This window comes from Microcaecilia unicolor, chromosome 12 (genome assembly GCF_901765095.1).
Source record: "Microcaecilia unicolor chromosome 12, aMicUni1.1, whole genome shotgun sequence".
NCBI lineage: Eukaryota > Metazoa > Chordata > Amphibia > Gymnophiona > Siphonopidae > Microcaecilia > Microcaecilia unicolor.
The window spans coordinates 80,627,279-80,698,932 of NC_044042.1; the positions used below are offsets into that span (position 1 = coordinate 80,627,279).

A 71,654-nucleotide genomic window follows, 5' to 3' on the forward strand; every position below is an offset into this window, starting at 1 on the left:
ATCTTCTTCTTTAACTTCAGGTCAGTTCTGCTTCTTTATAGATCATTCTAATCCACCATCCACTCCAGGTCAGTGAGAGGTCATGGCAGCTGCTGGAACTAAGAGCAAGTGGGCTTTGCTTCTGCCCCGTTTGCCCCCACTGGATCACCAGGGATTGCAGGTAGGCCCAGAGGTAGGGCCTAGCCTGCATGGAGGAGGGTTGAGGGTGGGTGTTTTGCTTGGTTGAGGGGAGAAAGGGGGCCTGGTATCTTGGTATCGCCAGGAAGGAAGGATCAGGAATTGAGCAGGGCAGGAGGAAGTGGGATCAGGATGGCTCTGCACCTTTTTTTTTTTTTTATTATTATGCTTGGAGGCATATGTTCAAAGCACTTAGCCTTCCCAAGTTCAGTAGGTTTCTATGGAACTTTGGAAGGCTAAGTGCTTTGAAAATGAGCCCTTGTTCTCTCCATAAGTCAACTTAACTCTATGCAAGCTGAGACCAACAAGACCAGCAATTGCAAATTCAGTCACAGTGGTATGGATGATCTACAGACATCTTCAGAGCTCTAATTCTAGATTTGAGCTGGAAAGTGCTACAGCAGGTGCCATGCTTGCTTCTCATGGCAGTGCAACTACACGTGGTAACTCGCACAACACAGAAGCCCTAAGAGATGCAGACAAGTGGACATGATATGCTGGAATAGAACATGCAGCAGCTGAAGTGTAGCCCTGACTTTTGACATCCCCAGAACTAAACCTGTAGCAAAGAGACACAGGTCTAAACCCAGCTACTGCTTTCTGGATATTCAATCTCTCTCCTTCCATTAAACTCCTAGGCATTCATATTGACTGCACTCTTTCCTTGGAAGCTCAAGTCAACGCCATAGCCAAAAACTGTTTCCACCTAATGAGAAAGCTGCATACCATTCGAAAGTACTTCGAAATCAACCAATCTGAAAGGTTGGTACATGCACTGGCACTATCATCTCTTGACTACTGCAATCTAATATACCTAAACTGTACAAAAACCTTACTCAAGAGACTCCAAACCATTCAAAACACAGCAATCAAACTAATCTGTAGGGTATCAAAATTTGACAGTGTCTCCACTTCCTACATCAAACTACACTGGCTCCCCATTGAGGCAAGAGTGTTTTTCAAACTGGCCTGCTTCCTCTTTAAAGCACTGTGAACTGATCTCCAGCTATCTACTAGCTCATTTCTGCTTTGCAACCTCAACTAGATCTAGGAGACAAGAAACCGCCAAATTCGTCACTTTCCCCCTAATCTAAGGGCAAGAAGATACTAGCACTCTTGGACAAATCCCTTGCCATTCAAGCTGCCAGATTCTGGAAAGACATTGCTGGAATGTACTCCCCTCCACAATCTTGTCTTATGCTCCGAAAAAGGATAAAAACTTTCTTATTTAAGAAATATGTATTGTAGTTAGAATTCTGCGTATCTCCAATAAAACCATTGTAATTCTCAGAGGAATGTTCTGATCTCTATATTGCTACAAAATGCTTATAAATTGCTTAGAACTGAAAAAGTGTTAGCAGGATATAAGGCCAAATGTAATGCAATGTAACGTCTGCTCACTTTTTAAAGGTTTATCAGTAAAATTACCGACATTAACCCTATATTTAGCCTTGAGACAAGATTCATGTAGCTCTTTTAATGGCAAATTTCAGTTTAATTAATAGTCTATAGTCTGTCTTTCCTAATTAAAAAATCATGCTTTGGCTTCATACCATGTAAAATGAGTTTGTCTTGTTGGGCTGACTGAATGGACCATGCAGGTCTTTATCTGCCGTCATTTACTATGTTACAGTGTGAACAATCGCAAGGAATAAACATGAAATAGATCCCTCACTTCCTCTTCTAGTTTTCTCCTGTAACTGTTTCTACCAGAATACAGGAAAGACTGTTTTGTTTTTTTAATTCAGGAAGTTTACCAGAATAAAGAGAACCAAAGTCCCTACTGTCCAGATCTGCAGCCATCATTGTACGCACAGAAACACATGTGGAAAAGTGTGACCTCTAAAATGCATTAGAGAAGCATTGAAATGTACACTGCAAACTCTTACGGTCGTGTTTGAGGAATGCAGGGAAAGGGGGAATAGTGTCTACAACTGTTACATGTCCCAAACACCAAATTTCCTCATCACAGGCACGTACACACACACAGGTTGAGAAAGAGGGCTGGATCTGCAGCTCTGAGCAGCAAAAGAATGACGAGGTCACATTTCCTGTCCATGGGAATCGGCACAGTTTCCATGCACACTGTCGTGACCTCAAGGCTGGCTGTTTCCAGTGATGCTGGCAACACTGGGATTGGAAGGGCGGATATACAGAACTATTCATCCCACCAATTCTGGGCCTACCCCACCTGAACAAAAGAAAATATTTCTTGCCTTTTTCTAATGTTTGGGTTATTACCCCTGCCTGGTCACTCTCTCAGAAGAACTTGAACTGTTGCCTTTGGCTGATGACAACTGAAACATTTTGCAGGCATGAATGAGTACTCAATGATTCTCAATGAAGCATCCACAGTCCCTATGGATTCTTTATAAAAGACATATTAAGAGGGAAAGTTTTAGCATTAGCCAGTCGAGGTTCAGCCAACTCCAAGGATTCAACGTATTACCAGCAGTCCTTTCTACCAACAGGTATCTACGGACCATTTTACACTCTCTTGTCCTTCCCTATTTTCTTCTTCCCCGTTCCTTCTATTCTAACTAATTTAATTGTAATTGTGCCACCTCTGATCTGGCGATAGCCTATCAGTGCATTGTAAGCCACTTTGAGCCTGCAAAACTGTGGGGAAAACGTGGGATATAAATGTACAATCCTATATAATAATTCTCACCTCCAACAGGATGTGCTTGGGACCGTGCCTGCCGGAAGTGGTCTGCTAGGCAGGCATGCTCTGACCTCAGTGACATCAGTAACAGACAATTTGGCAAAGCAAAACAATCTGAGTGCTGGCCATTAGGACACAGGGTTGATAGGAGAGTTTTAAAAAGACTGAAGGAACCAAAAGTGTTAAATGGGGGGAGGGGGGGAGTTCTGAACCACTGAAAGACATGAACATTTGGGAACAATCTGAATGCTGGCCATTAGGACACAGGGTACATAGGAGAGTTTTAAAAGACTGAAGGAACCAAAAGTGTTCGGGAGGGGGGGGGGGGGGGGGGGGGGGGGGGCAAGTTCTGAATGAATGAAAGGAATGAAAATTTACGAGAGGAACACAATCTGAATGCCGGGCATTTGTACACAGGGTAGATAGGACACTTTTTTAAAAAATGAAGTACGTGAAAGTATTACATCTTGGGGGAGGGGTTGAGGAGGAAAGCGGTGGGGTATCCAGATACTGGGCGTTAGGGCCACGGGGGTACATAGAACTTTTGAAAGCCTTAAGGAACCCAAAGTGTGGGAAGGAGGAGGAAAAGGAGGGGAGGGAACGGGGTGAGGGCATTAGGAACAGGGGGAGGGGGCCCTGTCACAAACTCTTTCTCACACACACACACTGTCACACAGACAGTCTCACTCTGTCACACACCCGCACATTCGCTCTTGGCTCTCTCTCTCAAACATACACACTCCCAGGAAAACCTTGCTAGCGCCCGTTCATTCGTTCCAGAAACGGGCCTTTTACTAGTAAATAAATAAATGTCTTAGGATTCAGATAGAGCTTGGGGTTCTTAACAAGTGGTGCCCAAGAGGTCAATGGGCTACAGAGAAGAGTTTGAAATCTGAGACAATTTATTGAAACTTTCCAAACAGAGTGAAAGCCGTTATTAGGACAGTTATTGATATCCGTGTACTACTATATTTAGCTACATGTTAGAAGTTAGCACTATTTGAAGCTAACTGTATTTGCTCCTCTTTTTACAGGGCCATACATAAATGCTCCTTTTACATCACATAACCTTCCTTAGTGTGTGTAATGAAACACCATGGAACAAACACATACCGTCCAGGACTAAAGCTAAGACGTTTGAGCTAGACCTGTTTTTATAACAAATAAGGTACAAAAAAGGTGCACTAAATAACCAGATGACCACTGGAGAGAATCAAGGGTGCTCCCTCAAAGTGAATAAAAATATTACTTACCCCTCCCATCCCCAAAGTTGTGAATAAAAATATGACTCACCAGAATCTATGACAGATGTTAAGTCAAGTCTATTAGAGCAGCATGCAGTCCCTGGAGTAGTGTAGTGGTTGGTGCAGTGCACTATGGAGTGGGGACTCAGGTCCCTATCTCCGCTCTACCTGTCCAACTTGTGGTGGAAACTGTGACCCCTCCCAAAGTCACCAAAACCTGACTGTACCCACATATAGGTGTCCCCTTCACCATAGGGCTATAAGAGTGGTGTATAGTGGGGGGGTAGTGGGTTTTGGATGGGTTTTGGAGGGCTCAGGGGACAAGATAAGGGAGCAAAGGTGATATGTACACCTGTCCTGGGAGCATGTTTATGAAGCGCACAGTAGTGTCCTCTAGCATGCCCCATTGCTCTCCTGGGATGTCTGGGGGACCAGTCTACTAAAAATGCTGGCTCCTCCTACATCCCAAAATCACCATCCCAGAGACAGAGTAGGCAAAAGCAGTACATCCCAGGGGCGTAGCCACGGGTGGGCCTGGGTCCACCCACTTTGGGCTCAGGCCCACCCAGCGACTATAAGAGAGATGCCAAAAGAATTGATCCGCTGCCGGCACTGCTGCAGGCCTTCTTTCCCCTCCCTCCCTCCTCCTTCCCTCCCTCCCCTTTGGGCAGCGCCGCAGTCTAACGCTACAGCTGCGCAAAGCTGCACCGCACCGCACTGGGTCCATCTCTGGCCTGCCCTACTTCTGCCTCCGGCTTCCGTGATCTTTTGTTTGCTCTCTTCTGCTGCTTATCTGCAGAGGTTTCCGGATCTGTGCGCTCCCAGGGCTGTCTGTGTATGCTGGCCTGCGACTGCTTCCTCTGCACTGGGCCCCGCCTCTTCAGAAGAGTAGGCGGGGCCAGCGCAGAGGAAGCAGTCGCAGGCAGCATACAGACAGGCCTGGGAGCGCGCGGATCCGGAACCGCTGCAGATAAGCAGCAGAAGAGAGCAAACAAAGATCTCAACGGAGCCGGAGGGCAGAAGTAGCGGCAGGACAGAGACGGACCCAGTGTGGTGCAGCTTTGCTCAGCTGTAGCGTTAGACTGCGGCGCTGCCCGAAGGGGAGGGGCAAGAAGGCCTGCAGCCAGGTGCCAGACTGTGGCTGGGGAAAGGGAGGGAAAAACGTGTGTGTGTGTGGTGGTGGTGGTGTGTGGGTGGGGGGTCGGGGAGAGACAGGAGCACTGTTGGGATGAGGGAGTGAGACAGGGTAGAGCTAGGTAGGGGGAGGGACGGAGAGATGCTGCAAGGGGAAAGAGAGGGAGAATTGTTGGATATGGGTGGGATGGGGAGAGGGAGAGAAAAGGCATGAGAGAAAAAAACATTTTGGACATGGAAGTGGAAGGGAGAGGTGAGAGGGGAAATGTTGAACATGGCAGTGAGGGAAAGGAAGGATGGAGAGATGATGATGGTGGTGGTGGGGGGTAGAGAGAGATGTCAAACCAGGGGCTCAAGGCAGGGAGAAGGAGAAAAGTTGGACATGAAGGTGGAGAAGAGGAGAGGAAAGGAGAGATGCACAAGCGGGAGAGGGGAGAAAGAGGGAAGATGGATCCAGGGAGAGAAGATAGACAATGGATGGTAGGGAAGAGAAAGGGAAAAATGCTGGACAATGGGGGGAGGGGAGAGAGATGGGACAGGAAGATGCTGGTGGTGGGAGGTAAAAGGGATAGGGAAATATCAGGCTACGAGGGTGAGGAAAGAGGGAACAGATGCTGGGCTGGAAGAGTGGAGGGAGGGAGACACTGGGAATGGTGGAAAGCATGGGGGAGAGGACCAGGGAGTGGAAATGGCAAGGAAAAAATGCGAGAATAGTGATCACAGGGGGTAGAAATATGGTAATGGCGTGAAGATCAAAGATGGAAGGGAATGGAAGGCTGAGAAGGAGAGAGATGTGGATTGGGAAAGCTTGTGGGTGAAAGGAGATGGAAATGTGATAGATATCTGAAAAGTAAAAAGAAGGAAAAGATTTAGGAAGAGGATGAAATTTGAGTGTACAGAGGCAGAAAAGAAAAAAAAGAAAGGAAAGAGCTAAAATGGAAGGATCAATATTTCAGAGGTAGGTGTAGTGAGGAAATGAAACGACAGGAGAAAAATGACAAATGGACAACCGCTTGAAGAATTAGCAGAATACAGACAGAAATTGGAACTAACATGATGGAAAAATAAAATGTCCAGACAATAAAGTAGGAAAATCATTTTACTTTGAATATTTTAAATGGAATATGTTAACTTTGGGAAATGTGCATAGCAGATGTCTTTTTATTGTGTTAAGTAGAAAAGGAAATGCGCTTTTGTTTTGTTTTGGGTTTTTTTTTTCTCCAGTGATGCAGTACATGCTGAGGTTCCCAGTTGAGAGGGAATTGGGGGAGGGGCTTTATTTTCTGCCCTGATCACCAGCATGGCTAACGGCAGCCCTGACCCTTGCTGTAGCTAGTGGGGATTCCCAAGCCCTACTAGCTAGGGTCTCTTCTGAAGCTGGCCAGAGATGCCTTCTACTGAGCTTGGCAGATGGGGGCAGCATCCTGGAGCCACTGACAACTAAGAATGTATGGGGTGCTGGCATCAGTGGCTCGAGGAGTTGCTGCTGCCTACTGGGCTTGGTGGAGAGGAGTTCTGGCCATCTCTACTGGAGGCCTTCAGCTGACAGAGATTGGGAATCCTCATCTGCTAAAGTATTTACAGTGGTGGAAATAAGTATTTGATCCCTTGCTGATTTTGTAAGTTTGCCCACTGACAAAGACATGAGCAGCCCATAATTGAAGGGTAGGTTATTGGTAACAGTGAGAGATAGCACATCACAAATTAAATCCGGAAAATCACATTGTGGAAAGTATATGAATTTATTTGCATTCTGCAGAGGGAAATAAGTATTTGATCCCCCACCAACCAGTAAGAGATCTGGCCCCTACAGACCAGGTAGATGCTCCAAATCAACTCGTTACCTGCATGACAGACAGCTGTCGGCAATGGTCACCTGTATGAAAGACACCTGTCCACAGACTCAGTGAATCAGTCAGACTCTAACCTCTACAAAATGGCCAAGAGCAAGGAGCTGTCTAAGGATGTCAGGGACAAGATCATACACCTGCACAAGGCTGGAATGGGCTACAAAACCATCAGTAAGACGCTGGGCGAGAAGGAGACAAACTGTTGGTGCCATAGTAAGAAAATGGAAGAAGTACAAAATGACTGTCAATCGACAAAGATCTGGGGCTCCACGCAAAATCTCACCTCGTGGGTATCCTTGATCATGAGGAAGGTTAGAAATCAGCCTACAACTACAAGGGGGGGAACTTGTCAATGATCTCAAGGCAGCTGGGACCACTGTCACCACGAAAACCATTGGTAACACATTACGACATAACGGATTGCAATCCTGCAGTGCCCGCAAGGTCCCCCTGCTCCGGAAGGCACATGTGACGGCCCGTCTGAAGTTTGCCAGTGAACACCTGGATGATGCCGAGAGTGATTGGGAGAAGGTGCTGTGGTCAGATGAGACAAAAATTGAGCTCTTGGCATGAACTCAACTCGCCGTGTTTGGAGGAAGAGAAATGCTGCCTATGACCCAAAGAACACCGTCCCCACTGTCAAGCATGGAGGTGGAAATGTTATGTTTTGGGGGGTGTTTTCTCTGCTAAGGGCACAGGACTACTTCACCGCATCAATGGGAGAATGGATGGGGCCATGTACCGTACAATTCTGAGTGACAACCTCCTTCCCTCCGCCAGGGCCTTAAAAATGGGTCGTGGCTGGGTCTTCCAGCACGACAATGACCCAAAACATACAGCCAAGGCAACAAAGGAGTGGCTCAGGAAGAAGCACATTAGGGTCATGGAGTGGCCTAGCCAGTCACCAGACCTTAATCCCATTGAAAACGTATGGAGGGAGCTGAAGCTGCGAGTTGCCAAGCGACAGCCCAGAACTCTTAATGATTTAGAGATGATCTGCAAAGAGGAGTGGACCAAAATTCCTCCTGACATGTGTGCAAACCTCATCATCAACTACAGAAGACGTCTGACCGCTGTGCTTGCCAACAAGGGTTTTGCCACCAAGTATTAGGTCTTGTTTGCCAGAGGGATTAAATACTTATTTCCCTCTGCAGAATGCAAATAAATTCATATTCTTTCCACAATGTGATTTTCCGGATTTAATTTGTGATGTGCTAGCTCTCACTGTTACCAATAACCTACCCTTCAATTATGGGCTGCTCATGTCTTTGTCAGTGGGCAAACTTACAAAATCAGCAAGGGATCAAATACTTATTTCCACCACTGTATATTTTGACTTGGGAAGTACTGGGGAAGAGAGAAAATTTTGTGCCCACCCACTTTGTGCTCAGGCCCACCCAAAATTGGCTGTCTGGCTACGCCACTGGTACATCCACAGAAGTAAAGCAAAGCGTGCAGGAACCGGTAGCTGAGACCTTACCCCTACAGTGTGTACAAGACTTATCAGGCTCAGATATAGAGAATAATAAATACGCACTGAAGCCCCACAATCTTCCCATAGCACAAGCACTCTTCAAAAGAACCACAGTGGCTTTTTTTTTTTTTTTAAATAGAGGCAGGAGAAAAAGAGATGAGAAGACTGAGATAAAGAGGTAGAAAGTGTCAACGGGGGAACAGGGAGGGACCTAGACCACTAGGTTTACACCTGAGGCACCGGATATTATCAACCCCAACTGAACTTGCAAGCAGGACAGGAGGTCACACAGAAGTCACCACAGTGCACAGGAGCTGCTATCCCACTTGCTGGAGATACAGAATACTGGCTTGTTTGCTAAGTGCAGGAGCTTATGAGGCACAACTCATTAGAGTTCTCTATCTCCACCTGCTAGTGGATAGTCATAATCCATTTGCCTGGACTGATCATTTGGGACATAATGGAATGAGACAATTCAGATTGAATATGATGGTCATGTAAATCAAACGTGTGTTCAAATTGTCATTTCTTTTGGTTTTGTATGAAAATTCCATATGTTAAGTGATGAAGAAATTTTGGATTTAGTATAGAGGCCTAAATACCACCACTTGTCATTTGAATTCTTGTCCTTTTACATCAGTGTGGATTGTCTGTGAGGGGTTGAAGTTTAAACTACGGGATTTAGAAAACTCCTCATTTCAAGATGGGAGTATTCTGCATGTGTTAAGAAGGGCCTTCAGTTCCAAAGAAAGTACATCAAGATTTGGATAAAGTAGAATGTCGTATTTCCAATATTCCCCTTTTGGGTAAAGTGATTTAAACATGCAATAGCAGGCCAATTAGCGGAGTTTAAGAGAAGTCATAATTTGTTAAATCCCTTCCAATCTGGGTTTCAAAATGGACTTAGTACTGAAGCAGTACTTATTTCTATTTTACGTAATTTGTATTTTACGTTAGATATTTTAGCTGCATTTGATTTGATTCATCTCAATATTTTATTGGCGAAACACCACTCAGTGGGAGTAGGTGGGACAGTTTTTAATTGGTTTGTTTGTTTTCTTTCTTTCAGGATGATCACAGCACGTTGCCATGGGAGACCACAGGTCCCTACCATTGAGAATTAGAGTCTGGAATGCCCCAAGGTTCTGTCTTGTTCCCCTACTTTTTACAGGAAGAAGGGGGGTCCACGTCTTCCACAGAAACGCAAGCAAAGCAGACCAAGGGTGGAAGTAAAATGAATCCAAATGACCAGCCCAAACAGGAATAAGAGCTTCGTTTGGCTGTTTCCCCATGACTGTGTACTTTGTGGATTCAGTGTTCTCCCGCCTGTGCTTTGTTAGCACCTCCTCAGGTTTTGGCATTGTACTGAAGGTTTAAGCTTCCTGATCCCTGAGGAAGGATTGTTGCTGAAACACGGACCATGTTGGGTCCCAATAAACTTGTTTTGAAGCTCTTACTCTTCTGTTTGGGCTGGTCATTTGAATTCGTTTTATTTATTTATTTGATGCATTTGTATCCCACATTTTCACACCTCTTTGCAGGCTCAATGTGGCTAACATTATGCCGCAATGACAATCGTCATAAATGGTATGAGAAGAACAAAGTATTGTTACAATTAGGTATTTTAGATATCAAGAAAATTAGAAATAAAGGAAATAATTCATACATATCGGATATGCAAAATGTAAGGTAGAATATAGCGTTAAATAATAACAGTGTGATTAAAGTAACCAAATTAAGAGATCAATGTTAATTAGTTCTAATACTTCCACCATTGGTCTGCTTTCCCCTACTTTTCACCTCTTCAATGTCGCCTTCGGCACCTAATCACTACACCTCTTCTCAGGAAATCTCAACTACCCCAACTTGACATTTCGTCCTTTAGATTGTAAGCTCTTCTGAGCAGGGACTGTTCTTATTCGTTAATTTGTACAGCGCTGCGTAACTCTAGTAGCACTCTAGAAATGTTAAGTAGTAGTAGTAGTAGTTTTTCAACATTTTTTTATCCTCATTAGGACAGTAGGGGTAAGGTTTTATATGTTTGCAGATGACACCTAGCTGTTGTCCCAATCAAAGATGCCTCTGAAGTAGAAGTTGGAAGGATTCAATCTGCTTTTGATGTAATTCAAATGTGGTTTGTGATGTATAAGTTAAAATTGAGGGAGGAAGTTATCAATGTGGGCTGTTGCTAAGATATGTTATTTTACTGCTACCTCCAGTTATTAGTAACTAGGTCTCATTGCATCAAATGGGACCTGATCTAAAATAGCATGAGTTAGTGGAGAAATAACAAGTCTTAACGTTAGCCCATGATTGTTGCTATCACAGAAGTGTTCTAGGTGGGTCATAGAATGCAGACTATGGATAAAATATTGGGACTGGCTGACCTTGAGAGCAGAGAAGCTTTCTATTACAAATTTGGTGAGAGACCTTGGAATATAGTTACACTCCAGTCTTAAGCCTAAGAAACATGTCTACAGAGTGATTAGGATTTCTTTTATATATCTACAAACCATTAAATCAGGGTTTCTGAACGTAGTCCTCGTGAAATCCCAAGCCAATCTTGTTTTCAAGATATATACAAAGAATAAGCATGAGATATATTTGAAAACAATGGAGGCAGTGCATGCAAATTTATTTCATGAATATTCATTGAGAATATCTTCAAAACCAGACTGGCTTGGGGTTTCTTGAGACCTAGGTTCAGAAACCCTACATTAGATAACTGCAGCCTTAATGGGGCAAAACAACCTTTATACATTGACCCAGGCATGGATATTATCCTGCTTGGACAACTGTAATGGGGTCCTGGTTGGACTTTCCCAAAAACTGATAACAAAACTTCTGTTGTTACAAAACACCACAGCTAAAATTACTGGAGGATTGGAGAGATGAGAGCATGTAACCCAATTCTGAAAGAACTTCATAGGTACTGATTAGGTTTTGTAATCAATAAATTATATCCCTCAAAGTTCAATACATTCTCAGAATGCAGACTTATTTTAGACATATCTCCTGAATCTGTTTTTTTATCTTGTTTTAGGGCGAAAGCCTTTTCAATTGTGGGATTTGAAATTCCTGCTAATCTATGAGCTGAAAGGCCTATATGCCAGGGGCGTAGCTAGGTGGGGCTATGGGAGCTTTGCTGGCGGGAATCCCAAACCCTCACCAGCCGAAGCCTTCTTCAGCACCAGTCTTGGCGCAGCCGCGTTCACTGCCCTGGTCTTTCTTCTAGTGGCGTAGCCAAGGGTGAGCCTAGCAGCACACCTATGATGTGGCTGGCAGGGATTCCCAAGCCCCACCAGCAGAAAAATCCCAACAACTGTCCCTCCTGCATACCTTGTAAATAGCAGATCTTTGCCTGCAGCAAGAAGCGACTAATACATATTATTTGCACCAGCCCCTCAGCCTTCCCTCTGACATATTCCTGCCTATGCAGAAACAAGAAGTTGCGTCAGTGGGAAGAAAGTGGGGCCAACATGAGCAGTATGTATTAGTTGCTGCTCGCTGCTGGTGAAAATCTGCTATTTAAAAGGTATGCAGGAGAGGGGGGATGTTTGAGAGACCATAAGGCATGCAGGTGAGAGAACGAGAGACCAAATCACCCGTTGGACAGGGCGGGGTTCTTCTGCCCACCCATCTTGGGCCCAGACTCAGCCAAAATTGGGTGTCTGGCTACGCCTCTGCTTTCTTCTTGCTGACATCCTCCTGTGACCGCTCTAAGTGAAACTGAGTAGTTTCACGTAAAGGGGCGTGCACAGGAGGACGTCAGCAAGAAGAAAGAGCAGGGTAGTGAATGTGGCTGCACCGGAGTCTGGCAATGAAGTAGGCTTCGGCTGGCGGGGGTTGGAGACCCCTGCCAGCAAAGGTATTTGCTATTGCGGGGGGGATGTAGATGAAGCGGTGAGGTAAGGGGGAGCGGCGAAGCCGTGGGGGGGGGGGGTGAGGCGGCAGACTAAAATGTGCCCCCCTACCTCGGGCTCTGGCCCCCTCCCACCACGAGGTCTAGCTATGCCCCTGCTATATGCACTTTAGAAAGAAACTGAAGACATGATTTGTTTTATGCCGCTTTTTGTTGAAGGATACTGAATTTTTATAGTCTAAAATGTTTGATACTATTGTTTGTACGTATCTTTTATTTTTGTATTTTTCATATTATTTTCAGTTCTATTATTTCATATCTTTTATGTGCTTATTTGATTGTATACCAAATAGAGTCCATGCAGAAACTGCAGTATGTGAAAACAGCAAATAAATAAACTCCCTTAAGCTCAGGCCTGACTGCCTCTGAAAATAAAAGTCACTTGATAAATGCCATATGGCTCCTGGCTCCTTCTGAACTGGAGAGAACTTACTCAGTAACTTCTCACAGTTAGATTGTTTAACTGAACAGCCACAGCGGTTATTCCTGGGACTGGAAAGCTCTCCTGTTTTCTTCAGCTGACCTAGTAGTGCTTGGTTTCCATAAAGAGAGAGGGTTTTGGAATCCTTGGTGATGATACCCAGAATGTTGTAGATAGAATCTGGGAAGGTGGTGAGTTCTTGGTGGACAAGAGAAGATGTCAAAATGAAGACCCATGAGGTGAGATAAAGGTGCACCCTCTACAGTAAGTACTAAGAGTCTTCATTAAACTAACTTATTGGCAAGGCCAAAACAAGTTATAATCCATTTCTTAATATTTTATGTTGCTATAGGAAGCTGTGAAGGGATTATTGCTTATAATCCCTCTCCCCAGTTAAGGAATTGTATGAGTTTACTAATACAATTCTTAATACATTTCTTGATTAGCTTTCGAAGGTTGCCCTTCTTCATCAGATCGGAAATAAGCAAATGTGGTAGCAGATAGTATATATAAGAGAAACATCAAAGCATTACTTTGACAGTCTGACAGAGTGGGAGGGTGGGGGTATGCATGTCAGACTGTCAAAGTAATGCTTTGATGTTTCTCTTATATATACTATCTGCTACCACATTTGCTTATTTCCGATCTGACGAAGAAGGGCAACCTTCGAAAGCTAATCAAGAAATGTATTAAGTTATGTCCAATAAAAAAGGTATCATCTTATGTTCTTTTCCATGTTTTATTTTGTTTGATTTCTATTGATAACCTATTGATAACCTTTAAGAGTGGACTAACACAGCTACCACACCTCTCTAATACAATTCTAAAGTCATTTAGTGACTTCTCCAGTGTCCTAACAAAACAGCCTTAATAGTATATTTAATGAGGAGAGCTGCATTTGCCTTCCTGTCTTCTTAAAACTAATGGATACCAGGTGTGTGCAGCTCATTACAGGCACAGTATAATTCACAAGACACTCTGCTCAGACGCTCCTCTTCACCTTTCCTCACAACTGTGCCCATATAAACCCTCTCAACATCTCTGCTTTTCTAGTGATTTGCTTCTTTTTCTTCCTGGCCCAACCTGTGCTGATAAGAGAGCACCTGTCTCTCAGCTTTCTATTTTCTAGGTTTACATTTATAGAACTCCCTTCCCCGTGAGTTAAGAGTGGAGCCTGTATTCACTAAGTTTAAGGTTATTCTTAAGACCTATTTGTTTACACAGGCTTTTCCCTTATGATCAACTTTCTATGTGTGCCTGGCCCAGGAAGGACTATCTGTAGTTAATATAGTTATTGTAATTTCTATTGTTTTCTATTTTAGCTTTTATAATATTTTTATCAATGTTTCTATTCCTCTGTCTACTCTTGTAAGGGACCTTTCCTTTACAATTTTGGCATTCCTTTCTGCCTGCTTTTAATAAGTTTCTATTGTACACTGCTCTGCTGTACAGTGTATTAAGAGCAGCATATTAAGAACTAAATAAACCATAAACCACACATAATAGATACTTCTCACTTCTTCAAGTTTATGATCTAAATCAAATAGAAAATGATGGCAAATAAAAAAAAACATAGCGCCCATCTAGTCTGTCCATCCATACTTTCTCAGCTCCATAGTCCCTTCCATTATCATATACCTACAAATAGTTGAAAGGATTACTTGTTCAGGCATTTAGTTCAGTAGCATCTTGTATGAAGCTGAGTGGAGACCATACATATGAAATGTATTTACAAACTAAAGCCACTTTGAGCCTGCGTCCTGTGGGAAAAGGTGGGGTATAAATGCAATAAATAAATAAAATAATGCATTAAGGAATGGACTTAACACATTTTGATGCAGGACTTTTCCACGCTCTAAGCCCATTTTTAACACAGCCCTAAAATAGGGCTTTTTTGTTCTTTTTTGCAGGGCGTGCTAATTTTTCCATTATCATGTGAGACCTGCAAAAATAATAACGCAGGAGCATTATTAGGAGGTGCTAAGTGTTCCCTCATTAAGTCTACATTATCTAGTTAGCACACACTTATGTGAACATGCTAGCTTGATAATGCTTCCACACCCATTCCCTGCCCATGACATGCTCCTCCAAGAAAAATAACAAAAAGTATAAATAGTGCGCAATCAGCACCCGCTGACAGGCAAATTACCATAAATGCTTTTTAACATGTTTTATAGTAAGCCGTTTCCCCCCCATTAACTGCACATTAGAGCTTATGGCTTTTTTCCTACCGGTGCACACTGGTATAAAAGCACAAGAATTTTTTTCCAGAGTTCCGTTTTTGGGGTCCTCGATTCCACCACCTCCACAGGGAGGCCATTCCACGCCTCCTCCACCCTTTCTGTGAAATAATACTTCCTTAGGTTACTCCTAAGCCTATTCCCTCTTATCTTTGCTCATTCCAGAGCTTTCCTTCATTTGAAAAAGGCTCTCTTCCTGTACATAAATGCCCTTGAGATATTTAAACATCTCTATCACGTCTCCTCTCTCCTTCCTGTCTTCCACCGTATACATGTTGAGGTTCATAAGCCTGTCCCTATAATTTTTGCATTCAAGACCGCTTACTAATTTTGTAGCCGCCCTCTGGACCGACTCCATCCTGTTTATATCTTTCCGTAGGTGCGGTCTCCAGAACTGCACGCAGTACTCCAAATGAGGCCTCACCAGAGACTTATACAACGGCACTAACATCTCCTTTTTCCTGCTGGTCATACCTCTCTTTATGCACTTCAACTCTCAGCGGTCATTTTGAATCCCCAGCCGAGACTGAGAAGGAGGATGGGCAAGGCAGCGCTCTGGGCAGGAAAGAGGGGGCTCTTTCCTGCCCCGAAGACGTCACTAGACCACCAGGGAAGATGGTAAGGAAGGGTCGGGGAGAGCCACAGCACCGATGCATCGCAAACCGCACGCACGTTTGTCCACAAATCCAGACAAATGTGTGTGTGAGCAAAACCCGCCGGACGCCCCGGACATGCCCTCAAAAAGAGGACATGTCCGTGGAAATCCGGACGAATGGTAACCCTACACCCAAGCATCCTTCTGGCTTTGGCCATCGCTTTTTCTACCTGTTTGAAAGCTTTAAGGTCATCCAACACAATCACCCCCAAGTCCTACTCTTCCTTTGCACACTGAAGCACTACACCCCCTATACTGTACTGTACCCTCGGATTTTTGTGACCCAAGTGCATGACCCTGCATTTTTTTGGGATTAAACCTTAGTTGCCAAATATCGGTCCATTCCTCTAGCTTCGCTAGGTCCTTCCTCATGTCATTCACACCCTCCAGGGTGTCCACCCTGTTGCAGAGTTTAGTATCATCCGCAAAGAGACAAATCTTACCAGACAGCCCTTCCGCAATATCGCTCACAAAGACATTAAAAAGAGCCGGCCCTAGGACCGATCCCTGCGGTACTCCACTGATGACATCCTTTTCTTCAGAGCAAGCTCCATTTACCACCCCCCTCTGTCTCCTACCATTCAACCAATTTTTTACCCAATCCGTTACTCTAGGTCCCACACCGAGGGCACTCAATTTATTTATCAGTGGCCTGTGTAGAACCGCTTTCCAAATATACTAGGACTAGGGGGCATGCGATGAAGCTACAAAGTAGTAAATTTAAAACGAATCGGAAAAAAGTTTTCTTCACTCAACATGTAATTAAACTCTGGAATTTGTTGTCAGAGAATGTGGTAAAGGCGGTTAGCTTAGCAGAGTTTTAAAAAGTTTTGGACGGCTTCCTAGAGGAAAAGTCCATAGACCATTATTAAATTGGACTTGGGGAAAATCCACTATTACTGGGATAAGCAGCATAAAATGTTTTGTACTTTTTTTGGGATCTTGCCAGGTATTTGTGAGCTGGATTGGCCATTGTTGGAAACAGGATGCTGGGCTTGATGGACCTTTGGTCTGTCCCAGTATGGCAATACTTTTGTACTTATTAGTGTATGGATGAAAGCTAAATCTCTAGCCTAAGTAGGGAGTTAATGAGTACTCAAGGACTGTCTCTGTGTGGCACAGGACAAAGAGGAAGATGTAGAAATGGATTAAACAGGTTCCAACATTTAAAAATGACTGGGGATGTCAATACTCACAGAGGGGCCCTTTTACTAAGCCGTGGCAAAATAAAACCCAGCGTGCGTCCATTTTTGGCCTGAGACCTTACCGCCACCCAGTGACTTACCGCGGGGTAAGCACCAGTCCAGAGCTGCCAAGTTACCCATTCCAGGAGGGAGACTTTTTATCCGGTCCTGGTTTTAAACATATCCCAAAGCAGTGTGGGACTTGTAGTACATGATTCTATCCATTGAAACCAGTGCTGCAGGCCCCATAATGCACCAGGATGAGGTTGGCAGAAATCCAGGACTGGCCAAAACGTCTCCCTCCTAACTTTGACAGCTCTGCACCACTCAGTAGAAAATGTTCTACTGTGTCTTTTTGGCATGCACCAAATTCAGAATTACCGCCCGGGGCACGCTGTAGTGCCAATTTGGTGCCCGTTGGACATGCATAGGCCTTTTTACGCACCTTTTAAACGGGCCCCTCAGTTAGCTCCAATGAGGGTTGGCCATCACTGTCAGGCTAACAGCGCAAGTGCAGTTCTTGAAAACAGAACCCCCGACCTGGTAGCCAGAATTGCCTCAAGCACCAAAGCTGATTGGTTACTGCTGGGAAATTACAGGAGGCGTGAATCATTTTCTGAGTGCGTCTTTGGGTAGTGGGGGGCAACTAGCAGTTTAGCTGTGGGCTCGCGCGGCCGCGCCTTTGCAAGTCTCTCGGAGCACGTGCAGCAGGCGAGAAGGAGGTGCTGGTGTGAGGTCGGTGCTGCGCAAGCGCAGTGAGAATGTAGCCGTTGTTCCACGTTCCATTCTGCCGTGGCTGGCTCGTTTTCGTTTTGTCTCTATAAGGAAAAATGAGTTCTTCTGAATCTTCTTGACCGTTACTTTCTCTTATCGACGTGCCTCATCACTGTACGTCGTCCCGGATGGAACCATGGCATTGGGTGAAGCGAGGCCGTGTTACGATTATGTGTCCGGATCGGCGGGGAGCGGGTGTTGCGGACGCCCCGGCGCTTGGAGAGACTACGCGGGGCAGAGTCCGGAAACTTTCTGAGCGACGCCAGGGAGGGAGTCGGCGAACCCCCGCTGCGTCCTTCGATGACTGCGGACGGGCTGAGTGAGTAACACCAGGGACATTCGGGCCGTAATGTCTTCTTTATGAATAAAATAACGTTTACTGATTCGCCTTTCCTTCGAAGCCTTTGCCGTAAAGATAAGCAGCGTTTGATTTGTGGAATTTCTTTCGAAAGTGTGTTTTCCTTTTCGGAATAAAGTTGAAACGAACTCGGTCAGTTTCCGTCCTTCAGATTTTTGAGTGGGGAGAAGGATGGGGGTTTGAAGAAGAGTATAAAGCATATAACTTAATGGATTTCCCGATGTTGAAGTGTCAGTTAAGAGCATCCAGATGTGTATTTTTTTTTTTTTTTAGTTCCCGATTTTGTTTCCTTTTATAGAATAACTCAAATTAGTCTGTCTCCCGCCTTTGTTTTGATGAAGAAATGTTGAACTCTGAACACCAAACTCGCTACTTTTGCACCTAACTTCTAATAAACCGAAAAGAGTTCTCTATGGTCCTTATCTTTATGTAATCGAATACTTTTTGTCCTAACGCTGACCTACAGCAAGAACTTAATTTTCGTTCTTGGCTTGGATTTCCATGATCTCAGGAGGTGGTGATGACGCTCCGTCTATCTTTGCCTCCCCATCCCCTAGGAACCAAAAAAAAACAAAAACCCCCCAAACAAAAAAAAACTTAAAAAAAAAAAAAAAGAGAGGTAAAGTAACATATAAGGTGTTATCTGTTGCTTGAATTGACTACTGTTGTCTTGTATTTACAAAGCAACATACATAGTAAATGAGGGCAGATGGTCCATCCAGTCTGCCCAACAGTTGCACTCATTATCAAGGCATGATTTAAATTAGCAATGAATGTGATATAAAATACTTATTGACTCTTTGGTATTTATTGGACATAGACTGTAGAAGTCCGGCAGTCCCTGTCCTTAGGTTGCAACTACTGAAGTTGCCATCGAAGTTCATTCCAGCTTATCCAATCACTACAATATTATGCGTTCTTGTTCTCAACACACATGGTGTTTCGCTGTAATGCACGTCATCAGGATAACCAAGATCCGTCTGGATTCCACAATCATCATACTGCTGCACTCTGGGATGGTGCGCCTTCCTGCAGCAGTATGATGATTGTGGAATCCAGACGGATCTTGGTTATCCTGATGACTCTCGCATTATAGCGAAACACCATGTGTGTTGAGAATAAGAACGCATAATATTATAGTGATTGGAAGAAGAATCAGAAGTAAGCCGCTTCAAGGATGGCGGCACGAGCATAAAATGTTTTTTTAACTTCACTTTCACTTATTCACTAATTACTCGGACGACTACTGGAGAATAATTGGTTATAGCGGAATTACATCGAACTGCTCCTGCCCGCAGCTAAGTGTCTATTACTAACAATGTACATTTAGTACAACTAAACTATAGGAGGTGAGGGAGGGCAAAAGTGCGATGATGCTCAAAGAGACATATTACCTTTCCAGTTGACTCGCCTGAGTAATATGCACTTCACTGAGCACTTTAATAATATTAAACATAGTAGTTTGGGTCACAGCATATTTGAAAATTATAAAAAACAAGTAGATAGGTGAGGAGCATTACTCCAGGTCTGCCACATTGCAATCTCAATTTCATGGCCTCCTAGTTTTACTGTTTCTGCTTCTCTGGAAAATATTTGTTTCTATATTAATACTTTTCCAAGTATTTAAATGTCTGTATCATGTTTCCCCTGTTCCTCCTCTTTTCTAGGGTTATACATATTTGGGTCTTCCAGTCTCGTGTGTCTTTTGGCGCAATCTCCATACCATTTTTTTTTTTGTTTCCTTCCTCTGGACCGCTTCAAGCCTTTTTACATCCTTGGCATGAAACGACCTCCAAAACTGAACACAATGAAAGTGGGTATCACCAATGACTTGTACATGGGCATCAGTACTTCCTTTCTTGTGCTGGTTACACCTCTATCTATACAGCCTAGCAGTCTTCTGGGTATGGCCACTTCCTTGTCCCACTATTTCGTTGCCTTCAGATCTGCAGATACTATCACCCCATCTCCCCAAGGTCCCTCGCCCTGTCTGTGCATATCAGTCTCTCACCTCCTAGTACATACGGCTCTCGTGGATTTCTACTTCCTAAGAGTGTCTTTACAAAGACGCAGTAGCATTTTTATCGCGTGCCAAAACTTCACATGCGCTAAACGCTAAGATACCCATAGCAATGTAATGGGTGTTTTGGCGTTTATTGCACGCTAATTTTTAGCGTGCACTAAACACGCTAGTGCGCCTTTGTAAAAGGGGCCGTAAGTGCTTCACTCTGCTCTTCTTTGCCAAACATTAGACCATTCTTCTAACTTTTGCAGATCCTTTTTCATGTTTTTCACTCCTCTGGGGTGTCCACTCTGTTTCAAATCTTGGTATCATCTGCAAGACGGCAATGTCGCTCACAAATATATTGAACAGAATTGGCCCTAGCACCGATCCTGTTTACCTTTTTATTTGCATTCAAGTGAATTAACATGGCAGCCACACCATTTTATCAAAGAAAGTGGCAAATTAGTAGAATTACGGGGCCCAGAAGCAGACTGCATAAACAGCGTTACTTGCTAAAGGAAATGGGATTTTCCTTCAAGGGATGGAGGAACATCAAAACTTTGATTGTCCACTCAGTAAAAAGGATTCCTTTTAAAAACCCTTCCTGTTTTCCTCAGTTGTTAATTGTGTATTTGTGATGGGACTGTAAACTGAATAGGACTTATTCTTCAACACAGAGTGAGAAACAGTAAATATTGTGCTCCAAACACTTACCAAATATATTGAAATGTTGGGAAGATAATATAATGCTTGTATTAAAAGCATTGTGGGTTTCCAAGTTTTTCATTGTTACGAAATTGCTACTGATTGGGAGATATGTGAAGTCAGTGGAGAAAACTGTTGTTGGGATTATATTTTTGATTTTAATTTAAAGCATGAGTGGGCAAAATACATTTTGTGAGCCAAACCTGGCCCAGTGGCACTTAAGTTTTGACATGTTCTGCACCAGTGAAATTTATAAATTCTGTCTGACATGCTGACACATGAATATTCACAAAAATAATCCCAGCAATATCCACAATTTCCACATTATCTTAACACATCTACCAAACACATTTTTTTGGGAAGTGGATCTTCAGAATTGCATCACAAATGCTGCAGAATCAGCTTTTCTTATGCAGCACTGTGTAAATCATTATTGATCCAAACATTTTTTTTAACTTTCATGTAAACTGTATTGCAGTAAAAAATAAAGCTACTTGGGTTCCAAAAATAATCAGAACCTCTGCCGACATGGCCAGGTTTCGTTTTCTTCTTCAGGGAAGAGATTAGCTGAAAAAACAAAGAAACCAAAAACTATGTTTACAGTTGGGACAGCAGATATACGAAGATCTAAAATACATAACATAATAGCTCACATTTACTTCATCCAGCTTCCTTCTTAACACTGGGCAAGATATCGGAGGCGGCGTATTCAGCCGCTGCTTAAATACTAAACAGCTGATTAAGGAAACACGTGATGATTTAGATAACCACCACCACACAAACTCAGCATTTAACCCAGTAGGTTGCACAGTTTGTAAGGAAAAAATCCAGCGTTGCTCTTTGTAATTTAAAAGCTGTTCAACGTTCCCACCCTAGTTGAACTTTGTCTAGAATACGCCATCTAATGTCGTTTGATTGATGTTGACAATCTGACCAATATTGTGCTAATGGAGCTGAAATTTTTTAAATTCCTTATCATCAGCAGCAGATCAATTCATTATGAATGGGTTGTGTCCACCTACCAGCAGGAGGAGATAGAGAATACTGAGAGGCAGATGGAGCTAGCCGTCCTGGAGGCACTATGGTTTTCAGTGTTCTCTATCTCCCAGCAGGGTTGGACGCAGCTTATTCAGCTCCTTCAAGAATCTGCCTGGGGTGGCTCCTGTGCTTTTGCCAGTTGTAGCAGGGGTGTTGTGGCTATTGCATCTCCACTTTAAAGGCACATAGGTTAGCCCTTTCCCTGCCTTACCCTTCCCCTACGTGGATGCAGGCATATAGGTTTGCCCTGTCTCTGCCTTTCCCACTCTCTTCTATGTGGATGCAGGCACATTGGTTTGTCCTTTCCCTGCCTTTCCCACACTCTTCTATGTGGATGCAGGCACATTGGTATGTCCTTTCCCTGCCTTTCCCACACTCTTCTATGTGGATGCAGGCACATTGGTTTGTCCTTTCCCTGCCTTTCCCACACTCTTCTATGTGGATGCAGGCACATTGGTATGTCCTTTCCCTGCCTTTCCCACACTCTTCTATGTGGATGCAGGCACATTGGTTTGTCCTTTCTCTGCCTTTCCCACTCTCCTGGACCTCCAGAGTGCCTCTGTAGCTGTTGCTTCTAACTTTCCTCACAGTGTTAAAAAAAAAAAAAAGCGATGCGCTTGTTAGCGCTGCGATTCTGAGGCTTCCTTCTGTCTGTGCAGCGTGACCGGAGCTCTGTGACTCAGTCTGGTGAGGTAAGAGAGTCTTGTAACTCCTCCGGGGAGGGCCCGCGATTGGGACGTTTTTGAAATTTTCCACCGTTTTCGGCGATGGCTGCGGAGGTTGTTAAGCGCTGTTCATGTTGTGGCAAGCGCAGATCTGCAGCGGGGCTCTGTAAATCGTGCTCTTCAGACGTCAGGGCTGGCCCGAGCATGGTCAGCAAGGTTTCTTCCCGCTCGGTGGAGCTGGCAGCGGGCGCCATTTTGGATGCGCTGCAGGGCTTGACCCCCGCAGGAGCAGAGGGGTCTGAGGCCGGAGGGGAGCCTCGGATGGAGGCTACCAGAGGAGCTGCTTACCCCGGATTGGAACCGGGAGGTCAGGGTGAGCCTTTCTCCCCTGAGTTTGTGTTGCTTTTACATACCGCGTTCTTGTTAAAAGAGCTCTGCCGCAGATGTCTGACTCTGCGTTGCTACCTGGTTCCCCTCCGGTGGAGACCGGCCCGGGATTGCCGTCAGGCGGTTTTTTCCCTAGACAGTTGGCCGTAAGACAAGCGCAGAAGGGTAAATTCCCCTTCAGAGAGTGGCGCACCCCCCCTGTGGTCAGGCTGTGGGGATTCTGAGGGGTCTGGCAGGCCTTCGTGGTCCGAAGAGCCAGAGGAAGGTGTAGGATTGCCACTGGATCCAGATGATCCCACTGCGGTTAGGATTTTCCACCGCGAGGAGCTGCTAGCGCTTATTTCTGATGCCTTACAGGCCCTCTCTATTGAAGATCCTGTGATGGGCGAAGCCTGCTCGAGCCCAGGGAGGAGGTGTAGATTGAGAAAAGAAGGGGTCCAAGGACAGATCCCTGAGGAACTCCAACAGAGAGCGGGATGGGGGTGGAGGAAGAACCATGAGAATGTACTCTGAAGGTACGGTGGGAGAGATAAGAGGAGAACCAGGAGAGGACAGAGCCCTGGAACCCAAATGAGGACAGTGTGGCGAGAAGTAGGTTGTGATTGACAGTGTCAAAAGCGGCGGATAGGTCGAGGAGTATAAGGATGGAGTAGTGACCTTTGGATTTGGCAAGGAACAGGTCATTGCAGACTTTAGATAGTGCCGTTTCCGTCGAGTGTAGGGGGCGAAAGCCGGATTGAAGCGGATCGAGGATGGCATGAGAGGAGAGAAAATCAAGGCAACGGCTGTGAACGGCGCATTCAAGTATCTTGGAGAGGGGAGGGTAGGAGGGAAATGGGGCGGTAGTTGGAGGGACAGGTAGGGTCAAGTGATGGTTTTTTGAGGAGTGGTGTGACTACAGCATGCTTGAAGGTGTCAGGGACAGTTGCAGTGGAGAGAGAGAGGTTGAGGGTATGACAGATGGGGGGGGGGGTGACAGTAGGAGTGATGGTGTTAAGTAAGTTGGTGGGGATGGGGTCTGAGGAACAGGTGATGCATTTCGAGGAGGAGAGAAGATAGGCGGTTTCCTCTTCGGTGATATCAGGAAAAGAGGAGAAGGAGGCCTGGGTTGGTTGGTTGAGGGAGTGGGTTATAGGGTGAAGAGGAGGAGAAGATGGTTTGATGGTGAATTCGAGGTTAATTTTCTGCACCTTGTCGCGAAAGTAGTCAGCTAGTGATTGAAGAGAGAGTGAAGGGGGGGGGGTGGGAGCGGAGGGCACTTTGAGGAGGGAGTTAAGGGTGGAGAAGAGACGACGGGGGTTAGAGTTGAGGGAGTTAGTCAATTGGGTGTAATAGTCCTGTTTGGCGAGGAATAGGGAGGACTGGAAGGAGGATAGCATGAATTTGTCATGAATGAAGTCAGCATGGGTGCGAGATTTCTTCCAGAGGCGTTCACCCGATCGGGCGCAGGAGCGAAGGTATCGGGTGCAAGGGGTCAGCCAGGGCTGGAGATTAGTACGCCTTGTGGGACGGGAGATGGACGGTGCAAGGGCGTCGAGAGCAGAGGAGAGAATGGCATTGTAAGTGGAGACAGCCTTGTCGACAGACTCGGAGGACAGGATGGAAGGGAGGAGATCAGAGTTACTAGAGGATAAGGTGGGAAGGTCGACAGTCTGGAGATTCCTAGAAGTAGTGGTTAGTGTTGGGTGGGACTGAGGGGGAGGGTGATGAAGTGTTAAGGTGATCAGGTGATGGTCAGAGAGAGGAAGAGCTGAGGCGCAGAAATTGGAGGGTGAGCAGGTGGAAGAGAGGACGAGGTCAAGACAGTGGTCAGATTGGTGAGTAGGGGTGGTGGAGCTCAGTTGGAGGTTGAAGGAGGAGGTTAGAGTGAGGAACTGAGAAGCCTATGAGTCGGAAGGGTTATCAGTGTGTATGTTAAAATCACCAAGAATGAGGGATGGGGATGAGGGCTCAAGAAAAACGGAGAGCCAGGCATCGAAGTCGGTAAGGAAGGAAGGGAGGGACTTATCAGGGGGGCAGTAAATGACTACAACTCTGAGTGGCAGCGGGTAGAATAGACGGATGGAGTGGACTTCAAAGGATGAGAAACAGTGAGACTGAAAGAAGCTTACTTGCACATTCCTATTTGGCCCCCGCACCACCGGTTTCTCCGGTTTGCGATGTTGGGAAAACATTTCCAGTTTCGGGCCTTGCCTTTTGGCCTTGCCACAGCTCCCCGAACCTTTTCCAAGGTAATGGTGGTAGTAGCTGCCTTTCTCAGGCGAGAGGGTATCTGGGTTCTCCTGTACCTCGACGACTGGCTCATCAGAGCGGACTTTGCAGAAGAGAGTCATCATGTAACAGCCAGAGTGGTCTCAGTACTTCAGTCTCTGGGCTGGGTCATCAATATACCCAAAAATCACCTGACCCCACCCCCCAATATGTAGAATATTTGGGGGACCGGTTTGACACAGTCTCGGGGTTTTGTCTTTCTACCCGAGCAAAGGCGGTGCAAGCTTCAGAACCAGGTCCGTTTGCTCCTGAGGATGCCTAGCCCGCGAGCTTGGGACTTAGTCCAGCTGTTGGGGTCGGTGACGGCCACCTTGGAAGTGGTGCCATGGGCGAGAGCACACCTGAGACCTCTGCAGTGTTCCCTGCTCAATGACTCACGTGGCTCCCTGCGGCCCGGCTCAGTATGGAGTGGTGGCTCTCAGACAGCATGCTGCGGCGTGGAATGCCGCTAGCGCTTCCTGATTGATGCCTGGCGGTAACAGATGCCAGCCTGCAGGGCTGGGGGCACATTGCCAGGGAAGGCAGGCATGCCCAGGGTCTCTGGACACCCGAGGAGTCGGAGTGGTCCATCAATCGCTTGGAGTTGAAAGCGATATTCCAGGCGCTTCTGGCCTTTCACACGACCCTGGAGGGACTGGCTGTCAGAGTTCTGTCGGACAATATGACAGCAGTGGCCTACATAAATCGACAAGGCAGCACTCAGTGCAGGGCACTGGCTGCGCAGGCCGCGCAGATTTGCCACTGGGCCGAGCTACATCTGCAGTTTCTGTTAGCAGCTCACATTGCAGGTCAGAGCAACGTGCAAGCCGATTATCTAAGCATCAAATCGACCCAGCGGAATGGGAACTGGCAGACGAAGTATTCCTTCAGATCTGTGCCAAATGGTGGACGCCCGTAGCGGATCTTATGGCGTCAAGCGCAAATGCCAAGTCCCGTGCTTTACAGCAGATGGAGAGATCCTCACTCGGCGGGGTTGGATGCCTTGGCTCAACCCTGGCCTCAGGGCCTCCTGTATGTGTTCCCTCCTGGGCCCTTGATAGGGCGAGTACTCCTGCCGATTCGGCTACATCAAGGAGAGGTGGTTCTCATTGCCCCGGATTGGCCTAGACGGCTGTGGTGTGTGGACCTCCGGCGGATGCTGGTGGAGGCTCCCCTTCCTTTGCCTCTGGTACTGAACCTGTTGTCACAGGGCCGGTAACCATGGAGGACACCTGCCGCTTTGGTCTTACGGCATGGCTGTTGAGAGGGTGCAATTGAGAGACAAGGGCTATTCCAACAAGGTCATCTCCACTCTCCTTCAGGCCCGCAAGCGTTCCACTTCCGTTGCCTATGCTCTGATTTGGTGTCAGTTTGAGGCTTGGTGTGCTGCTAAAGCGATTACACCCATGCGGGCTTCTGTCTCGCCGATACTTGACTTTTTGCAGGATGGTTTACAAAAAGGCTTGGCCTATAATTCCCTGCGTGTTCAAGTTGCAGCCTTAGCATGTTTTCGGGGGAAGGTGGCTGGCCTCTCCCTGGCTGCTTATCCGGAGGTGGCACGGTTTCTTAGAGGGGTGCTTCGGCTCCGTCCTCCCATGCGGGCTCCGGGTCTGGCCCGGAACCTGGGGTTAGTTTTAAAAGCCCTTCAGTGTTCGCCCTTCGAGCCGCTTAGGCGAGCTTCGGAGAAGGATGTGACCCTAAAGACGATCTTTTTGGTGGCCATTACATCGGCGAGACGGGTGTCTGAGCTCCAGGCGCTGTCCTGTTGAGACCCATTTCTGCAATTGCACCTTCTAGATGTGCGAAGGGCTCTGTTGCAGTATCTGTGCATGTCAAATGCTTTCAGGACCTCTGATCACCTTTTTTTTGTTTTGTTGTCAGGTCCTTGCAGAGGGTCTCCAGCGTCTAAAGCTATTTTTTCAGCATATCTGCTGTCTGGCCGGCCTCCACCTGAAGCCTTTAAGGCACATTCCACAAGAGCAATTTCCTCTTCTTGGACTGAAACTGGAGCACTCTCTCTTCAAGAGATATGCAGGGCAGCGACACTGGCTTCTAAGCTCTCATTTGCCCGACATTACAGGCTGGATGTGGCTGCCAGGAGGGATGCGCATTTTGGAGCACAAGTGCTGGTGCGTGTTGTGGCCTGTTCCCACCCTATCTAGGGATTGCTTTGATACATCCCATTCGTAATGGATTCATCTGCTTGATGACAAGGAAGGGAAAATTAGGTTCTTACCTTGGTAATTTTCTTTCCTTTAGTCATAGCAGATGAATCCATGAGCCCTCCTTGATTGATTGATTGATGCTGTTTTGGGTTCAGTTTTTCCTGTAGATATGTTCCCTCATTGGGAGAAGTTGGAAAACAGTCTTCAGGATTTCTGTTCTGTTTTATAGGAGGTTGAGTTCGTCCCTCCTTTGAATTACTGCTCCTGTTCTCTGGCGTTCGTTCGCTGTGAGGAAAGTTCATGTTATTCTACTTTGCGGTGTAACACTGCTTTGGAAGCTTCAAATACTGAGAGGCAGATGGAGCTAGCTGGCCAAGAGGCACTGTGGTTTTCAGTGCTCTCTATCTCCCCCTGCTGGTAGGTGGACACAACCCATTCGTAATGGATTCATCTGCTATGACTAAAGGCAAGAAAATTACCAAGGTAAGAACCTAATTTTCCCATGGTATTGATGCAGAATGGTACAAGGTGTTAAATAGTTTGCAATAAATTACAAAGACAATAAGGTGTTCAATTTTGCAGCAATTAACATTACCGCACTCGCAGACTTCTGGAACTGTATAAAGTATCCTAAACAGTTTCCCTGAACTTGGTTGTTGCTCAGTCCCCTCGGTACTTCCACAACTGGGACACAGAAACTCAGCAACAAGCAGGTTTAAATACACCCTCATATAAGTGTACCAAAAATAAACTCTTTCACCTTAATGTGACTCAATTTTGGTCAGTTAAGTGTCTTATGGTATTAACCGTCAGTCCACTTGGATCTGAGCATTTTCTTATATAAAATAACGTGTGCACAAAATGTTATTACTAGTATGTGGAGTCCTTGCTAGCGGTGCGGCTGTCTTGCAGTGGGTACCATAGGCATCTCTGTTCCACATCTCGGGCACTGGTGCCGGCTCAGGAACACCAGGGTATCTACTAACCTAACTTGAAAAAAAAAAAACACAAAAAGAGAAAACCTTGACTTCCTGCCAATCTATGGTTTCTTTGGCCAAGGGCCGTAAAAGCTACCTAGGTTTAAAAAAAAAAAAAAGGAAAAGATAATTGGAGGAATTTCTTACCTAGTTTTCACCCTTTACCCCTATTCCTCTGCGGTGTTATTGCCGGACCCGTTGACATGCTGGGCCCCGCTAGCATTGTCCACCTCCAGCTGCTGTCGTCTGCCTCCAGTGACTACTACCACTCACCAGGCCGCATACTGCTGCTGCTTCTGTGCTTCGTCTGCGCTCGCTGGGTATTGCTACAGTTCCCAATTGTGGATCGCCTTACTGAGAACTGTTAGAGCTACTGATCCATCGCAGCATCTGGATTTCCATCGTCCATCTTAGTCTCTCTTCCCTTTCCCTTTTACTTCTTATCCTGTTCCTTCTCCCCTGATTAATGTAATTGAATCATCAGTACATTGTATGCCACTTTGAGTCTGCTTCATGTGGAAAAAAGTGGGGTATAAATGTTCATAAATAAATTCTCTTTAGGTTCTTTCTCCCACCTGTACTATACCCCTTATAGATACTGTCAGGAGGGCGCCTGGCAGGAGGCACGTGCAGTGGCAGGCTTTAGGACGTGAGTGCTTGGTACATCATTCTGTCTTAGGTGGGCTTTTCTCTTAGGGGCAGGTACTTCAGCTAGGACACACTCCTAATACAGTTTTCTTCGGGATCTGGACACTGCTCAGGTGGGCTCTTTCCTCTTCTGGGCAGGCTCGTTGTACGGCTGCCTTCTCTCTCTCTGGACAAGCACATGCACGACTGGACACACACAGGCCGAATTTCTCAGGTATGTGCCCCCCCCCCCCCCCCCCCCCCCCCAACCACACCATGCCACTCTGTTCTGGCTTCTCGCTGTGGTCCAGCTCTCCTCAGCAGTCCCCAGACTGCATTGCTCCTCACAGCCCATATGGCTTCCAGCACAGCTTCTCAGCGCAGTCTCACTTGCTCCTCGGCTTTGCCCTCAGTCTGGGCTGGTCTCTGTTGTGGCTGCTACTGCTCCTTTTCCCAGCTTCCTTGTCTTCCTGCAGCTCTTTTTTTTGCCCAACTTGTTCCAGACCCCTCCTTCCCTCTTGCCAGTTTCAGTGTTCTGCCCCTCCCAAGACTTGCTTGCAGTTCGAGCGCTCTCTCTCTCTCTCTCTCTCTCTCTCTCTCTCTCGCGTTACAGTTCAGCTTTTCTTCTCCTGTGTAGGCTTGCCTCTCTGGGTCTCCAGCTGTTATCTCCTCTGTTCAGGCCTTTTCACTTTCAACAGTACAAAGCTTCCTCTTTGTCTCCCTTTTTGAGCCTGCAGCCTCCTTTCTCCTCAGGCTCTCTTCTCTGCCTCCAACCTGCATGCCACCTCCTGCCCAGGCTTGTTCTCTGTTGCCAGCATGCAGCGCTGGGGCTGGCTCGTTCTCCACCAACCTGCAGCCTCTCCTGCCTGGGCTTGCTCGTCTGCCCTTCCTGCTTCTCAGCTCACTCACTAATAGTGTAACTGACCAAGGTTCAAGTAGAAAATGAGCGGCTTGAAAGTGCAAAGAAGGATTTCTGGACAATTGTAGAAATATGGGCTGTGAAGGAAAGATGATTATCAATTGTTGCTCCCAAAACCTTTACAGACGCCATTACTGAGATTTGGACAGTATGTATAGTGGGTAAACAGAGAAGTTTGGAAGCCCACAGTAATGGGAAAAGACTGGAGTAGTCTTTAAGGCATTCAGTTTTAGTCCATTTATCAAAGAGTCAATGGGCAGTATGGTGGTTTGTGAGAAATATCTGCAATGGATTGCACAGATTGTGTTTGTAAAGGGAAAAGAAGTTGGATATAGTTTTTGTAAATGAAAAAGGTGACTCTCAGTGTTTGAATCAATCAAAGCTAAAGGAGCTAGAAAAATATTACAAAGTATAGGTCCGAGTACTGAGCCCTGTGGGACTGTGCATGTTGGAGTATATTTTTTGGAGAACGTTTTTAACCTTTGTACTGGAAATGATCTATCCGTCAAGTAAGATTGAAACCAAGACGGCACTGAGCCTGAATCCCAAATTAACCAGATGACTCAGTAGAATGAAATGATGGGCCATAGTAAGATCTAAAGATACAAGCAGGGCCCAATCATAAACCCAGTTTACAGATGTCAAGAAGTATTAGAGGTCGAGAGAAACAGCATGATTGAATTTTTAGCACTAAAAAGTCTGGTCCATCGACTTCAGCATGGGTCTCTAACTGGGAAATGCATCGAACACTGGGGATGTGTCGGCATTGAGAGAGTCTCCACCTTCTGTGACACACATGGATAGTGGCCATCAGAATTGGGCACCCTCTGATTCCCTCCTGAGAGTGAGAAGATTCAGCATCCCTCTCCTCAGTGCTGAGGGACTCGTACCATGCGGAAGCAAGAAGCATCAGCATTGAGAGCACTGAGGCATCGAATTCTTTGATGTTCTCGAAGAGCCCCCTACATGAGGGCTGCTCACTGTACTGGGAACTGAACAGGGCATGCCAGCCTCCAAGCTGAGGTCAGGTCACCAATATTACCCCAATGACATTGAGCACCAATCTTCATCAATGGCAGCCTCGAAGAGCAGCATTGGGCAATGCTCCAAGAATAGATGGGATGCCTTTTGCTTGTCAGGAAGCCTTAACATTGAAGGCATTGGTGTTCAGCCTGTTCTGGAGACTAATGCAGTGCTTGTGGGGCTCACTGACTGAAAAGATATGGAACTGACATACATTGATGGGGCCTTGAGGGGCACTGAAACTGACCTATACCAAATCGGTGTATACCAAATTTCCAGTTCCTTGGAGGGGGGGGAGCTTCCTCGGGGCATCAGGGGTCCCTGGTACCTTGACACCCCTGGGCCAGACCTAACCATGGTGATAGTCATGTGAAGCAGGCAAAGACTTGGATGTCTCCAGGGGTGTTCTTTTATGAGTCTGATCCAGACCACTCCTGGGTGTCTGAGGAGGCACCAAAGGTTCTCTCAGAGGAGAGGGTCCCTTGATCTCCCCTCTGAGAAAGTCGCCTCCAGAGGAGCTCTCCTTTTTTGACTTGTCAGGGAGATGGCTAAATCCATCCCATTTGATTTGGAGCATGCCAAGGGACATGCTTCAGTTTGACCCCCTGGGACGTTGTGATGGTACCCATGCACAGACTCCTTAAGCTTGAGCAGTTGAAGCAGAGGGAGACCCCCCCCCCCCCCCCCCCCCCCCCCCGGTACAATATCAGTCAACCTTCTTATTATGTGCAGAGTCCAGAATTCTCCAGGATTTGAGAAGCTTCTGTTTTCTCACCATTCCATGGTGGCCAAGAGCTTTAAGACTCGCTCCTCAGTGCCCCTGTAGACAGAGGCTCAGACCTTGGAAACTTTTAGGAAGAAATTTTACTGGAAAACTGTACTCGCTTTTCACATAGCTTCTTACCAGCTCTTAATGAACATACATTTACAGAACATTGTGCCAGTCTAGCGAAATTGGGAGAAGGCAGAGGAGCTCTATCAGCTACTTGCCAAAGAGTGAAAGTACAGAATGTACATTGTCCGGGCAACCTGTGATGGTTTTGATCCAGCATCTAGAACCTCCACCATGGATATTGGGTTGCACATACTTGCCTGACTCCTTATCTTAGACCCTCACAATTTATTGAATAGAAGACCTCATCTCTGTGGTTCAGGATGTTCTCCAGAGTCAGCAGGTATCACCTCAGCTGATGTTGAGATTGTTAGGCCACTTGGCTTCCACTGTACATGCCACTTCTGTGGTGCACCTCAACTTGAGGACAGCTCAATGGCCTCTGTTTTCCCAGTGGAATCAAGTTATGGGGAACCTTCAGGATGTTTTCAAGTTTATTAATCTTTGTCACAGCTTACAAAATAAGTACCTGTGTATAGATATGTAAAACTGCTTTGACAATTGGTCAGCCCATGGGAATTCTGACCTTCCTCAACTTGTACTACTACTACTATTAAACATTTCTATAGCGCTACTAGACTTGCGCAGTACAAAGCATATATTCACATACTCATCAGGGACAATCACAGGCAGTACCTGAGATTCTGTGCGCTGGGGAGTCATTCGGTTCAGAGCATTTCTCTTCAGTTTTTTCAACTGCCTCCAGGACATTCTCCAAGGTAATGGTGGTGGTGGCCACAGCGCTCTTACACAAAGAAGGGATTTGTGTACAGCCTTACCTGGATGACTGGTTGATCCAAGCCAACTTAGAGCAGGATTCTTGGGGAGCCACGGCCAGAGTCTCCATTCTTGCAGTGGGTCATTTGGGTTGTAAACTTTGCCAAGAGTCATCTGACTTCTTCGCAAGTACTTGAGTGTCGAAGCGGCCTCTAAAGTATTCAAGTGGGGCCGTATTCCTCACTCAACAGTAAACCAGATTCTGTATCAACACAAACCCCAAGAGCTTGGGATTATCTTTGCCTTCTCTGCTGCATGGTGTCAATGGTAGAGAGAGCTTAGTTTGTGGTCAAAGGCCTATCTTGATCAGCGTCTTGCAGAATGAAGTTTCAAAATGCTAGCTGCTATCAGTCTACATCGTTTTCCTTTCATACTGACAGGAGAGTTGCAAGCTCAAGTCTGAAGAGTGCAGGCAATTCCAGATCTGCTGAATGAGGACCTCCCCTTGACTGTAAAATTGGGCTGCTATCTGGCTGAGTTACAAGAGGGGCCCAGATATATTTGCCAGTGGGTGCTTGACATGATTGAAGAAACTGGATACATGTGGAATTTTCCCACCCACTTGCTCGCAGGTTTATTTTTAGTGTCCCCTTGTCAGGCACATTCAAAGATGGCAGTGGTTTGAAGCACTCAGTCCCGCTTATTGGAGCTGGGGGCAGTGGTGCCATATCCCAGAGACCAATGGGATACAGGTCAGCATTCTATCTTTCTTGTTGTGCCCTTTTGGCGGTCAGTGCTTCGCCCCCTGTCCCACACTTTAGATGGTGACCTTAAGTTAGGTTATTGCAGCTGTCCGGCAGGGAGAATTTCTGACCTTTCTAGATCTGAGGCCTATTTCCATATTGCAATTCAATCAGAGCGCAAGTGTTTCCTGTGTTTTGTACTCTGTGAACATTTTCAGTTTTGGGCCCTTCCACATGTTATAGCCACAGCTTCGAGAACCTTCTCTAAGGTCATGGCAGCTTTTCTGCACAAGCCAGAGCATTTGGATTCATCCATATTTGGACATTTGGCTGATTGGAGCCAACTCTGAACTTGACTTCAGGGAAACAACCTCTTGGGCCATTTCCTTGCTTGAGCACCTTGATTAGATAGTGAACTATGCTAAGAGCTGATTCCCTATCAGAATTTGGAGTATCTTGGTGTCTCGTTCGACACCATCTGAATGATTCCTCATTCTAGAGTGGTTGGAGAAGATCCAGAAGAGGGCATTTTGTACACAAAGGTCTTCTAGAGCTTTGAACTACTTGTAGTGATGATGGATATGGTGCCCTTGGAGAGACCCCACATGAGACTATTGCAGTGGGTGCTGTTGTCCTACTGTTCCCCCAGGTCTCAGCAGTTTGAGTTCAGGATTGTGCTGGCTCAACTCAAGGGTACCCCCTTTGGATCCTCTGGATTGGGTGTTTTCCACATAACCCATGTTAATGTATTTAGTTTTGCAAATCCCTATGATATGTTTGTGCATCTAAGTGGTATATCAAGAGACTGAAATGTGAGTCTGAAAGTGTGGGGAGCCCGCTGTCTAGGTCAGTTGGCTCTGAGGCATTCGCTGCCTCAGAAGGACTCCTGGAGCGTCAATTGCCAGGAAGTGAGAGCCATCCATCTGGCCCTTCTATAAGAGAAATTAGTCTTAAAGCTGAATCAAAATCACTTTGTTATATTTTTATGCTATTGTTACTACGACGTTATTCACACTGCATTAAGTGATTTGTAATGGAGGAAAAAAGACCTCAAAAGACTTTGCACAGCAGCAAGTATAATTTCTTTGTGCTGGCACTTCATAGACTCCATTCATATCATTAGTCAAAAAACCTCCACTGGTTTTAATTAAGTTCCAATTGCCAAACGTTACATTTAAATAAGGACACAGCTTTGTAAAGTGCCCAGTGGGGCTCTCCGTTTCAGTCTTTTTCAAAGGCTTCCTCAGGGGATTAAGTGCTTCCTTGATAATCCGTCTTACTGATCTATCATTATCCATTGTGTTTCAATAGCCTTGGTGGTTATGATCCTGCTTCAGCATGGCGCACTCCTGTTTCCTGGCATATGTCTGGGTATGAAAGTTCTATGAAAGAACTTTGAAGGTTGGTGCTCAGCAGGCATTATCTCTGCAACACATGGACCTCCCCTTGATCCTGGCTTTTTTTTTTTTTTTTTTTTTTACAGCAAAGTCTAGATCTGGGCTTTGCCCTTAATTTTCTGGAGGTTCAGGTGGTAGCCTTTTGTGCTTAGAGGGGGCATCAATGGACTCTTCCTAGTGGCACAGTTGTATGTGGTTTGTTTCTTTCAGTAGATCAAGCAGGTCCGGCCTCTACTGAAGGAAGTAATGCCCACATGGGATCTTAATTAGTCCTCTAGGCCTTTGCCAAACCACAGTTCAAGCCCTGGAAACACACATCTTCTAAGGGCTTGTCCTTGAAGGTGGCCTTTTTGGTAACTATTTTATTTGGCTAGAGAAACTTCCAAGCTCCAGGTGTTCTTTAGCAGTGATCCTTATTCTTGATTGACTTCCCTTTTGATTAGGTCAGTACCTAACCTTTTTACTGAAGATACTTCCTCTTTTTACTTGAATCAGGTTGTTTCCCTTTTAGCATTCCCAGGAAGGACAGTTCAGAACCTACTTTGTCTCGGCATACAAAGTCTTTGAGAGGCTGTTGGATTAAAGACTTTCTTTTTTGGCTCCTCACTGTGTCTACCAGAGCACAAGCAGCCTCCTAGTGGAATCTTAGGTGGTCAGCTCAGATGATATTTGCAGATTGGCAACATGGTCATCTCTTCACTCTTGTCAAGCATTATAAGATTGATGTTCAGGCCAGGGGTATTAAGTGTCTTTGGTAGTGCTGTCATAAAAGTGACCTTGTCTTTACTTTGGTACATCCTGTCAGTCTAGACTAGTCTAGCAGGATGGTAAGGAAGGTAAAATTTTCTTTCCTGAAGTCCTGCTGGACTGGGGGGCGGGGTAGTGCTCTGGTTATTAATGGCCCTTCTTGTACATAGTTTTGGATTTATGGTTGGCTTCTGCATTTGTCATATTTAATGGTTCGGTCTGCACCACTCCCTATGTTGGTGATGTCACTTAGAGAATGACACAGGGACAAAGTTTATCCCTATCCCGCCTCGTCCCCGTGGGTTCTGTTGCCATCTCTGTCCACAGGTTCTGTCCCCGCCCCATCCCCAAGGGCTCTGTCCTCATCTGCAAAAACCTTGAACTCTGTGATTTTATATTTAAATCTTTTTATTAAAGTATAAAAAGGAACAATATGCTGTGCAACTATTGTTTTGTAAATCACAAATAGAAAACAATAATAACGAGCAGCTATATTAACCCCTCCACCACCACCACCCTCTACTCTTCCAAACCCAACAATAGCTGACGTCTACTACCCCAAGGAATCGTAATCCACCCTGTTAAAATGTCCGGGGGTCCAAAATACAACCCGCTCTGTGTGCCCTAGCGGGGGAGAAATATGCCTTATGAAGAGGCACTATTATTTTAATCTGTGGGTGTCATCAACAATCTCAGGATTCAGTCTAGCTCTCCTGTCTTCCACAGTCCTTCCTGCAGTAGAAGATGTGCTGCTAGCAGGATCCTCCATGCAAAGTTTTCTAGTTGTGGCCAGTATGTTTGCTTGTTTTTCTAAAAAAAAAAAAATCAAAATATTGTCATCTGCATCACTGAAACAAAAATAACAGTCCAGTTCATAAACAGGCTTCGAAGTAGAAAATGACACGGGGACAAAGTTTGTACTTTCTCCTCGTCCCCATGGGCTCTGTCCTTGTGTCATTCTCTAATGTCATTGTCTCCCACTTGCAGGTAAGATATAACCCATCTGTCTGGACTGGTCAAGCAGGACTGAAGAAAATTAGCAGATAAGACCAAATTTCACCTTAACCATGGCTGGCTGGGGTGCATATGATGTTTGATTCATCTGTTATAATTACTTTGTTGGATGTTGCAGTATAAAACTTAGTCTTGAGGCTTTTTGTCTACTATTTGGATATCTATTTTTGGGCTTGTGCCCTGCATTTTGACTGTGTAACCCATGTCAAGTCACTTTATTGAATCCTCATCCTTTTATGCATGTCAGTAGAAGCTTCTGTGTGCAAGTGCCACCTACGTTACAGCTCCTTCTGAGTTCCATTAATCAGGCAACCTTCTTTTATATGTTTTTCTTATCCTCCATATCCAACTCTGTACTATGTGCTTGGAATAGTCTTGAGATGGTGCGTAGTGCTCCCTCTAGCCATATTGAAATCCTACCTTTTTAGAAAAAATACTTTGGGGTCTACCAAATCCTGAGTGGTGTAGAATGAGTAGAAGTAAATCAATTTTTTACTTGTTCCGAAAGTACAAAGACTAGAGGACACTCGAGGAAGTTACACAGAAATACTTTTAAAACAAATAGGAGGAAATATTTTTTTCACTCAACAAATAGTTAAGCACTGGAACATTTTGCCGGAGGATGTAGTAACAGCGGTTAGCATATGTGGGTTTAAAAACTGTTTGGACAAGTTCCTGGAGGAAAAGTCCATAGTTTGTTATTGAGACAGACATGGGGAGGCAGCTGCTTGCCCCAGGGTTGGTAGCATGGAATGTTGCTAATTGGGTTTCTGCCAGGTACTTGTGACCTGGCTTGGCCACTGTTTGGAAACGGGATACTGGGCTAGATGGACCATTGGTCTGACCCAGTATGGGCTTTGTGATGTTTCTTTGTCAATCTCTTTTTGAGTATTGTGTAGAAATATTGTTAAATTAATTTTTAAAAATTAGGATTTGTGCTTGGGTCTGCTGACAATGAATTGTAATGGTTTCTTTGTTTTCCTTTTTAAGGATAAAATCACTTTACCACCATGAGCTGGAGCTTCTTGACTCGTCTTCTAGAAGAAATCCACAATCACTCAACATTTGTTGGCAAAATCTGGCTGACTGTCTTGATTGTTTTTCGGATTGTCCTCACTGTTGTTGGAGGTGAATCTATATATTATGATGAACAAAGCAAGTTTGTATGCAACACAGAGCAACCTGGCTGTGAAAATGTTTGTTATGATGCCTTTGCTCCACTTTCCCATGTAAGATTCTGGGTGTTCCAGATTATTCTTGTATCTGCACCTTCTGTTATGTATTTAGGCTATGCAATTCATAAAATCACCTTGATGACTGACCACAGTGAAGAAGAGAAACTAAGAAGCAAAGCATATTCTCTCCGCTTCAAACAGCATCGTGCTGTAGAAGATGCTGAGGAGGATGATGAGGAAGATCCCATGTTGTACCCTGAGGTAGAATTGGAACAGGAGCAAGAAAACCAAAGTGGGACCAAAGTGAAACATGATGGCAGGAGACAAATACGAGCAGATGGGCTTATGAAAATGTATGTTGTACAACTTCTACTCAGGACTGTTTTTGAAATTGCTTTTCTTATTGGCCAATATTTTCTGTATGGATTTAAAGTCAAACCACATTATGTTTGCAGTACGTGGCCATGCCCTCATAAGGTAGATTGTTTTATCTCTAGGCCAAGTGAAAAGACCATTTTTCTGTTCATTATGTATGGTGTAAGTTGCCTGTGCTTGCTTCTGAACGTTTGGGAAATGGTACACTTAGGATTTGGAACAATCCGAGACACATTAAATAAGAAAAAGAAAGCACTAGAGGACTCGGCTACTTATAATTACCCTTTAACTTGGAATACACCATCTGCTCCTCCCGGTTATAACATTGCCATTAAGCCAGAACAGATGCAGTACACTGAACTGTCCAATGCCAAAATGGTCTACAAACAGAACAAAGCCAACATAGCTCAGGAGCAGCAGTACGAAAGCAATGATAAGATTCCAGTCAGCTTTGAGAACATGCAGAGGGAAATCAAAGTGGCTCATGAACGCAGAGACAAAGCAATTCAAGTATACAGTAACCAAAACAATTCCAATGGCTCCAGGGTGAAGAAATCCAAAGCAGGCTCAAAGAAAAGTACTGCCAGCAGTAAATCAGGAGATGGGAAAATCTCAGTATGGATTTAATCTTTAGCAGAATTTCTTAATTTTTCATTTTTCTTGAAATGGAACATGTACTATAATAATGGCTTCTGCTGAATAAACATTGTGTTCTGTCTGGCTTCAGGGATAGGGTTGGCTAGTGTCCAATGACTTGGGATGGGAGGAGTAACTTTTTGTGTACTTGTATTCTATAGTAATTCAGTTTCGGAACTTTATGTATTTTCCATGTTTGGAAAAGAGCAGATAGTTATCGGGGGGGGGGGGGGGGGGGTTCCATCTTTTTGGGTTTTTTTGTACAGATACTTCTGCAGATTGGAGTGACAAAGTTTTTCTTTGCTATTAAGGAAAGTAAAGCTATATTTTTGCTTTTTTTTAACCAAAGTTCCTTGTGTTTTATTAAAGGAATACTTAACTGAATAGGTTTAAAAATGGTTCGTTTTTTTGTTGCAAAATAATGTTGCATAACTTCCATCTTTAAAAATGCATAAGAAGGCATTATTAGGTTATTGCCACAATGGTTAATCAAGATCTTGCATTTTTTTTAAATTCTGTATTACTACTACACACAAGTAGTTCCATTTGATTTAGATGTTCTATAGGTAATGTAAAATCACACGTTCACACACACACATTATTTTCTATTGATTTTTGTGATAAGAATATCGGTGAGCAGCTGACAAGAAAGTGAAATGGGTTTTCTCCGAGGACAAGCAGGCTGCTTGTTCTCATGACTGGGTTGACGTCCACGGCAGCCCCCACCAACCAGAAGAAAACTTCGCGGGCGGTCCCGCATGCAGGGCATGCCCACCGCGCTTGCGCGGCCGTCTTCCCGCCCGTGCACGACCGTTCCCGCTCAGTTTTTTTCCTTTCCGCGCTGGAGAGAGACGTGTTTACGTCCCTCTCTTAGCCCCGGAAACCGGATTGTGGCCTAGCCCGCGGTTTTTCTTTATTTGTGTACGCGCAGTTGTTTCTTTTTCGGGTGTGCTTTTCACCGCCACCATCGACGATTTTGACTTCGCCGACGCGATTTTTCTGTCGACGTCCTCGAAGGTCACAAGCGGATTTAAAAAGTGTGGTCGGTGCGGCCGGCAGATCTCGCAGACCGATACTCACGCTTGGTGTCTCCAGTGCCTCGGCCCGGAGCATAATTCCAAGACATGCACCTTGTGTCTCGGCTTAAGAAAGCGAATGCAGGTGGCGAGGCAAGTTTTCCGGGACCGTCTTTTTGGAACTTGCGCCGGCCCTTCGACGTCGACCGCATCGGTGTCGACGGCCGGGTCTTTGGTGCCGGTACCAATGTCAACGGCGTCGGCGCCGACTATGGCATCGACCCCAGGAGCACAGGTACCATTGGCCTGCCGGCGGTGAGCGGCCGCGCGGGCAGTCTGCCCCAGCCACTCCCGCTGCTCAGGGCCATCGAGACCGAACCCTGTCTGATCCGATACCTCGAGGCCGGGGGGCTCCACCTCCTCCTCGTCCCTTCCGCGGAGCGCCGATGACGTGCATCGAAAGAAAGCCAAGAAGCACCGTCATCGGTCGCCCACGACGCATGGGACTGGCAGTTCCGGGACATCGAGGGACAACTCGATGCCCAGGAAGCGGCAGTGCCGGGAGGAGCGTTGCTCCTCGGTCAAAGAGGTGTCGCTGCGCCGGTCCACGGGTATCTCTGTACCATCTCCTAGACCCGAGCAGCTTCCAGCCTGCCTTTCCCGACAGCGGGCCTCAACGAGTGCCTCCGAGCCATCCTTCCCGGGATCCTGGAAGGACTAATGCGCCAGGCTCTACCGGCACCAGGGGTGCTTGCGCCCCCGGCGCCATTGATGGAGGCGCCGGTGGGCTCTGGCCCGATGCTGAGGCCTCTGATGCCGCTTGTGGCACTGATGTCGACCGCCACTCAGGTGGAGTTGATGGAGGGAGCTTCGTCCCCGCCGGCGCGGGAGTCCACCGCTCGATGCCATCATCGAGGACGTGGTTCCTCGCAGTTGAGACAGGCCCGGTTGCGGTCTGAGCTGAGAGAGCTCATGTCTGACACCGAGGAGGAGGCCTCGTGGGGGGAGGAGGAGGACCCCAGATATTTCTCCTCAGAGCAGTCTGTGGGCCTTCCCTCCGACCCCACTCCTTCACCGGAGAAGAAGCTCTCGCCTCCTGAGAGCCTCTCCTTTGCCTCTTTTGTTAGGGATATGTCTGTCAGCATTCCCTTCCCCGTGGTTACTGTGGATGAGCCGAGGGTGGAGATGCTCGAAGTCCTCGACTATCCATCACCACCTAGAGAGTCTTCCACGGTGCCGTTGCACAATGTCCTTAAGGAGACGCTGCTTCGGAACTGGTTGAAGCCACTATCTAATCCCACCATCCCCAAGAAAGCAGAGTCCCAATACAGAATCCACTCAGACCCAGAGTTGTTGCAGCCTCAATTGCCTCATGACTCGGCGGTCGTGGACTCTGCTCTGAAGAGAGCACGGAGTTCGAGGGATACCGCCTCGGCGCCCCCTGGGCGGGAGTCTCGCACTCTGGACTCGTTTGGGAGGAAGGCCTACCAATCTTCCATGCTCGTGACCCGCATCCAATCCTACCAGCTATACACGAGCATCCACATGCGGAATAATGTGCGGCAACTGGCGGACCTAGTTGACAAGCTCCCTCCGGAGCAGTCCTGGCCATTTCAGGAGGTGGTCAGGCAGCTGAAGGCGTGCAGAAAGTTCCTGTCCAGGGATATCTATGACACCTGTGATGTGGCATCTCGAGCTGCGGCCCAAGGTATAGTGATGCGTAGACTCTCCTGGCTGCGTGCCTCTGACCTGGACAACCGCACCCAGCAGCGGCTGGCAGATGTCCCTTGCCGGGGGGATAACATTTTCGGCGAGAAGGTCGAGCAGTTGGTGGACCAAGTACACCAGCGGGAAACCGGGCAAGGCAGGCTGCACCCTACGCCTACAGCAAGCGTAGGTACACCCAGCTGGCCCGAAGGCCTCCTCAGGCACAGGGACAGTCCCAGCGCGCTCGTTCCTGTCAGCGTGTGCCTAAGCAGCCCCCTGCGCCTCCACAGCAAAAGCAGGGGACGGGCTTTTGACTGGATCCATGGGAACATAGCCGCCATCAAAGTATCCGTGTCGGACGGCCTGCCGGTCGGGGGGAGGTTGAAAGTTTTTCACCAAAGGTTGCCTCTTATAACCTCCGACCAGTGGGTTCTCCAAATAGTGCGGTGCGGATACACCCTGAATTTGGTCTCCACTCCTCCAAATTGTCCACCGGGAGCCCAATCCTTCAGCTCCCATCACAAGCAGGTGCTTGCAGAGGAACTCTCCGCCCTTCTCGGCGCCAATGCAGTCGAGCCCGTGCCACCCGGGCAGGAAGGGCAGGGATTCTATTCCAGGTACTTCCTTGTGGAAAAGAAAACAGGGGGGATGCACCCCATCCTAGAGCTGAGAGGCCTGAACAAGTATCTGGTGCGAGAAAAGTTCAGGATGCTTTCCTTGGGCACCCTTCTCCCCATGATTCAGAAAGACGATTGGCTTTGTTCCCTGGATTTAAAGGATGCTTATACTCACATCCCGATACTGCCAGCCCACAGACAGTATCTCCGGTTCCATCTGGGGACACGTCACTTTCAGTATTGTGTGCTGCCCTTTGGGCTCGCCTCTGCACCACGGGTGTTCACGAAGTGTCTCGTGGTGGTAGCGGCGTACCTACGCAAGCTGGGGGTGCACGTGTTTCCGTATCTCGACGATTGGCTGGTGAAGAGCACCTCAGAGGCAGGAGCTCTTCGGTCCATGCAGTGTACTATTCACCTTCTGGAGCTGCTGGGGTTTGTGATAAATTACCCGAAGTCCCATCTCCAGCCAGTCCAATCTCTGGAATTCATAGGAGCTCTGCTGAATTCACAGACGGCTCAGGCCTTTCTTCCCGAGGCGAGGGCTCAGAATCTCCTGTCCCTCGCTTCCCAGACCAGAACGTTTCAGCAGATCACATGGCCCGTCTTCAGCAGATCAAATGACTCCCATGGCCCGTCTTCACATGAGATCTGCTCAATCGACCCTTGCTTCCCAGTGGTGCCAAGCCACCGGGAATCTGGAAGATGTCATCCGCCTGTCCGTCAGTTGCCGCAATTCGCTGCACTGGTGGACAATTCGGTCCAATTTGACCCTGGGACGTCCATTCCAAATTCCTCAGCCCACGAAGGTGCTGACGACGGATGCATCTCGCCTGGGGTGGGGAGCTCATGTTGATGGGCTCCACACCCAGGGGGTGTGATCCCCCAGGAACAAGATCTTCAGATCAACCTCCTGGAGCTCCGAGCGGTCTGGAACGCACTGAAGGCCTTCAGGGGTCGGCTGTCCTACCAAATCATCCAAATTCGGACAGACAATCAGGTTGCAATGTATTACATCAACAAGCAGGGGGGCACCGGATCTCGCCCTCTGTGTCAGGAAGCCGTCAGGATGTGGCGTTGGGCCTGCCAGTTTGGCATGCTTCTCCAAGCCACATACCTGGCAGGCGTAAACAACAGTCTGGCAGACAGGCTGAGCAGAGTCATGCAACCGCATGAGTGGTCGCTCCATTCCAGAGTGGTACGCAAGATCTTCCGAGAGTGGGGCACCCCCTCGGTGGACCTTTTTCGCCTCTCAGACCAATCACAAGCTGCCTCTGTTCTGTTCCAGACTACAGGCACACGGCAGACTAGCGTCGGATGCCTTTCTCCTCCATTGGGGGAATGGCCTCCTGTATGCTTATCCTCCCATACCTTTGGTGGGGAAGACCTTGCTGAAGCTCAAGCAAGACCACGGCACCATGATTCTGATAGCGCCTTTTTGGCCCCATCAGATCTGATTACCTTTACTTCTGGAGTTGTTCTCCGAAGAACTGTGGAAATTGGAGTGTTTTCCGACTCTCATTTCGCAGAACGACGGAGCGCTTCTGCTCCCCAACCTTCAGTCTCTGGCTCTCACGGCCTGGATGTTGAGGGCGTAGACTTTGCTTCATTGGGTCTGTCTGAGGGAGTCTCCCGTGTCTTGCTTGCTTCTCGAAAGGATTCCACTAAAAAGAGTTACTTTTTCAAGTGGAGGAGGTTTGTCGTTTGGTGTGAGAGCAAGGTCCTAGAACCTCGTTCTTGTCCTGCACAGAAACTGCTTGAATAACTTCTGCACTTATCAGAGTCTGGTCTCAAGACCAACTCAGTAAGGAATCACCTTAGTGCGATTAGTGCTTACCATTATCGTGTAGAGGGTAAAGCCATCTCTGGAGAGCTTTTAGTCGTTTGATTCATGAGAGGTTTGCTTTTGTCAAAGCCCCCTGTCAAGCCTCCAGCGGTGTCATGGGATCTCAACATCGTCCTCACCCAGCTGATGAAACCTCCTTTTGAGCCACTGAATTCTTGACATCTGAAGTACTTGACCTGGAAGGTAATTTTCTTGGTGGCAGTTACTTCAGCTCGTCGCGTCAGTGAACTTCAAGCCCTGGTAGCTCATGCTTCTTAAACCAAATTTCATCATAACAGAGTAGTACTCCGCACTCACCCTAAGTTCCTGCCAAAGGTGGTGTTGGAGTTCCATCTTAACCAGTCAATTGTCTTGCCAACATTCTTTCCCAGACCGCATACCCGCCCTGCTGAACGTCAGTTGCACACATTGGACTGCAAGCGAGCGTTGGCCTTCTATCTGGAGCGGACACAGCCCCACAGACAGTCCGCCCAATTGTTTATTTCTTTCAACCCCAATAGGAAGGGGGTCGCTGTCGGGAAACGCACCATCTCCAATTGGCTAGCAGATTGCATTTCCTTCACTTACGCCCAGGCTGGGATGACTCTTGAGGGTCATGTCACGGCTCATAGTGTTAGAGCCATGGCAGCGTCAGTGGCCCACTTGAAGTCAGCCACTATTGAAGAGATTTGCAAGGCTGCGACATGGTCATCTGTCCACACATTCCAGCAGGATACCTGACGCGACAGTCGGTTCGGGCAGTCGGTGCTGCAGAATCTGTTTGGGGTTTGAATCCAACTCCACCCTCCAGGACCCGATTTTATTCTGGTCAGGCTGCACTCTCAGTTAGTTGTTCTTCGTAGGTCAATTTCTGTTATGCCCTCGCCGTTGCGAGGTTCAATTGACCTGGGTTCTTGTTTTGAGTGAGCCTGAGAGCTAGGGATACCCCAGTCGTGAGAACAAGCAGCCTGCTTGTCCTCGGAGAAAGCAAATGATACATACCTGTAGCAGGTGTTCTCCGAGGACAGCAGGCTAATTGTTCTCACCTACCCTCCCTCCTCCCCTTTGGAGTTGCGTTTTTCCTCATTCCTTTGCTTGTCATTCAACTGAGCGGGAACGGTCGCGCATGGGTGGGAAGACGGCCGCGCATACGTGGTGGGCGTGCCCTGCGTGCGGGACCGCCCGTGAAGTTTTCTTCCAGTTGGTGGGGGCTGCCGTGGACATCAACCCAGTCGTGAGAACAATCAGCCTGCTGTCCTCGGAGAACACCTACTACAGGTATGTATCATTCGCTTTATTCTATATCAGAATGTAGAATAGAAGCTTTTATTTGTAATTTAGTATGCCTATAAAGTAGTGTTGAAATACTGTGTTCTAACACTTTAACAATGATTTTACATTGGGCAAAGAATAATAAAAATATATTGACTAAACTAAAAACTAGGTACCTTGGTTGAAAATATACTATATTCCCAGTAATTTTCTTTGTTACTTTTTATATTTTGTTCTTGACTTTGTTTGAAAATGGATGCTTCATGCATAGCAAAACAAGTAAGGTGTATCCCATCATTTGTTGATGTTGAGGTATTTAGTTTTATATTAGCTGTATCGTAGGAATATCAACAAAGTAATTGATACCTATTGCCTCAAAACAATAAATAGCCTTTTTGCTATCGTATAAAGTAGTACTATTTTATGTTCTCAAAGAGTAAAGTACTAGGGCACTCTGGTTCTTGTAGAATGTTGTCTTCAGTGGACCATCTGTATGATGCAGTGCCAGTTTATTCATGCCTTTTTGTGGGCAAAGCCTACACCCAGTGCATGTTACAAATAAGCCTTAGTAAATTAAGCAAATGTAACATCAAAGTTTACAGCTTGGCCCTCCTCCCCCTTTCACTTAGGAGCTGGGAAGACACTACCTCACAAACTAAGGGACCCTTTTACTAAGCAGTGGTAAGCACTAACGTGTGCTTATTGCACGCTAAAAGGCGCTACCGCAGGACTTGCTCAGTCATCCTGCTGCAGTTCTGGGATCAGCATGCGCCAATCCCTCACTAAAAAAAAATATAAAATATTTTTTAATTTAGAGTGTTTGGGGCAGAAAGTAGGCTTGCCCTGGGCTAATCAGCAAATCACCACATGCTGCCAACTAGCACGGGTTTAGCACAGGAGCCCTTACCACCTAGTAAACAGGTGGCAGAAAGGGCTTCCGTGCTAATGACTGTGCACTCATTTGGGAAATTAGCACATAGCCATTAATGGAAAAAAATTGAAATTGTGACCAATTTACCGCCATGCTAAAAGTAGCCTTAGCACACAGGAAATCTACACACTAAAAATAGTGCAGGCCACTTTTTAGCACAGCTTAGTAAAAGGGCTCCCAAGGGGGAGGGAAGACAATCACTCCTCAAACCACTAATGGTATGGCAACCAGGTGTGTCTTTCTTTTTGGTCTACCTGGTGTAAGCTTTTTAAGTATTATTTGCTGGTTCAGTAGTTTTAAGTGCCTTGTTCACACATTCGGAATAGTTAAATTGTATAATTTATGTTTACCACCTGATTAAAAAATGAAATTTAAAAATTTGAAGTGAACTATATTGAAATTTTTTTTTTGCATGTTTGCGTGTCCGTAGCAAAGGTTGTGTGTGACTGGTGCTTTTGCTTAGGTTACCTATGCACTGTTCTAGAAAAAATTTTTTTTGTTACATTTGTACCCCGCGCTTACATGGGGCAATGGATGGTTAAGTTCAGTGTGATGATATGTCTGCTTGATTTGAGAGGAAATCATATGCTGTTTGTCACAACTCTCACGAAAAAAACTAGTTTGGGTACTTTGTTAGTTCTTTTCTGGCACCCCGACATAATAGCCCCGACAAAACAGCCTTTTAACAAAATAGCCCTTGACAAAATGGCTCCTTCCACAAAATAACCTTTGACAAAATAGCCCCCTAGAAAAAAATAACACATCACAAAAAAGATGATAAACTACAAGTGAAATCTTCACTGATGAAGGCTCCTAACAGCATTGCATTGTATGAAGCATATATAAATAAAATTCTATAGCTACCAACTGGTATTCATGATCTGTTCTGCTGTTTAAGGAAACTATTCTTCCATCAACATGCTAATTAAAAAACGAAACAATATTGTCATCATTTTCATAGTCTTACCAACCTTATCCTGTTTGGCAAGGTAAGATCATTAGGAAAAAATGTAGTGCCATATTCTGGGCAGCCTGATCGGGCCCTTTTGTCGGGGGCTATTTTGTGGGCAGGCCGTTTTGACAGTGCCTCTTATGTCGGGCCATTTTGTCGGGGCTGTTTTGACCGAGTACCTTCTTTTCCCCTTATTCTGTTTCTCCAAGGACAAGCAGGACATGATGATCTCACATGTGGGTGATGGAGCCCGGCACAGACTCTGCCCATCGTTTTAGAAGTAATAGAAGCCTTTGACAGCTCTGTACCGCTGAACTCAGAACACATCTGTGTTGCCCTCTTAAGTATGGCTTTTTTTTTTTTTTTTCAAGTGTTGCCTTTCTTCACTTAGGAGTTTTTTTTCTCATGAGCAGCCTGAGACTTTTTGGCGTTGGTGCCACTGCAACACTCTCCTTGGAGCCAGGACCAGTCTACTGATTTGGGTTCTCACATTTTCTCAGACTTTCACCTTACCAGCCCAGCCTTGAATGATACCTGCCTCTGAGGAGTGGCACCAGGCCTTACTATAGGAGTTGCTGGACTACATCTGGTCTCTGCGCAATGCCAAACCATCGAGGGCATCAGTACCATTCATGAACTTGCAGAGCTATTGTTAGTAGGGCTATATTTCAGTTAAGGATATGTTATTTTTCCTTGTCATCAAGCAGATGAAGCCATTACATATGGGTTGTGTCCATCAACCAGCAGGGGGAGATAAGAGAGCACTCAACTTTTCTCAGTGCCTCATGGCCAGCTAGCTCCACTGCCTCTTCAGTATTCTCTATCTCCCCAAGCAGGGTGGCTGCAGCTTCTTCGAGCTCCATCAAAATCTGCCAGGGGGTGGCTCCTGGCTTGCCAGTTGTTAGCCGGGGTGTTAGAGGCTATAGCAGCTTCACTTTGAAGGCACATAGGTCAGCCCTTTCCCTGCCTTACCCATGCCTCCGTGGATGTAGACATATTAGCTTGCTTTCCCCAGTCCTTTCCCACTCAGTGGATGCAGGCACATTGGTTCGCCTTTCCCACTTATCTGAGCCTCCGGAGTGTTATTATTTACCTCTTTTGCCTCTGTTTTCCTCACAGCGTTAAAAAATAAATAAATAATTAAAGTTGCGTCGCGCTTTAGCGCAGCGATCTTGGAAAAGAGGTTTTTTTCTTGAGATTCTTCTGCAGGACCGGAGCTGTGATACTCGGTCCAGTGAGGTAAGAGTGTTTTCTAACTCCTCCGGGGTGGGCCCGTGATCGGGACGTTTTTGGCACGAACCGCCATTTTTGAATTTTACTGCCGTTTTTGGCGATTGCTGCGGAGACTGTAAAGCGCTGTTCTAAATGTGGCAAGCACAAATCAGCAGCGGGGCTCTGTAATTCGTGCTGTACAGACGGTAGAGCCGGCCCGAGCATGGCGATCTTTTGCGCTCTGAGCTGGCAGCGGACGCTATTTTGGATTTTCCACATGGTGCGGCCTCCGTTGCGACGGAGAGCCCTGAATCCGGGGGGGGGGGGGTCCTCTGAATGAGGCTAATAATAGAGCTGATAGCCCTGGGCAGGATCCAGGTGGTCAGGGAGCGGTTTTCTCCCCTGATTTTGTTTTAATGCTGCATAGGGCATACATGCTTAAAAGAGCTCTTCCACAGGGATCTTCGGACCCTCTGCCTGCCCCCCCAGTGGATCGTGGCCTTTTGGAGTTGGCTTTGCCTGTTTCTTATCCTCCTGATAAACGCAGAAGGGCTAATTCCCCTTCTGAGTGTGGTGCACCCCCCTTTTCCCCCCCCCGTGGTCGGGCTATGAGGATTCTGAGGGGTCTGGCAGAACTTGGGCTGAGGAGCCAGAGTCGGGTGCAGAATTGCCACAGGAGCTTGATGATCCGTCTGTGGTGAGGATTTTCCATCGCGAGGAGCTGCCAGCGCTTATTTCAGATGCCTTACAAGCCCTCTCGAATGAAGATCCTGGGAGTGGCACAGCCTTCTCGGTTAATCCAAGGATGGCTAGTACTAGAAAGCCTGCTCGAGCCTTTCCTTTGCATGACTCCATCCAATAGCTTATTTCGGTTCAATGGGCTGACCCTGAGGGACCTTTGAAGGTTACCAGGGCTATGGGGCAATTATACCCTCTGAGTGAGGAACATTTGGCTCGCTTTGCAATGCCTAAAGTGGATGCCCTGGTCACGGCTGTGACAAAGAGAACTACCCTCCCTGTTGAAGGAGGTGTTGCCCTGAAGGATATTCAAGACCGCAGGCTTGATTCAGCTCTGAAGCGGTCCTTTGATTTGGCAGGTCTCACTTTTCGGGCGTCTGCATGCAGTTGTTATGCTGCTAGAGCCTGCCTGGCTTGGTTACAGCAGGCAGTGGAACAGCCCGGTGATGGAGCGGAGACGTTATCTGAATGGCTCCGCGGATGGAGTCGGTCTTGTCCTTTTTGGCTGACGCCCTTTATGATATGGTCAGAGCTTTGGCTAAGCAAATGGCTGTAGCAGTGGCGGCTCGCCGCACTCTTTGGCTACGACATTGGGCGGCGGACATGGCCTCTAAGCAAAGGTTGGTGAAGTTGCCCTTTCAAGGCCTTCTCCTGTTTGGTTAGGAGCTGGAAAACATTGTTAAAGGCCTGGGGGATTCCAAACCTCAGTGCTTGCCCGAAGATAGGCCTCGGCCTTCCTCTAAGGGTCAGGCGGTCCGCTCCTCTTACAGACCTCGCTTCCGTGAAGCTAGAAGGTACCGCCCGGGGCGGGCTGCTGGGTTCACTTCGCGTGCCCGCTTTCAGCAGAGAAACTCCTTTCACTCGGACAAATGTTCCGCAGCTGCCGGTTCAAGGCCTGGAGTTCAGGGGCGACCCTCTCAATGATGGTGCGCTGGCCCTCTCCTCGTTTCCTGTCATCGGAGGAAGACTTTCCCTCTTTTTCGAGGAGTGGGCCAAAATCTCCGCAGATCAGTGGGTCTTGGACCTGATCAGAGACGGATTCCGAATAGAATTTGATGCCCTGGTGAGAGACGTGTTTGTGGAGTCCCGATGCGGTTCTGCCGCCAAACGGGTGGCGGTAGAGGAGACTCTGCACAGTCTGTGCCAGATAGGGGCTGTGACCCCGGTGCCTCCCGCCGAACAAGGTCTAGGCCGCTACTCCATTTATTTTGTGGTGCCACGAAAAGGCGGGTCTTTTCGCCCGATCCTGGACTTAAAAGAGCTAAACAAGTCCTTAAGAGTGCGGCATTTTTACATGGAAACCCTGTGCTCCGTCATTGCGGCGGTACAGCCAGGAGAGTTTCTCACGTCTCTGGACCTGAAAGAAGCTTACTTGCACATACCAATTTGGCCCCCGCTCCAGAAGTTTCTGCGGTTTGCAGTGTTGGGAAAACATTTCCAGTTTCGGGCCTTGCCTTTTGGCCTTACCACAGCTCCCCGAACCTTCTCCATGGTAATGGTGGTAGTAGCTGCCTTTCTCAGGCGAGAGGGTATCCGGGTTCACCCGTACCTAGACGACTGGCTCATCAGAGCAGACTCAGAAAAAGAGAGTCATCTAGCTACAGCCAGAGTGGTTTCAGTCCTTCAATCTCTGGGCTGGGTCGTCAATATGGCCAAAAGTTACCTGACCCCCTCGCAATCTCTAGAATATTTGGGGGCCAGGTTCGACACAGCCTCGGGCTATGTGTTTCTTCCCGAACAAAGGCAGTGCAAGCTTCAGAATCAGGTCCATCTGCTCCTGAGGATGCCCCGCCCGCAAGCTTGGGACATTGTCCAGCTGTTGGGATCGATGACTGCCACCTTGGAAGTGGTGCCATGGGTGAGAGCGCACCTGAGACCTCTACAGTATTCTCTACTTCAACGATGGTCTCCAGTATCTCAGGATTATCAGTATGGAGTGGTGGCTCTCGGACAGCATGTTGCAGCGGGGAATGCCGCTGGCGCTCCCCGATTGGTGTCTAGTGGTGACAGATGCCAGCCTGAAGGGCTGGGGCGCACATTGCCAGGGGAAGCATGCCCAGGGTCTGTGGACGCCCGACGAGTCAGGGTGGTCTATCAACCGCCTGGAGTTGAAAGCAGTGTTTCTGGCTCTTCTGGCCTTTCAAGTGACCCTGGAAGGATTGGCTGTCCAAGTGATGTCGGACAACACGACAGCAGTGGCCTACATAAATCGACAAGGCGGCACTCAGTGCAGAGCTCTACCTGCGCAGGCCGAACAAATTTGCCACTGGGCCGAGCTGCATCTACAGTCCCTGTCAGCAGCTCACATTGCAGGTCAGAGCAACGTGCAAGCCAACTATCTAAGCAGGCATCAGATCAATCCAGCGGAGTGGGAATTAGCAGACTGTGTTCCTGCAGATATGTGCCAAATGGGGCAAGCCAGTGATGGATCTTATGGCGACCAGTTCCAATGCCAAAGTCCCGTGCTTCTTCAGCAGACAGAGGGGGATCCTCGCTCTGCTGGGTTGGATGCCTTGGCTCAACCCTGGCCCCTGGACTTGCTGTATGTCTTCCCTCCGTTGCCCTTGATAGGGCGAGTGCTCCTGCGGATTCGGCTGCATCCAGGAGAAGTGGTGCTCATCACCCCGGATTGGCCCAGGAGGCCTTGGTATGCGGACCTCCGACAGATGCTGTTGGAGGCTCCCTTTCCGTTACCTCTGGTTCCGCACCTGTTGTCACAGGGTCTGATGGGCATGGAGGACGCCTGCCGCTTTGGTCTTATGGCATGGCGATTGAGAGGGCGCAATTGAGAGATAAAGGCTACTCAAGGTAATTTCCACTCTCCTGCAGTCCCGTAAGCGCTCCACTTCCGTGGCTTGTGCCAGGATTTGGCGCCAGTTTGAAGTCTGGTGTGTTTCAAGAGCGCTTTCTCCTTTGCGGGCTCCTGTCTCGCTGATTCTGGACTTTTTGCAGGATGGTGTACACAAAGGCTTGGCCTATAATTCCCTGCGGGTGCAAGTGGCAGCATTGGCCTCCCTGCGTGGCAAGGTTGAAGGCGTGTCCTTAGCTGCTCATCCAGATGTGGCACGGTTTCTTAGAGGGGTGCTTTTGCTCTGTCCTCCCGTGCGGGCACCTTGTCCAGCTTGGAACCTGGGGTTAGTATTGAAGGCCCTTCAGGGGGCTCCCTTTGAACCGCTTTGGCGTGCTTCAGAGAAAGATTTGACACTGAAGGCCGTCTTTTTAGTGGCCATTACCTCGGCGAGATGGGTTTCAGAGCTCCAGGCGCTGTCCTGTAGAGACCCTTTTCTGCAATTCTCAGAGTCCGGGGTCACGGTTCGGACCGTGCCTTCCTTCATGCCTAAGGTGGTTTCAGCGTTTCACCTAAACCAGCCTGTTTTTCTTCCCTCCTTTGTTGAGGAGGAGTTTCCAGGTTCATTTGGGCAGTTGCACCTTTTGGATGTGCGCAGGACTCTGTTGCAGTATCTGCGAATTACAAATTCTTTCAGGACCTCTGATCTTCTTTTTGTGCTGTTTGCAGGTCCTCGCAGAGGGTCTTCAGCATCTAAAGCCACTATTGCCCGTTGGTTCAAAGAAGCTATCTTTTCAGCATATCTGCTGTCTGGCCAGGCTCCGCCTGAAGCCTTTAAGGCACATTCCACAAGAGCGATTTCCTCTTCCTGGGCGGAAACTGGAGCACTATCTCTTCATGAGATTTGCAGTGCTGCAACATGGGCTTCTAAGCTCTCTTTCGCCCGACATTACAGGCTGGATGTGGCTGCCAGGAGGGATGCGCGTTTTGGAGTACAGGTGCTAGCGCGTGGTGTGGCTTGTTCCCACCCTATTTAGGGATTGCTTTGTTACATCCCATACGTAATGGCTTCATCTGCTTGATGACAAGGAAGGGAAAATTAGGTTCTTACCATGATAATTTTCTTTCCTTTAGTCATAGTAGATGAAGCCATGAGCCCTCCCTGTATGATTGTCTGTATTGCAGTGATTCTGATTTTAGGTGCTGTTCTTGTTTCCTGAAGTTATATTCCTTCCTTGGGGAGTCGGAAAACAGTCTTCAGGATTCTTGTTACAGTTATAGGAGGATGAGTTCATTCCCTCCAGTTCATGTTTTGGGAGGATGAGTTTATTCCCTCCAGGAGGATGCAAGTATTCCCTCCGTTTATACAAAGTGGAGGACGAGTTTATTCCCTCCAGGAGGATGTTCATTCCCTCCTTTGTTTTGAGTTCATGCCCTTGTTAAGAGGCCATCGTTCGCTGTGAGGAAAGTTCATGTTATTCCCATTGCGGTTTGCCATACTGCTTTGGAAGCTTCAAATACTGAAGAGGCAGTGGAGCTAGCTGGCCATGAGGCACTGAGAAAAGTTGAGTGCTCTCTATCTCCCCCTGCTGGTTGATGGACACAACCCATACGTAATGGCTTCATCTGCTATGACTAAAGGAAAGAAAATTATCATGGTAAGAACCTAATTTTCCCATCTTGTTGGGCAGACTGGATGGACCGTACAGGTCTTTATCTGCCGTCATTTACTATGTTACTATATATATGTTAATGCGCAGGGCAGCAAAACTGATTTGGGCCTGCCTGCTGAGCTGATGCAAAGGACTAGATATGGAGGATTACAGATCCTGACATCCCCTCCTCCCCCCCCCCCCCCCCGAACCCAGAAGTAAAGAAGAGTATGCTGAGAGTGAGAGACCACCAGTCCATGTCAATTATCCATCTGTCTTTGCCATCAAGTTGGAGTTTCCCTTGTGCAGCAGTGCAGGTTACCAACCGTTGCTGCTCTCTACTGTCTGCATGATCTGCGTTAGTGACGTCATCATTCCTTCTCTGCTTGCCTTCTGAGTCACTGACTTGAGCCTGCTCGAGTGTGCGAGTCTGCAAAAGATGGCACTAAGTTTACAGCTGCACGTGGAGGCCAGTGGATCATGGTCAGTGAAGAAGGGTTCCAAAAATATTGGGGGTGCTTGGAGCTAACACCTTTGGCTGCATAATGTCCTGGCTACCTTGGGAAGACGAGCCTTGTTAAGTCAGCTTGTGGCTGGGGAGTCTTAGATAGCCTCTATATAAAGGAATTACAGTCGAGCTTTGCCTGTTTTTGAAACCTCACTTATTTTCTGCCCTACATTGAGCCAGAGTCTCTACAAGAGAAGGAGGTGCCTGTGTACCTCATAATTTTCTCTAGCCTTTTTGAACTAGTAGACTGTCTATTTTCATCTACGTTTCCAGCATCATCTAGCTTGGCTTGAACATCTTGTTCAGTTTGCTCAGTTATTTCACTCTGACACAATAAAATCTGCAATCGCTCTGCACTGGTAAAAATAAATCCCTTTTTTCACCTTTTTTTTTTTTTTTTCTTTCTTTGCTTTCTTAGAACACCATCTGCAGTGACTGTGAATCTTGGCTCTGTGCCAGAATTATTACTTTTTTGCTAGAGCAAGATGGGGATGTGCATTGTCTCTTTCTTCACTTTCTAAATGCTCCTGAAGGTGATTCATATGTAGACATGCCAAGTCACATGCATTCAGACCCCTACTCTAGCTCACACACTTTTGTGCCACAATTTAATGAATTGGCTTTTGCTCCTGTGGTGATCTGCTTCTTCCTTGCCCTTGAGTCCACTGACCCTCCCCCTCATATATGCACGTGATTCAGAACAGACCTGCTGTGAGGCACAAACCAATGCTCCAGCCCTCTGCCTGCCAGGACGCCTCCTACCAAGCCCAATTGTGCCTCCTGCTATCGCTTTGAGCCCTGCCTGATCGGTGCACAGCTCCTCCACTTCTCCAGGCCTCCTGAATGACAGCTCTGCCTGCAGCTACCCCGATGCTGGTCCCTGCAGTCAAATTCCACCCAGGGCCAACTCCAGACAGCTGCAACTGTCGTCTGCTGCTCCTCCCCTGGGTGAGCCATCCTCTATTTTTCTATATGTATATTTTAAACCCCATGTTGCACCAAGTTTGGAGGACCATGGGGGCTGGGGGGAGAAAGTAAGAGAGATGGTGGGCCACGGGAGTAGGGGAAGGAAAAGGAAGAGAGAGAGCATTGGGGGGGGGGGGGGAAGATGTCAGGACAGGGGATGGGATAAGAATAGATGACGGTACCTAAGGATAGAAGAGGAAGAGGTTTTGGACCCCCAAAGGGGAGACAGAAGAGAGAGGAACACTTGCTGGATCCCTGGGGAGAGGGGTAGGAGAGAGGGAGTTTTGCTGTCTTGGAGGGGGGTAGAGAGGGGGAGAGATGTTGGAGTGGGGGGAAGGACATAATTTATGTTGGACAAGAATAGGATCAGAGAGAGCAAAGGTGCTCAGCATAGGGCAGGGACACGGGCAATACTGGGCAAGGCGATAGGGACACAGAGAAAAGATGGATGCTGGACGTTCAGAGAGAAGAAATATCAAATGGATATGGAGACTCTGGCAAGAAAGAAAGCAGAAACCGAAGATTGGGGCCAATTGATAAGAAAAATAAAATGGCCAGACAACAAAGGTAGAAAAATGAATTTTATTTTCTATTTAGTGATTAGAATATGTCAGTTTTTGGCATGTACATCCTAGAACTGGTTTTAGACATGGCTGGGGCTGCAAGAAAAACCCCAGCATTGCAGAGATAAATCTCCAGCTTTGGGACGGGCCAACCTTGGTATATGTTCTCTGAGAACAAATAGGATGTGATATTCTTACTGATGGGAGACATCATCCAAATGGAGCTGTTGGAGAAACACTCCCCAGCTTATTTTCTAGAAGCTTTTGGAAGTATTGTACTCGCATGTGTTCACCTTACCATCTGGGCCCTAATCATGATTCTTTTTTTTGTAAACTCTGTTTGCAGATGTCAAGGAAAGGCATCAGTTCATGAGAAGAAGTGTGAAAGGATTTTTGACATCCAGAAGTCCAGTCCATCGGCATTGGGAGCAACTGGTTTCCAGGACCTGCACCAGACACGGGGGAAAGGGGGGTGTATTGATATTGAGACAGTCTTGACCTCCCTTTTGACTGCCTCCAGGAGAGCATAGCCTCAATCTCAGTAACTTTCGGATGACTTCCTGGTAAGAGGGAAACTGAATTTTTTTTTCAGGTCAAATTAATCCATATGAGGACAGACTTGCCGACCTGAACATGTATACCTTGGAGGAAATGAGAAACGGGTGACATGATACAGACGTTCAAATATTTGAAAGGTATTAATCCGCAAACAAACCTTTTCTGGAGGCTGGAAGGTGGTAGAATTAGAGGACATGAATTGAGGTTGAAGGGGGGCAGACTCAGGAGTAATGTCAGGAAGTATTTTTTCACAGAGAGGGTGGTGGATACATAGAATGCCCTCCCGCTGGAGGTAGTGGAGATGAAAACGGTTAATAGAATTCAAACATGCGTGGGATAAACACAAAGAAATCCTGTTTAGAAAGAATGGATCCACAGAATCTTAGCAAAGATTGGGTGGTGATGCCAGTAATTGGGAAGCAAAACCTGTTATTGAGATGGACATGGGGGAAGCCACTGCTTGCCCAGGGATTGGTAGCATAGATTGGTGTTACTAATTGAGTTTCTGCCATGTATTTGTGACCTGGATTGGCCACTGCTTTAAGCAGGATACTGGTCTAGATGGACATTGACTGAGCCAGTGTGGCTATTCTTACGTTCTTATGAGTAAACAAGCAATTCAGGTCTACCTGTTTCACTCCACTCTGTATTTTATAGACCTCCATTATATCTCCCTTAGCCGTCTCTTCTCCAGGCTGAAGAGCCCGTAGCTTCGCTAGCTTTTCCTTATAAGGAAATCATCCAGCCCCTTTATCAATTTTGTTGCGCTTCCTCTGTACCTTTTCTAATTCCGTTATATGTTTTTTGAGATGTGGTGACCAGAATTGCACACGGTATTCAAGGTGTGTTTGCACCATGGAGTGATATAAAGGCATTATAACACCCTCATTTTTGTTTTCCATCCCTTTCCTAATAATTCCTAACATTCTGTTTGCTTTCTTTTTTGCCGCTGCACACTCAGCATAGGGTTTTAATCTATCAATCAATGATGACTCCTAGAGCCTTTTCCTGGATGGTGACTCCTAATGTGGAACCTTTGTATCACATAGCTATAGTGTTGAATTCCTGTGTCCTACATGCATCACTTGCTCATATTAAATATCATCTGGCATTTGGATTCCCAATCTTCCTGCCTTATACCATTCTCTTGCAATTTTACACAATCCTCTTGCGATTTAACAACTGTCATCAGAAAATCTAATTACCTCACTAGTTATTCCTATCTCTAGGTCATTTATAAATATGTTTCCATATCATCATGCTGATCAATCCATAGACTGGTGGGTTGTGTCCATCTACCAGCAGGTGGAGATAGAGAGCAATCCTTTTGCCTCCCTATATGTGGTCATGTGCTGCCGGAAACTCCTCAGTATGTTCTCTATCTCAGCAGGTGGTGGTCACACACAGCAGCAGCTCTGGCTAGGTCTCCAAGCCTAATTTTTAGGTTTTGTTGAGTACCTGGGGTTGAGGGCTCTTCTTGAGCAAGTGCAAACCTGGTTGTGCCAGGTCCCTCCTTTTCTCCCCCCTCCCGCTGGCTCCGTTGGAAAAAAAAAAATTTTTTGGACGTCCTTAAGGGCGTTTATTTCAACGTTTATTTAAACGTTTATTGCAGCTACTCACTGGGACACCAGTTCGTTACAGCTCGGAGCGAGAAGCAGGTAATTTTTACCTTTTTATAGCGGGCAGGGGGTTCCCCGATCGATCTCCACATGGCCTATGGCGTCGGAGGGCGAGGGCGCGAAGAATCGCTCCCCGGACCGCGTGTGCGCTTCTAGCGGGGATGCAGGGGTCTTAATGTCTGATTTGCCCTTGTTGGGTGTCAGTTTGGAGGCCGGTCAGTGTCCTGGTTCTTCCTCCGGTGCGGCGGTTTTTCCCGCCATAAACGCCCATCCCCCGCTGCTCGCCTCTGCCATCTTGGCCGGCCACTCTGCTCGGACGGCTTCTTCTTGGGCCGCCCTTGAGCTGGGAGACGTTAATGCCATGGCCGCCCTTGATTTGGGCGACGGCAAAAAAGCGGCTAAAGTTAAGCGCCGTTCTTCCCGCGCGGCTCCTTCGCGGAGTGTCGCGCCAGACGCCATCTTGGATGCGCAGCATGTTTCTCCCCCGCTCTTGCGAGCGCCGGTTGAGGGTGCGTCTAGGGCTGTGGCCCAGGCTGCTGAAGTGCACAGTCTGGGGGGTTTCTCCCCCGAGTTTATTTTGCTGCTGCATCAGGCCTTCCTTATGCAAAACGCTGCCCCTGCTCCCTTGTCCGATAAAGGGGTTGAGGCCCCCGGAAGTAAACGCCCTCGGGTGGATTCCCAGGCCTTAGAGGACTCTGTCTCCTCTGATGTAGATGAGGGCAGCGTATCTGAGTTCTCCCAACAGTCCTTTGGGGATTCCTTGGAGGAGACGGATTCCCGCTTGGATGGAGCGGATGACCCCTCTGCAGCGCGGATCTTTCGCTCAGAGGATTTGCCCAACCTGTTAGTGCAGGCCATGAGCATTTTGAAGATTTCCTCTCCAGAGGACGTCTCTCCCTCAGCCCCTGTTGGCTCCGCCATTATGCTGGGGACAAAGCACCCGCCTAGAACCTTCCACGTGCATGATGCCATGCACACCTTAATTTCGGCTCAATGGGATGTCCCGGAAGCGAGCCTCAAAGTGGCTAGGGCTATGTCCCGCCTCTATCCTTTGCCTGAAAGTGAACGGGAGGCCTTTCTTTGGCCTACCGTGGATTCTTTAATCACTGCGGTGACTAAGAAAACGGCGTTGCCGGTGGAAGGTGGCACGGCCCTAAAGGACGCCCAAGACAGAAGATTGGAGGCGGCCTTAAGGTCGTCCTTCGAGGCGGCTGCCTTAAGTTTGTAGGCCTCAGTTTGCGGCTCCTATGTGGCCAGGGCGTGCCTGACGATTGTGCAGCGGGCTTCCCCCTCGGATCCTTCCTTGAGGGCTGATTGGCCGGCCCTGGAATCGGGCTTGGCTTATTTGGCAGACTTACTGTATGATGTCTTGAGAGCCTCGGCTAAAGGTATGGCTCAGACAGTCTCTGCGCGGCGGTGGCTTTGGCTGAAGCATTGGTCTGCTGACCACGCCTCTAAGTCCCGCCTGGCTAAGTTGCCTTTTAAAGGCAAGCTGCTCTTTGGGGTCGAGCTGGACAAAATTGTGACCGATCTCGGCACGTCTAAGGGCAAGAGGTTACCAGAGGTCAGGGCTCGGGCCAGTGCTCGCCCCGGTAACTCCAGAGGACGGTTTCAGGAAGCCCGTCGGTACCACCCGGGCAAGTCAGGCTCCTCTGCCCCCTCTTCCTTCAAGAGGAACTTCTCCCCCAAGCAGCATTCCTTTCACAGAGACCGCCCTCCCGGAGGTGCGCCCTCCGGTCCTCCCCCAGGGTCTCGTACCCAATGACGGGGTCCTGGTCCATGGCCCAGTGCAGATTGGAGGACGCCTGTCCTCGTTTCTGGGCGAGTGGACCAAGGTAACTTCAGGCGCTTGGGTGCTGGAAGTCATCAGAGACGGCTACAAGCTAGAGTTCTGCCGACCCTTAAGAGACGGGTTTGTACTCTCTCCCTGCAAGTCTCCGGTCAAAGCTGTGGCAGTGCAGCAGACCTTGGACAATCTGATCCGCCTGGGTGCGGTCGTTCCGGTGCCAGAAAATTAGCTTGGCAAGGGACGTTACTCCATTTACTTTGTGGTACCAAAGAAAGGAGGTTCTGTACGGCCTATCCTCGACCTCAAAGGGATCAATCGGGCCTTGAAAGTTCGGCACTTACGCATGGAGACTCTCCACTCTGTTATAGCGGCAGTGAAGGCAGGGGAGTTCCTGGCATCCTTGGACATCAAGGAAGCGTACTTGCATATTCCCATCTGGCCTCCTCATCAACGCTTTCTGCGTTTTGCAGTCCTGGGCCGACACTTCCAATTCAGAGCCCTCCCGTTCGGTTTGGCTACTGCTCCGCGGACCTTCTCCAAAGTAATGGTGGTCATCGCGGCCTTCCTGCGAAAGGAAGGAGTACAAGTCCATCCTTATCTGGACGACTGGTTGATCCGAGCCCCCTCTTATGCAGAGTGCGGCAAAGCTGTGGACCGGGTGATTGCTCTTTTGAGCTCCCTGGGGTGGATCATCAACTGGGAGAAAAGCCAGCTGCGCCCGACTCAGTCCCTGGAGTATCTGGGAGTTCGATTCGACACCCAAGTGGGCAGAGTGTTCCTGCCGGACAATCGGATTGTCAAACTTCAGGCTCAGGTGGACCAGTTCCTAGTAGCCTCTCCTCTTCGGGCTTGGGACTATGTGCAGCTGTTGGGCTCTATGACGGCCACGATGGAAGTAGTGCCCTGGGCCAGGGCTCATATGAGACCACTACAACACTCTCTGCTGCAGCGCTGGACTCCGGTGTTGGAGGATTATGCTGTGCGCCTTCCCTTGGACCCAGCAGTGCGCAAGGCGCTGAGCTGGTGGCTGAAGACAGACAAGTTGTCTGCAGGGATGCCTCTTGTGACCCCGGAGTGGATTGTCGTCACGACGGACGCCTCTTTGTTGGGCTGGGGAGCCCACTGTTTGGGAAGGACAGCGCAGGGGCTCTGGTCTCCTGCAGAGGCAAAGTGGTCTATCAACCTCCTGGAACTCAGAGCCATTCGGTTGGCGCTATTGGAGTTCCTCCCTGGTACTGGCGTTGAAGCCAGTATGGGTCCTGTCGGACAATGCCACGGCTGTGGCCTATGTCAACCGCCAGGGAGGTACCAAGAGCGCCCCTGTAGCCAAGGAGGCCATGAATCTATGCCAGTGGGCGGAAGCGAGCCTGGAACAGCTGTCAGCGGCCCACATTGCCGGAGTCATGAATGTCAAGGCGGACTTTCTCAGTCGCCATACCTTGGATCCCAGAGTGGCAGTTATCGGCTCAGGCGTTCTTGGACATCACGAAGCGCTGGGGCCAGCCGAGCCTAGATCTGATGGCGTCATCGGCCAATTGCCAAGTGCCGCGTTTTTTCAGAAGAGGACGGGACCCTCGATCCCTGGGAGTAGATGCTCTTCTCCAACAGTGGCCGACACAGGAGCTTCTCTATGTGTTCCCGCCCTGGCCCATGTTGGGTGCTAGACCGGGTGGCAAAGCATCCGGGCCGGATAATCCTGGTGGGTCCGGACTGGCCCAGACGTCCCTGGTATGTGGACTTGATCAGGCTCTCAGTGGACGATCCTCTGCGGCTGCCAGTGGAGCAGGGCCTGTTGCATCAGGGTCCCGTGGTGATGGAGGATTACTACTACTACTACTATTTAGCATTTCTATAGCGCTACAAGGCATACGCAGCGCTGCACAAACATAGAAGAAAGACAGTCCCTGCTCAAAGAGCTTACAATCTCCCCCTTTGGTCTTACGGCCTGGCTATTGAGCGGCAGTGTCTGAGGAAGAAGGGCTTCTCAGACAAGGTCATCGCCACTATGCTGAGAGCGAGGAAGCGCTTTACTTCTACTGCTTACGCCAGGGTTTGGCGTACCTTTGCAGCGTGGTGTGAAGCAGGCTCACTTTCTCCCTTCACTGCTCCAATTTCTTCAGTGTTGGCGTTCCTGCAAGAAGGTCTGGAGAAAGGCCTGTCGCTCAGTTCCCTTAAAGTCCAGGTAGCGGCTCTGGCTTGCTTCAGGGGCCGCCTGAAGGGTACTTCCCTGGCTTCGCAGCCAGATGTGGTGCGTTTTCTCAAGGGAGTTAATCACCTGCGCCCTCCTCTGCACTCAGTGGTGCCTGCGTGGAATCTCAACCTGGTGCTAAGAGCCTTGCAGAAGCCGCCTTTTGAACCCTTGTCGAGGGCATCTCTGAAAGACCTGACGTTGAAAGCAGTCTTTTTGGTGGCTATCACTTCAGCCAGAAGAGTTTCCGAGCTCCAGGCACTCTCATGTCGAGAGCCTTTTCTGCAGTTCACTGAGGCAGGAGTGACTATTCGCCCAGTGCCTTCCTTCCTGCCCAAGATTGTTTCTCGCTTCCGTGTGAATCAGCAGCTCTGTCTCCCTTCCTTTCGTAGGGAGGACTACCCAGAGGAATACTCTGCTCTCAAATATCTGGATGTGAGACGAGTCATCATCAGATACTTGGAAGTGACCAATGATTTCCGGAAGTCGGATCATCTGTTTGTCCTGTTTGCAGGTCCTCGTAAGGGTCTGCAGGCTGCTAAGCCTACAGTGGCAAGATGGGTCAAGGAAGCCATTGCAGCGGCTTATGTGGCCGCGGGGAAGGTGCCGCCTATCCAGCTGAAGGCTCACTCCACTAGAGCTCAGGCGGCCTCGATGGCAGAGGCTGGGTCCGTCTCCTTGGAAGAGATATGCAAGGCGGCAACTTGGGCATCGGCCCATACCTTCTCCAGGCATTACCGCTTGACTGTGGCTGCTCGGGCGGAGGCCCGGTTTGGAGCTTCAGTGTTACGGTCAGGGATTTCAATGTCCCGCCCTGGGTGAGTACTGCTTTGGTACATCCCACCAGTCTATGGATTGATCAGCATGATGATATGGAAGGTAAAATTATGTATCATACCTGATAATTTTCTTTCCATTAATCATAGCTGATCAATCCATAGCCCCTCCCAGATATCTGTACTGTTTATATTCTGGTTGCATTTCAGGTTCAAGTTTAGTCTTCAGTTCCTGTTCAGGAGGACTTCGTGTTCAAGTTTTTTCAATTGGATTCTTCAAGAGTTGAGACGAGTTTGTGTTACAGTGAGCTGCTGCATTCCTCTCCCCTCCGTTTTACGGGGCTGGATTGAGACATAAATTCTGCCGGCGCTCCCTCCCGCTTCGTGCGGCTGTAGGGCAGTTTTGTACCCCTCCCGCTTCGGCGGTGTTAGGGTCAGTCAGCTCCTCCCGCGGTTGTGGTTGCAGGATAAGCCAGATCCCCCCGCATCGGCGGGGTGGTGTCCCTCCCCCGCTCCGCGGGGATGAGCTGGACGGATTCCCCTCCCCCACTTGTGTGGGGATGAGCTGGGTTACTTCCCCTCCCCCGTTTCGGCGGTGGTGAGCTGGGCAGAGTGTCCCTTTGTGGGTGTAATTCTCTAAGTGCTGAGTCCTGCGGATGGAGCTTGGATATCGACATACTGAGGAGTTTCCGGCAGCACATGACCACATATAGGGAGGCAAAAGTTTGCTCTCTATCTCCACCTGCTGGTAGATGGACACAACCCACCAGTCTATGGATTGATCAGCTATGATTAATGGAAAGAAAATTATCAGGTATGATACATAATTTTACCTTAAAATAAAAACAGCAGAGACTCTGTAGTTAGACTCTGGAACTTGTTGCCGGAGAATGTAGTGACAGCAGCTGGCCTTATGGAATTTAAAGGGGGTTTGGACAGATTCCTGAGGGAAAAGTCCATTGAACATTATTACATTTTTTTTTGTCGGGGGGGGGGGGGGGGGGGGGGGTTTGCCAAGTTCTTGAAGCCTGGATTGGCTGCTGTCGGAGACAGGATGCTGGGCTTGATGGACCCTTCGTCTTTTCCCAGTATGGCGGTGCTTATGTACTTATGACTGCTGGGGAACCCCACTATCTACCCTTCTCCATTGAGAATACTGACCAATTAGCCTACTTTCTGTTTTCTATCTTTTAGATTTAGAGTTATTTTTAGCCCACCCTTATGGAGTGGAGGAGTAGCCTAGTGGTTAGTGCAGCGGACTCTGATCCTGGGGAACTGGGTTTGATTCCCACTGCAGCTCCTAGTGACTCTGGGCAAGTCACTTAACCCTCCATTGTCCTAGGTACAAATAAGTACCTGTATATAATATGTAAACCGCTTTGAATGTAGTTGGAAAAACCACAGAAAGGCGGTATATAGTCCCATTCCCTTTCCCTTATTCAGGATGGGCTACAGTAAAACATTCATAAAAATACAAAACAGATAATGAAAGAACCCCAGTTCTTAATCGACAATAGGACACTACCTCCTATAACACGACTTTCTAATTTCTTCAGAAGTCAAGTCACGAGGTACTTTGTCAAATGGCTGTTGAAAATTCAGATACACAATATTGATCAGCTCACCTTTATCCACAAGTTTATTCACCTTTTCAAAGAAATGTAGCAGATTGGTGAGACAAGATTTTCCTTAACTAAATCCATGTTGGTTTTGTCTCATTAAACTATGCCTATGTATATGCTCAGTAATTTTGTTCTTTATAATAGTCTCTACCATTTTCCCTGGTACTGATGTCTGGCTCACCAGTCTATAATTTCCCGGATCACCTCTGGAACCCTTTTTAAAAATTGGTGTTATATTGGTCATCCTGCAATCTGCTGATACCTTGCTTGGTTTTCATTTTTCCAGTAATGTCAGTACTCTGGGATGTATGCCATCCATCCAGGTGATTTGCTAATCTTTAATTTATGAAATTGCCCCATTACATCTTCCAGGTTTACAGAGACTTATTTGTTTCTCTGACATCAGCATTGAATACCATTTCTGGCACTCGTATCTCCCCCACATCTTCCTCAATGAAGAACAAAGCAAAGTATTAATTCAGTCTCTCCGTTATGTCCTTCACTGAGAACTGTTTTTACTCCTTTACATCTAGCCATCCAACTGATTCTTGTACTGGCTTCTAGCTTCTAATATACCTAAAAAAGGTTTTATTATGTGATTTTTGCCTCCAATGCAATCTTCTTTTCAAGACAAGCAGATTGAGTCCTGGTATCACTTATTCTGAAAGCTAGAATTTGCAGCCATCATCCGTCCCCCCTCCCCCACCACACTTACACACACTGTATTAAGGAAATCAGAAATTCAAACCCTTGCATTTTCAGGGGGTAAAAGTAGGAGTGGGTTAGTCTTTCCTGAAAAAAGTAGTTGATAATCCTGAAATGGCAGAGCTGGACTTGAAGAGAGAATATGTTTATACTTGAAAGAATATAACAAAGTTTGATGGTGATTATTTGACATGGAATATAAAGCTTGACTCCTGAAGTAAATATTGGTTAGTCACTTATCTCATGGAATTACAGGGCCATCTGCTGGCAGACTGTAAGGGAAAAACATTGACTTGCCTGCCTTAAGTGCTAATGCTTTCATAACAATATTGTGTAGACTGTAGAACAATATTTACATGAATTCTAAAGGCATTATGACAAGAATCTTTTGTAGTATATACTGTGTAAAATAAAAAAAAATGAATAAATAAATTAGGAAAGTTCTTATCAAAAACTGTGGTGGTTAGTTATCAGCCTCCAGTCCACTCCTACATAGCTCTCTGCCACTATCCCCAACTCTGCCATATACACCCTCCGTAAACACCCCCTCACAGAAAGCTGTCTCTACAATCCCCCTCCCATGACTGAATCCCTCTATACAGTTACAGCTTTTTCTTTCCTCCTGACCTGCACATATGTCCTTAGCTCTCCCCCTCCCCCTTGAAATATGTGGAAATAAGGTTCAAAGGATAAGTGGCAAGTGACAGTAATTTAGTCCAATTCCTTGTTTTCTGCACCAATCAAGGTATTAGGATCCTACATAACTAGAGTTGTCAAAAAGAATTGGGGGAGGCGGCAGACAATGCATACAAAAAAAATTGAAGTATAATTTGAGAGTGTTGTAACACATAACTCTAAACTAGAGAAAGGAGAAAAAAAAATCTGTTCCAGCCACCACCTCTGAAACAGCTTCTGAAGGCAAATTGAGGTAAGAAGCTAAATCCTAGCAGAAGACTGTTTGGCCTTTTCAATCGCTACAGAAATATGATGGCAGATCCAGTCTGCCCATCCTCAGTAACCTCTAGCTCCTCCTTTCCCTAAGAGATCCCACATGCCTGTCTCATCCTTTCTTAAATTCAGACACAGTCTTGTCTCCACGACCTCCACCAGGAGGCTTTTCCACATGTCCACCCCCTTTTTGTGAAAAAGTATTTCCTTAGATTACTCCTAAATCTATAACCTCTTTAACTTTATCCTATGCCCTCTTGTTCTAGAGTTTTCCTTTATTTCAAAAAGTTTTACCACCTGTATATTAATGCCACTGAGGTATTTAAATGTCTCTGTCATATGTCCTGTCTCCCACCTTTCTTCCAGAGTATACATATTGAAGTCTATAAGTCTGTCCCCATATGCTTTTTGACAGAGACCACTGACCAGTTTTGTAGCCGCCCTCTGAATCTACTCTATCCTGTTTATATCTTTATAGGTGCAGTCTCCAGAATTCCACACAGTATTCTAAATGGGGCCTCACCAGAGACTTATGCACTATCACCTCTTTTTTTTTTTTCTGCTGATCATTGCTCTCCCTATGCACCTGAGCATCACCTTTTCTACCTGTTTGGCCACCTTTTTTTTTTTTTTTTTAATTCTTTATTTATACATTTCACATATACAAGAACAAGAACACCTCTTATACAATCTAGGAGAACTGTAAGAACATCTTTTCACAGGAAATCACAACCCACACACACTCACCCGCCTCCCCCATTAGTCCACAAATAGAGCCAAGGAACCAATCACCATCTTGGGCAAATTAAAACCATATAATCCAACACAAAAAATGACTCTGAAGGGAGTAGTGGCAGCAATTATAACTGAGGTGGGGATGCATTCTCCGCCCCTGCCTCCAGAGAAGGCGCTCCCCTATCCCCCCGGGACTCCAGGAATGCTTTCAACTGCATAGGGTCAAAAAACACATACTTAACAGCGTTCATCTTCACCACACATTTACAGGGATAATTGAGCCAAAAGAGGCCCCCCAACTGAAACACAGTAGGGCGCAACTTAAGAAAAGCTTGTCGCCTCCTCTGCGTTACCTTGGTCACATCAGGATACATCCGTACTTGTACATTCAGAAACTTTTCTTTCCGAAACTTAAAGAATAACTTCAAAATCCTATCTCTATCAAACTGAGAAACAAATGTCACTATAAGAGTAGCTCGCTCCTGCCGCTCCTCTTCACCCTCCAACTCCCGAATAAAGTCCAACGTGTCAAACTGCCCAGTGATATCCTCACCAGCAGCCCGCTCACCCTGGACCGCTCGCTTAAAGGGCTGCAGATAATAAATCTGCGAGATAGGCGGGCATGCCGGTTCAGGCACTTTTAACACTTCAATAAGGTATTTTGTAAAAGTCTGTAGCGGTGCAGTCAGCTGTACCTTAGGAAAATTAATCAACCGCAGAGTATTTACCCTCTGCCGGTTTTCAAGCGCCTCAATCTTCCTATGCAACCATTTATTTTCCGTTATCATGGTTGCTTGCACCTCTTGAACCGATTGAATGGCCCGGTCATGGGCCTCAGTTCTGTCTCCCACCTTCTTCACTTGCAGACCCAACTGAGTAACAGTCTCAGTTGGAAGCTGAGAGGCCTGCGACAGTAACAACATTTTAGTAGATAATGAAGTTTCCAGTGTTAGTAAAGCATCCCAAATCGTTTCCAACGTAAAGTTAGGAGGCTTAGGCAACAGTGAGGACTTACTCAAGACTGCAGCACTCCTCTCGGATCCCAAGGCAATACCAGCTCCCTCCTCCAGAAGCGATCCCACCAAAGCAGTTTCTCCCTGCAAGCTGAAACTCCCCCCTTCCAGGGAATCTTGCGTGCTCCCAGCTGCAGCGGGTCCCATCACAGAGCCAACCGCCCCTTCTTCGGGAGCCAGGAAACCCGGTCCGCTTACAGCCCGAACCGACGCAGGCATGGGAGGCGGTTCCCGCACCTCCTGGCTGAGCTCCGTCTCAGGCAGCAGGGACGCTTCGCCTCTCTCCGCCCCTCCCGACAACGAGACACCCGAACTCAGCTGGCTGCCGCCCACCACAACGAAGCGGTCCAGCGTTCCCAGAGCGGGTCCCGCGAGTGCCCCAGGACCAGGCACCCGCTTACCCTTCCTCTTCGGCATTCTCCAGGCAAACAGTAGTTAGGTAAGCAAAACACCGCCGAGCTGCCTCGCCGTCCTCCCTTCAGGCCGCCATCTTGGTTCCCCCTGTTTGGCCACCTTAAGATCATCAGATACGATCACCCCCAAGTCCTGCTTTTCTTTTGTGCACAGAAGTACTTAACCCCCATACTATACTCTTTTCCTTGGTTTTTGTAACCCAACCTTGTATTTTTTTAGCATTAAATCTTAGTTGTCAATTACTGGACCATTTTTCAAGCTTTGCTAGATCTGTCCTCATGCTATCCACACCCTCTGAGGTGTTCACCCTATTACAGGATGTGTTGGTCCTTAATACCATTCTGTGCTAAAGATCTCCACTATCAGCTGTAAAAGCTTGACTGGCTGCATGAGGTTGCACTTTGTCCTCAGCTATATAGCTAAAGCATCCTGCTGGACAGGCTTAGCAGAATCTGGGACAAAATCTGTATGCAAAGTTTTTTTTTACCAGATATTTAGAGGGCCAAGGTAATTTCAACACTAAAAATAGAAATAGTATGATCCAGTGTTGGATCCAATTCCCCAGGGTTGGCTCAAAGGCTCAAGGCATAGATTATTGCCTATGCTGTATAATCTGGTTTGTTAGATAGGATTGTACCTTCCTTTTGGAAGCAAACTGTGGTATGCCCTGTACTTAAGGACTCCGATGATAATTGCTTGGATGTGGCTAATTGTAGGCCTATTTCGAATTTGCATATTGCAGCCAAGGTGATTGAAAGAATAGTTTTGGGACAATTTATGGATTATGTGGATGGGCTTTTAATGTGCTTAGTCTATTTCAGTCGGATTTAGGGTAGGTCACAGGACAGAAATGTTAACTTTGTTGATGAGTGATGTTAGAGCATGTTTACATTTACAAGGTTGCATGATGCTGTGTTTTACAGTGGTTGGCAAGATAACTATTAGTGCATATGGAATAGTCATTGGGTTTCTTGAGAAGATGGGGGCCAGGTGGACAACATCAGTGTTTGATGTATTTAGACCGTCAGTTGTTGCTGAATGGTTTGTCTGCCTTGGACCTGAGAGGACAGATTCTAGAGTGGTTTACTTTATTCCTTCTAATCAAATGTTTTTTGTTCAGGGTCATCTATGCATAATCTAACTTGGGGTCCCTCAGGGATTCTCACTGTTTCCATTATGGATTCTCACTGTTTCCATTATTATTTAATGCATTTGATTCAAGAGTATCCCATAGGAATATATGTCTGTATAGATGATATTCTTTTTGTGGGGTACTGTTCCCCCCCCCCCCCCCCCCCCAATAATCCAAATCTCTCTGTTATAGGATTGTTTGCGATCTTAGACTGGCTTAAGCAGTATAGATTTATTTTAAAACTGGCTAAGGCTAGAGCCTGTTGGTTGGTTGACTGGCCACCTACCTTGTCTGATGGTTCTGCCACAACTTTTAGAAGGTCAGATACAGCTTTGTGATGCCTTCTATTATCTGGAGGTTATTTTTGACTCAGGATTGCATTTGGATCAGCAGATCTCTCCGATACTGCAAGACGAATTCTATACCCTGTGAATGTTGCAGGCAGTTCGTCCGCCCTTATTTTGATGAAGATACTTTTCATTGTTTTGTGGGGGGGGGGGGGGGTTTACATTCTTATTTCTAAATTGGATTATGGTAATGCTTATTTGGGTTTAACTTGTTATTTGTTGAAATGGTTGCTGTTCCTTATTATACAAAATCTGTGCACAGCCCACCCCCCTCTAAGTAAATCCACATGTATAAGAGCTGCAAATCTAAAATCAGACACATTGTGTTGAGCTTTGCCCCAGTGTTCCACCGGGGGTGCTTCCTTTTTATCCAGTCGTATCTTGCTTAAATGTTGAGCTATTCTGTATTTCAACTTTTGAATAGTGTGTCCGATGTACAATTTATTGCAAGGACAAATTATAACATATACAACTTGTGCTGACTCGCATGTGGTTTGAGCTTTGTAAATGAATGCAGGGTGCCGGAATTGGTGAATATGCAGAGTGGGGGGGGGGGGGGGGGGGGGAAATGTGGCACAGATTTTGCGTAATAAGGAACAGCGATTGATTTTTTTCAGTGGAGAACGACCCATCCTTTTGGTTTAAACTGTGAAGTTGAATGGTTTTCCTTACGACTCGGTTCCTGCCAATAAGATCAATGAATCCTGTTTCCACCGACAAGACTCCTCAAGTACAGAGTGACGTACTGAGGAGAGGCCGATTTAAGTGAAGGCATTTTTGAGCAGTGTGGTTCGGGAGGGATCTTGAAAAGCTTTCTCCTTTTGAGCATCCAAGTGTGATTTTTTTTTTTTTAATGATCTGTATTTAATACATTCATAAGTTAAAGAAAAATACATTTATAACTATGTGTTGTTTTTGTTCAGATAAATAGTATGATTTTCTATTTTTGATTTCAGATGTTCATCTCCCTGATGAAGCAATTCTCGTGAAACACAGCTTGTGTTGGAGATAAGGGAGTTGTTTAAAAGTTTAGAAGATTCGCACATTTGGGTTATTCAGAGGAAGCATTTCTGCCATCATATTTAACCAACGTACATCAAGAAGTTCATTAAGTTGCTGCACAAGATAAGTTTTTGGTTTTTGCCTTTATTGGGTTTTGTATAAATTAATTAAAGTTGCAGCACATCAATGAACTCTTATTTTTTACCTCACACAGGTTATATATGTGCAATGATGGGATGGTAGGTGGCTTCCAGCTGGAATCACCTGGGTCTGAGCACATATCACCTATTTAAAAGAAAAATATTTTGGTTATTTAGTATATTTATCACATTTTCCCAGTTCGATTTTGATTTTTTGTTCAGTGAATATGCATGGGATAGATTTGCATGCACTATCTCCATTCTACAGCAATCTTGTATATTCATTGGGAGTGGGAATGGATCTCCTTGGATCAGTGAGTTCTCAGTATGATCTAGCAAAGCTAGGCCCTACAGTTTGTAGAAACTTTCCACTGCAGATCATGGCCCAAAAGGAGTATGATGGCAGAGACCTTTCACTGGCTAATTTGGCTGGAAGTCATTACCCCAGTCCCTGTAGAGGAGTTGGGGTGGGGTTGTTATTCTATATATTTAGTGGTTCCCAAGAAGGGAGGTGTGTTCTAACCCTTCTTAGACCTCAAGGGGTCAACTCTATCCTACATGTACCTCTGTACTATATGGAGGCCCTGCATTGATGATTGCAGCAGTCAGAAAGGACAAATTTCTTACTTCTCTTGATCTGCTCGAAGATTACCTCCACTATCTGGGAGCATCATCAGAGATTCCTGTGCTGGATTAGCATTATCAGTTCAGAGCTCTGGCTATGGCTTGACCACAGCTCCCAGGACATTTTCAAAGGTCATGGTGGTCGTAGCAACCCTGACCATCCTATGCAGAGAAGAGATCAGAGTACATCGGCAGATTCTGATCTAAAATACCAGTGGACTTTGAGCTGAGTCGCAGGATGACAGCAGCCATTCATAGAGGGATTCAAGAGTTGGAAAACCTAGGTCTGGCAATAAATGATGCAAAGAGCATTCTGGTACCTTCTTGCTCACTGGAATAGCTGGGAGCTTGCTGAAATACCAAGGACAGCAATGTTGCTCAGTTCCTAGCAAATGCAAATCACCATCACGTCCATGGAGCTGTCTGCCTCTTGGGTATGGACAGATGAAGAGCAGAGTTCTAGTTGACTCCTGCCCCTGCTGTGTAATGAGCATAAGCATTCCATATACCCTGCAAACAGATGTGCTGCTCAACTTGTGTGTGACGCATCTGTGAAACGGGGAGCGTTTTGGAGGTTAATTCCTTAAAGCCTAAATTGGTTTCCAGAGATTTTCCTATAATAATGATACCCAAGTGGCCCAAGATAGTTGGTGTCTCCCCAGCACCCTCTAAAATCTTATCTAGATGATGTGGGATGTCTGCCCACATCAGGCAGGCAAGTTACCAAGCAATCCTCACTACCC

General features: G+C 47.0%; 1 protein-coding gene across 3 annotated transcripts; it reads left to right on the forward strand.

Annotated features, from left to right (window-relative positions):
• Positions 1-12,905: 12,905 nt before the first annotated feature.
• GJC1 (gap junction protein gamma 1) lies at positions 12,906-38,774 on the forward strand. Of its 3 annotated transcripts, none has more exons than XM_030220893.1 (2): positions 12,906-13,151; positions 37,360-38,774. In XM_030220893.1, exon 2 carries the CDS (start codon positions 37,380-37,382, stop codon positions 38,544-38,546), a length of 1,167 nt encoding a protein of 388 aa, XP_030076753.1. In that variant the 5' UTR covers positions 12,906-13,151; positions 37,360-37,379; the 3' UTR covers positions 38,547-38,774. The 3 variants fall into 3 exon arrangements, with proteins under 3 accessions (XP_030076753.1, XP_030076754.1, XP_030076752.1); XM_030220894.1 differs by lacking the exon at positions 12,906-13,151 and adding an exon at positions 17,634-17,701; XM_030220892.1 differs by lacking the exon at positions 12,906-13,151 and adding an exon at positions 17,776-18,059.
• Positions 38,775-71,654: the final 32,880 nt, after the last annotated feature.

Excerpts from the sequence above, each read along its gene's own strand:
- GJC1 (XM_030220893.1), top strand. The coding sequence starts at position 37,380 with ATGAGCTGGAGCTTCTTGACTCGTCTTCTAGAAGAAATCCACAATCAC.